The sequence below is a fragment of the Ochotona princeps genome, chromosome 11 (genome assembly GCF_030435755.1).
Source record: "Ochotona princeps isolate mOchPri1 chromosome 11, mOchPri1.hap1, whole genome shotgun sequence".
Taxonomy (NCBI): Eukaryota; Metazoa; Chordata; class Mammalia; order Lagomorpha; family Ochotonidae; genus Ochotona; species Ochotona princeps.
This window is the reverse complement of record NC_080842.1, coordinates 25,275,027-25,346,207: the sequence shown is the minus strand read 5'-3', so window position 1 is coordinate 25,346,207 and position 71,181 is coordinate 25,275,027. Positions and strand designations below refer to the sequence as shown.

At 42.2% G+C, this 71,181-nt stretch overlaps 2 protein-coding genes and 2 pseudogenes across 3 annotated transcripts; 3 read left to right on the top strand and 1 right to left on the bottom strand.

The window, feature by feature from the left end:
- Positions 1-11,686: 11,686 nt before the first annotated feature.
- RWDD4 (RWD domain containing 4) lies at positions 11,687-29,056 on the bottom strand. Its single transcript, XM_058669949.1, has 7 exons — positions 28,840-29,056; positions 26,046-26,126; positions 20,847-20,956; positions 20,612-20,759; positions 18,869-18,986; positions 15,852-16,034; positions 11,687-13,489 (listed from the first exon to the last, which is right to left on the bottom strand). Exons 1-7 carry the CDS (start codon positions 28,861-28,863, stop codon positions 13,464-13,466), a joined length of 690 nt encoding a protein of 229 aa, XP_058525932.1. The 5' UTR covers positions 28,864-29,056; the 3' UTR covers positions 11,687-13,463.
- Positions 29,057-30,730: 1,674 nt separating this feature from the next.
- Positions 30,731-70,552, top strand: TRAPPC11 (trafficking protein particle complex subunit 11). 2 transcript variants are annotated; one of them, XM_058669948.1, is made up of 29 exons: positions 30,731-30,976; positions 33,819-33,988; positions 34,523-34,593; positions 35,685-35,799; positions 38,584-38,683; positions 39,367-39,440; positions 41,500-41,596; positions 45,488-45,621; positions 46,214-46,361; positions 47,659-47,752; positions 50,797-50,876; positions 50,981-51,059; positions 51,140-51,194; positions 51,811-51,956; positions 52,201-52,262; positions 52,383-52,515; positions 54,130-54,260; positions 55,090-55,245; positions 56,164-56,351; positions 56,463-56,611; positions 56,776-56,897; positions 57,960-58,079; positions 59,921-59,986; positions 60,106-60,262; positions 62,327-62,438; positions 65,468-65,559; positions 66,862-66,995; positions 67,991-68,158; positions 69,361-70,552. In XM_058669948.1, exons 1-29 carry the CDS (start codon positions 30,773-30,775, stop codon positions 69,403-69,405), a joined length of 3,402 nt encoding a protein of 1,133 aa, XP_058525931.1. In that variant the 5' UTR covers positions 30,731-30,772; the 3' UTR covers positions 69,406-70,552. The 2 variants fall into 2 exon arrangements, with proteins under 2 accessions (XP_058525931.1, XP_058525930.1); XM_058669947.1 differs by having other exon boundaries at positions 33,816-33,988.
- On the top strand, positions 62,445-65,203 carry LOC131481459 (cytochrome c oxidase subunit NDUFA4-like; annotated as a pseudogene).
- On the top strand, positions 66,392-66,491 carry LOC131481496 (U6 spliceosomal RNA; annotated as a pseudogene).
- Positions 70,553-71,181: the final 629 nt, after the last annotated feature.

The window sequence follows — 71,181 nt, the reverse complement described above, 5'->3', positions numbered from 1 at the left end:
GTGCCTCCATGGAAGCTAGGTGAATTAGATTGACACTATAGGACTGGCAAAAGTTGCACCCATCAATTTCTTGCTAACCTCCTGCCTAATTTCCCTGTATTACCTTTACTAGGTGCACGGTGGACTTTGTCCACACATTGAGATGCATACAGTGTATGCACTGTATATTTTGTAAGTGTCTTTAAGTCTCCTCCCAGAGTGGTTTTTAAAAATATTATAATGAAGCAAAGGTTGGTCAGTAGTCAAGAAGGCCATTCAAGCTGGTAAAAATTGGTTTTGCTTATCTGTGCCATGTACGGAGGGAAATGGGTTCTTGTTATGGGGTGCAGTCAGTGATAGCCAGCACCCATTGACAGTGGGCAAATGAAATGTGGCTGTGTCCCCCACCCTCTGTCCTGAGGTGGGTCCTAACAGCAATGAAATGTTAATTCCATCTTCAACTACTCCTCCCACCCCTTTAGGTATTCGTATTCGTTCCTGCCCACCTATGACTCCCCTATCATCTGAGAGGGGATGATATTGCATTGTTGTGTAACTACTCCCCTCACACGCCCCTTTAAAAGGCCTGTGAAGCAGGGGTGGAGAGGCTCTCGCTCTCTTTCTGGTCAGGTGCTTCTGTTTCTCTGACACTTTGTCTCCAGGACAGGTAATCCCCTGAGCATGGTCCCTGTGTACTGCTTAGGTGGGACAATGGAGATAGCAATGTTGTCTCTGGTTTGTGTGCTGTCAGGAGTTCCAGGATAGGTGAGGCCTAGAAGTAGTGGAAAGTGGGCAGAGAAGCCAAGGAAAGGTGATATCTGCAGCTTTGTAAGTGTGTTCAGGTTATTTGTTGCATGTCTTTTAGGACAGCTTATATTGTTGGGGAAGCTGGGACATAGGTCTTCGGCTTAATGCATGGACTTAAGGATAATGATCATTTGTTCCTCTTGGGGTTATATTTGGTTGGATTATGATTGGTTGGATTGCCATATGGACTTGTGATTTGCTGTTTCTAGTGTGCTCTATTATCACCAAGCTTAGTTAGTGAAGATTCCTTAATAAACCTTAAACATGTCTGGTGTGATCTCACCCTGTAACAGTTCTGGCTGTTCAATTATGAATGATAACGTCTGTTTTCTGTTAAGAGACAGTGGCTACTTCGGTCATGACTGCTGCATACCAGATCACCTGCATAGGCCAGTTATCTACCTGTCCTGTCTCCCTGACTGGTTAGAGGTGTCCTATGTGAGGTAGGGACATTGGGGTGCTATGTGCATGTGTGTGTTTTTGTTAAACGCATGAGCGAACTTTACAGAATGCTACTCTCCAGAATACAAGTATTTGGAGACAAACTTCTCAGTACAGTAAGTTTCTCATGCACAGGCAAGTTTCTGGGTTAGCTTGCTTTATGCTGCTTGAACAGACCACTACAGACTCTGTAACTAATAATGAATATAAACAGATTGGGCTCCAAGGTCTGAGCTTTGGGAAGTCTAAGACTGAGGGGTTACTTTTTTATTTTCAAGATGAAACAGAGAGAAAGAAATATTTTCCATGGGCCTGGAGCGGCAGTTTAATGGCTGAAGTCTGACCTTGCATATGCCGGGATCCCATGTGGGCATCGGTTCTCATTCCAGCAGCCTGGCTTCCCACCCAGCTCCCTGCTTGTGGCCTGGGAAAGCAGTCGAGGATGGCCCAAAAGCTTTGGGACACTGTCCCTATGTGGGAGATCTGGGGGCCATCGTCTGCTGCTTTCCCAGGCCACAAACCGGGAGCTGGAAGGGAAGTGGAACAACTGGGACACAAACTGGCATCCACATGGGCTCCCAGCGCTTTCAAGGTGAGGATATAAGCCATTGAGCCAAAAACTCTTTAATTGTTTAAGCAGTTAGGTCTACATTTCAGTATTTTTCCTCTGGTGTATTTTATTTACTTCTTTATACTTTTTACTTGGAAGAGAGAAAGATTTTTCCACTGGTTCACTGCCCATATGCCCTAACAGCCAAGGTTAGGCCAGGCTAAAGCCAGAAGCTCAAAACTCCATTCAGATCGCTTACAGGAGTACAGGGACGCAACTCCACGTGCCATCATCTGCACCTGCCCAGGGAGTGTATTTGTACAGAGCTGCATTAAAAGTGAAGGAGGCGGGACTCAAACCAAAAAGTTACAAATGGAATGTCTCTGTCTTAAGCAGTGACTTGACTGCTGTGTCAAGTTCCCACCTTGCTCCTCACATACTACAGTCCACCCATGATCAATGTCATAGAAAACCTTTTTGCTAGATCTGTGTGTCTAATTAAGATAACCTATAGTCTCATGTGGTCACATAAATTAAAATCACAATGAGCCAGTGTAAATGAACAATTCAGTATTCAGTCACACTACCCATCTTTTAAGGAATCTATAGCCAGCTGTGGCTAGTGATTGTCTTACTAAGTTACAAACATGGGACATTGAGGCTAGGTTTTGGCAGGAAGCAATGTCTTAAACTGCCTGATGTCCGCATCTCATGAACGATCTATTTTAGCAGAGTGTTTACAGAAGATTGGTCGGCGGGGGCCCATTTCTGTGCTTGCTCTGAGTTCTATCCTTGAACCAGCAAGACCGTCATCAGCATTTTGGGATTCTATAGAGAGCTCTGACTCTGGATAGAAATGGTTTTATTGACTCACGTTTTAGGACGTTGCCTCAGAGCTCGTTATGAAGCAACTTGGTAAATACTGTTTTGTCAGAAAGTAAGAATTACTTTAGTATGATAGGGATCTGTCGCAATGCTATTCGTGTCCCTTTGATGGGACCATCCCTGGCCGTACATTCTGGAAGAAACTGCACAGAAAAGAAACAATAATAGAATTGATGGCAGTATAATCCACACTGATGTAAAATATATACAAGGAGGAGAATGGAAAATTCTGCCTAGTCAAAGAAAAGCACAAACGAACACAAAAGCAATATTGCAGTTGCTACTATAGTCAGTTAGCTCTTCTAGCTCCTTACATAATCAGTGGACTAGGGTTTGAGTCCTAGTCAGAACTGTTTCATCCAAGAATCTGTAATATAAGTTAGTGGGTCAAAGTTAGAGATGAGGTAAGATATTCACATGATCTCAAAGATTTTCCATATAAAATATTTATTTTTAAGACTTTTTTTTAATATGAAAGGCAGATTGACAGAGAGAAGGAAAGATGAAGATCTTTCCATCTGCTGGTTCATTCCCCAAATGGTTCCAACAGCCAGAGCTGAGCTGATCAAAATTGGAAACCAGGAACCTCTTCTGGGTCTAACACACAGACAGGTGCAGGGTCCCAAGGACTTGGACCATCTTACTATGTTTTTCCAGGCCACAAGCAGAGAGTTGAACTGGAGCTGGAATAGCTGAGACATGAACTGGTACCCATATGGAATGTTGATGCCACAGGGTGAAAGATTAGCCTGTTGAGTTATGGCACCAGCGCCGATTTTCCTTATAAAATTTTTATTAACTAGAAAGCATAAAAATAGTGATTTTAGGGCCTGGTATGGTAGCTTAGTGACTAAAGGCATCATCTTGCACACGCTGGGATCCCATATGGGCTCAGGTTCTAATTCCGGCAGCCCTGCTTCCCATCCATCTCCCAGCTTGTGGCCTGGGAAGGCAGTTGAAGATGAACCAAAGCCTTGGGACCCTGCACTGAGTAGGAGACCCGGAAGGGGCTCCTGGCTACTGGCTTCGGATTGATTCAGTTCTGGCCATTGCGGCTGCTTGGGGAGTGAATCATCAGAAGGAGGATCTTCCTCTCTCTCCTCTTCTCTGTATATCTGACTTTCCAATAACAAATAAATGAATCTTTAAAAAATAATAACTTTACAGTGGATAAATCTGGCAAACAATACCTGAACCAAGAGTTAGCATCACCTGGCAGGAGTTGTCATGTGTTCCCAATGGAATGCACTGACATCTCAATACCACCTCCAAGATCTCCCCAGCAAAAATCCAGAACTCGGATCTTACCATGAGGCCATACTGGACCAACTGAGGGACAACCAAATATCTGGCCTGAGCAGTGCGAAAATATCCAGGTCTTAAAAAGAAACCTAAGGAAGTGTTCCAGGTTGAACACTTAACAGACAGGGTAACAACATGCAGAATCTGACTCCCTAGGTTTTAAACTTTTGCCTTTAAAATTTTTCTTCCCCATGGATTGAGGAAAAAGATAAAATTATAAAGTTCTATATAGATTAGGAAATGATACAGTATTGATTTTGATTTCCTCATTTGGATTATTGTACTGCAGTTATGGAAGAGAATGTTCTTATTTTTAAATTGATACATACTCGAAGTATTTCTTGGATATTGCTAGGGTATGTCTCCAATTATGGTTCTGAAATATGTACATGCAGGGAGAGAGAAATGGGGAGGGCAGAGACAAAGAGAGAAGGAAGAAAGCTGAAGGATAAATACATTGTAAAATACAACAAATGAAACATTTGGAATTCTGGGTGAAGGATAGGAGGGACTTCTTTGTCTTATTTTTCCCAATTTGTCTGTAAGTCTGAAATTATTTCAGAATGAAAATTAATACAAAGAAAAAACTTTCTAAAATCCATTATTCTTATTATTGTATTATCACCGAGTTAAATGATCCAAAAGCTATGATTTTTCCCCCAAAGACTGGGAAACTTCTCTTTTTTGCCTATTAACAAAGTGCAACTATTTCCCTTTTTACTTTGATCTTCAGAAAGTTCAGAGCTAAATTTCTTGCTAACTATAGTGACTGTATAGAACCCTATCGGGCAGTGCTCTCTCGGTGGGGTCTTGTGCACATTAAATATGATAGACAAGTACAGAGAACAGCACACAAAATATACAGATGCTGTCATCCCTGGCCTATGTTGGTCCATGGAAGATTGGCAACAGAGGAAGTATGAACAGAGAAAGAAAAGCACCATGACCTGGGAACACATACAGGGCAAACTGAAAATTTTTTGTGAGGTGAGAGCCTGAGCAGGGGAACGTGGTCTCTGGGTACTTGCTGGCCCTAACTGGTGATGACTAAGAGAGTGGATACGTTTACAGGTGAGACGCTCTGGCTGGTTATAGGCTGGCCTAGCTGGTTCGAGCCTCATGGGCCTATGGAGGAGCAGGATAGAGCTTCCAGGGAGTGGCTGGAGGCTCACAGCATCCTCTTCTTGGAAAATAATCCTCCAGCCATCTCTGCTCCTGCCACAAAAGCACGGGTTTTTCCAGCCAGTGTTCCCCAGAACACCCCCATTGCCTTCACATAATTTGCCATAAATTGTAATTGCCTTCTTCATTTAAAATTTTGTATTTATTTCTTCCCATTTTATTTGAAAGGTAAAGAGAAAAAAAAAAGGCAAGAGACAGAGATCTGCCACTGGCAAGTTCACATGCCCAAATGCTCACAGAGTAGCCAGGGCTGGATTAAGTCAAAACCAGGAGCAGTGGAACCCCATCTGTGTTGGTCTCTTATGTGGGTAGGGGTGGCAGAGAACCAAACCTTTGAGCCATCATCTGCTGACTCTCAAGGGGTTCATTGGCAGGAAGCTGGAGTGAATGTGGAGGAGTTGGGACTAGAACCAGGCATTACAATATGGCATAGGGGAGTCCTGAGGGGCTGTGAAAAAAAAATGCCTGTCCCTCTACCTAATTTCAATATAAAAACTTGCACAGATGAAAACAAAGCTATACTCAGAACCATGGAAACCAACATCATGAACAGAGGCTGGCATAGTTGCAGCTGAACACTGGCCTAAGAAGGTTCCTCTTTTGTCAAAGCCCTGTGTCCGGGATGCACCTCATTAGCTGTACCATCATAGCATTTCTCTTGGCTTCAGGGTCACTCCTGGAACCTTCAGGTGCAAATTAGGAAAATGGGACGTCCTCCTTTTGGCAGACCAGGAGAACAGCTCTCCTTCCTGTGTGCCAGGGCTGCCTCAGTCCAGCATACACAGCTCCACGGTTTGTATGTGCCATGGATTTCAGCCCCCACGGGAGACCTTTGTGTAGATAAAAACATACACCAGGACCCTGTTTTGCTGAGATCACAAACTCAAGGTCTAGGAGTTCAGTTTATCCCATGGCCACATTTTGTTTGGCTTGTTTCAAAAAATATTGTAAGTACCAACACGTAAAATTCAGAAAAGCCTCCATAAAAAATGCATTTTTTTTTACTATGATATTCCATCCTTCCTCCTCCATGGCAACCACAGACCAGAGCCAAGCAGCAGCCGCCAACTTTGAACTTGATTGCACTCCCCACAGCTCCCAATTGTTGCTGATTGTAAGCTGAGTACAAGTTGTCACTCCTTAACGCTTTGCGGTGCTGCTTTTTTTGTCTTAAACTCATACTGCCTTATTCTATTTTGTGACTGCCAGCCCCTGTTGGCCCTTAGGCATTCAATCTCTGCTACAGTCCACCTCTTCTTTGATCACAAGGTGACAGCAGCAAGTTCAAACCTTACAACGTCTAGGCTTTCAGCCAGAAAGCCGGAGTATCTTTCCTTGTGTCCTGCCAACTTTCATTACGTATCGTTGGCTGTTATTAGGACCAGCAGAGTCTGAACAGCGCATGACTGTAGCATGTCTGCCCTTCCATTTGTTTGCAAGCTCACATTTCTCACATCTTCAGGGATGTGGTTCTTGGGGGAAGGACAGGCATTTACTGTGCTTGTGTTTGGATTCTAAGGAGAATAAAGATCTTGGGAAGGCATTGTTCCCGAGGAAAGCAAAGTAACCCAGAACGTGGATGAATAGTTCAGGCTTGGGAGAGGGCAAGTGAGACAAGAAAGAGCAAAGCTGTGCAGGGGTGGGGAAGAACAAGTTGCTTTGTTATTCTTGAAGACTTGGCTGGCTGTATCTTTCCCTCTTATCGTTGAGGCTGGTGCTATTTGTGCCGCATGTCTTCTATAAACTGTCAGCCAGAAACATTTGCTGAAATAAAGGCCATCTGTTCTGACTGCTGAATGCCAAGTTCTTAGTATCATCCAAGGAATACAAAACAAAACAAAACAAAAACGAATGGATTGCAAAGAAGACAGACCTAAACTCAGAGGCTTTGATAGTCCCTGACCTTTAGTGGATGTCCAGAAGCCAGGGCAGGATTCCAGGGCTCTTGCTGTCGCATGGCCTTCTCTCAAGTACAGTCAGAAGTCAAAGTGCCTCTCTTGGTTCAAGGAAAACACTTGTTGGTGCTGCACAGTGAGCAGTCAGTGAAGTAGATGGCAGGTGTTCTGAGGCCAAATGATGCCATCACTTTGTCACGTTGGGAAGACACACCTGCCTGGGCATGTCAGAGGCATTCCATTATGAAGGGCCCCTCAATGACCAGGAGGGCCTCGAGTGATGTAACATCCACCAATTTTTAGTTTTTAAGCTTGGAGTTTTATCTTGGAGTGGCTTCTAGACAGAAAGGAATACTTAGCATAGCCAACATATACCCATAACAACAAATTGACAACTTGTAGAGGTAGTGATCCCCAGAAAAAGAAAAGAACAGAAAGAAGAAAAGGTTTTCAACAGCTTTCCACTTTTATGTTTTTTTTTTTTTAATCCTATCTAGCATTCATCAAGTACTGGGTTGATATGTGGACAGCCTGATTGCAAGAACACAAAACAGACAGTAAAAACAGTCATGATTAAAGAGCTTGTTCCCATGGAAGGAGCCTGAGAGACACAAAGTCCTCGGCAGACCATGAGGTCCAAGCTTCCTAGGTCCAACTTCTGTGAGAAGCAATGTTGGTGACTCGACACCTCCTGACCACTGCTCACACATGGACATGGCGCATTAGCAGGGACACAGCACATCTCTGCTAATGTGCCACAGAAAGCATCAGACGATGAACCATCAGAAGATGTGGGCTCCTGCCACCCACATGGGAAACCTGGATGGAGTTCTAGGCTCTTGGCTCTGACCTGGCCCAACTCTTTCCATTGAGGTCATCTGGGGAGTACACTACCAGAAGGAAACCCATTTTCTCTAACTCTTCAAGCCTCCTGGAATCTCTGAGTCGACTCCATCCACATTTCACCAAAAACACTCTCCTTTCCTCTCTGCACTGTCCTATTAAACGTTCCAAGCTTCATTTCATTTTTTTTTTTTAAGAGTGAGCCACACTACACAACTACACAGCACGAATAGGACGAAGAATTGCCCATAAACCAGTGAAAACAGAAAAACCCAGAACAACGGTACCTGCAATAGGGAAGGTCTTCCACGAGCCGAAAGGCGGGAAAGGAAAGGCATTTCGCATGCTTGCAAAAGCTTGTGCGGGAAAGAAGAGCACGGTTGCAGAAACTGCGTCCAGAGGCTGCGCCACCTTCCCCCGCCCGTGCACCCTCCGTGCTCAGGCCTCAGGCAGCAGGTGCACGGGGAAGGCGGGCCTTCTCACCTACAGGCCGCACTCCGGGAAGCCGGGTGTTCTGTCTGAGCGACTGACAGGCCTCGGGTGTTCTGACTGACAGGAACCTGGTGCGAAGGCTTGAAGGTTTACTACATCCTTCTGCATAGACTGAACTTACGGTTTGCCTATCTGGATCTGTAGACCTAACAAGCTGCTTGCCAATTTATTCCATACAGGCATCTCTCTGTCTCTCTCTGTCACACACACATGCACACACCCCTCAACTTTGAAGCACTTTCACACTCCAGGTATAACGCACTGTCCTCCTGAAATTCACTCCGTGTTTATGGGTGAGTCTGAGCGTATCCACCTTGCACTTCACCTAAAATGAAGCACTGCAAGCTTCATTTCTAATCACCTACTTAGGAGGCAGAATCCTTTCCCCATGCGCATCCTCCTTCCTCCCAGGAAGGTAACTCCTTTTAAAGCCACATACTTCTTTAATCAAAGGAGAAACCACTTAGCGTAGAAACTGCTGCTTAAAATATCAACAGGCTTTCCAACAAGCCACATCTCCCCGGTAGGCCCAGAAAAGGCAGTATCATTGCAAAGCCATAGAGACATGTAAGATCCCCTAGCACCTACCAGATGCCAGAAGAAACAAACAGAAAACAGGCAGAGCAGGAGTGCTTCCTGCCTGCGTTAGCACCACCATCAGCCCATTAGACAATGGATTCTGGAAGCCACATTTACGCAGCAAAATCAGCCAGCAAATGAAAAATGGTGGGAAAGTTAACCCATTTGTCTTATTTTTCTTTCTCACAAGCAAGAAATGACAACTATAACAACTTATATTTGTCTTTATTCTGTTTGTCTTTTGAAGTGCTCTTCAGCTATTTATAAGCAAAAAAATTATCACATGCTTTCAGGATCTTGCTTTAACCAAACATTTGCTCCTCTCCCCACGAGAGTGAGTGTAGCTTTACTTGGTTGATCTTTGGGTGATGTAAAATGAATAAAAAGTTAACATTTTCAAAGGTATATATGTTTTTAAAGATTTATTTATTCTTATTAGAAAGGTAGATTTACAGAAACAAGGAGAAACAAAGAGAAAGATCTTTAATCTGCTGGTTTACTTCCCAGCCGGTGGCCACAGCCAGCACTGGGCCTGGCCAAAGACAGGAACCAGGAGTTCCTTTCAGGTCTACCTTGAGCAGTAGCAGGGGCCCAAACACTTGGAGTGAGCAACCGGGACACGAATTGGTGCCCAAATGGCATGCCAGTGGCATCACAAACAGTGGCTTCATTTGCTGGTTCAGAAGTTTCGATTTAGCTGATTTATTTTTTAAAGAGACTTTAAGATTTATTATTTTTAAAATTTTTTATTGGAAAGTCAGATACATGGAGAGAGAACAGAGAGGAAAATCTTTCTTTTTTTTTTAAGACTTATTTTATTTTTATTGGAAAGTCAGATAGACAGAGAGGAGACAGAAAGGAAGACCTTCTGACCAATGATTCACTCCCCAGGTGGCCACAATGGCCAGAGCTGAGCTGATCCAAAGCCAGGAGCCAGGAGCTTCTTCCAGGTCTCCCATGTAGGTACAGGGTCTCAAGGCTTTGGGCTGTCCTCGACTGCCTTCCCAGGCCACAAGCAGGGAGCTGGATGGGAAGCGGGGCTGCTGGGATGAGAACTGGAGCCCAGAAGGGATTCCGACACATGCAAGGTGAGGAGGACTTTAGCCACTAGGCTACCACATCGGGCTCTATCTAATTTATTTATTTATTTATTTATTTTTAAAAAGATTTATTCATTTTATTACAGCCAGATATACACAGAGGAGGAGAGACAGAGAGGAAGATCTTCCGTCCGATGATTCACTCCCCAAGTGAGCCGCAACGGGCCGGTGCGCGCCGATCCGAAGCCAGGAACCTGGAACCTCCTCCGGGTCTCCCACGCGGGTGCAGTGTCCCAATGCATTGGGCCGTCCTCGACTGCTTTCCCAGGCCACAAGCAGGGAGCTGGATGGGAAGTGGAGCTGCCGGGATTAGAACCGGCGCCCATATGGGATCCCGGGGCTTTCAAGGCGAGGACTTTAGCTGCTAGGCCACGCCGCCGGGCCCTATCTAATTTATTTTTAAAGGCCATTTTCAGATAGGAATTTTGGTTGGAATCTAAAAATGAGGTAATTTACAGGCACAGTTTTCAGGTGAGTTTATGTATGCATATATATGCATATATATGCTCATAACTCACCGCTTTTAAAAGAGGGGACCCTCACTGGGACATGGGTCCCAGCTGTGCACATGTGTGGCGTGTGGTGGGGAGGGGGCAGGCAGGGTACATGTGAGTGACAGAGGGACACTGCCACCCTGGGCTGACTGTGTGGACTCCCTCTTCCATTCTCCGGGACCCTGAAATTGTAAGGTGGTCATTAATCTCTAGGTTGCACCTTCTATTTCTTCTTTTAGACACTGGGTACTCTTAGCTTTGTGTGAGCTCATGTGAAAAACATTTTTTCAGTCCAACATTTGGAATACTTTTTAGGAAGAGGCTAGAAAGATTTATAAAATGATCATCCTTTTTTTTTTTTTTTAACAAAAAAGTATTTTAGATGATGTTTACAGAGTTGATTAGGGTAGGGAGGATTGAGGGTCCAGGAAAAGTGGGTGTGATCACTATTTCCAAGTTTTCTGCTTATTTTTCCTGTGTCTGGGGGAGGGGGAAGATCAGGGAAGAAACCACACCCAGCCTCCCAACTGCCCCAGCATCTGGGTGTGGGGAACAGCCATCCACTGTCAGTCCTGATGTGTCATACACTCTGAGGGTTCTGCCCAGGTGGTTTTGATAGTTCTGAGATATCGATCTCGCCGATCCAGAGATGAGGGAACACTTTCAAGGTCCATTGGCTGACAAAGTCCACCTAAGAGTCTCCATTTGCCCAGATATTTGCTGCCCAAAGATGATATTCGCTGTCATCTTTGGGGTAGTAGTCCATTCTGTTCTGTTCTCCTTCCTCTGCTATGGTAAAGGATATCTGCTGAAGGCCCCAAATGGGCTGCCATATCCTCTATGTGGATCTGGGTCAGACATCCACTATTCCGTCTTTTCCACTGCGGAGGACCAGTTCTCATAGGTGAGCCCAAGGACCTGACACTAGTGATCTGGACCCCTTGGGACTCCCTGTCTCTGGGGCTCATGGACCTGGCACCCACCGTGCAGGTGTGCCCAAGGACCTGGACCAGGGTACCTGGGCCCCACCATACCCCCCGTCCCCTGGGGCTGAAGGACCTAGCATCCATCATGCAGGCAGGCCCAAAGACAATTAGCAGCCTTCTATGGTGATTTGAAATAAAACATGTAGAACAATCATGGTGATGTAGACTTTATTGCTTATTGCATCATTCCACACAAATTTAAGTAAACAGACTGAGAAAATATACTGGGAGTATTAGACAGATGATGGCAGTACTGATGAGAAGTTTCAAGTGTTTTACAGAAGGTAACAAGAGGCACCACTGCCACCATCACCCCAGAAATCTGTACATCTCATATAAAAAGTAAAAATAGTTCATTGGCATTTAACTAGCATTATTCTCTGTAAGCTATGGACAATGATAGGTCTGGTCAATTTCAGAGTACAAGTATTATTTTCCATGAGCAGATATTTATTCAAAATGGTAAGCAAGTAAATCAACACAAGAACAAAATATACACAACCCCAAAGAAAAATTAGCAACCCTAGTGATTCTGAATTCTAATGTTTTGCTCTGTATATATATTAAATCAAGAAAGAAAATGTGATTCAGCTTTTGAAAATGAGATTAAACTCTTTCATTGTAGTTCTTTATATATAATAAAAAATTATCTTTATCATTTAAATGATTTAACTGAAGTGAAAGCCAACCCAGTAAAAAGTGTGGATACAACTCAAACCTGCTCTCACACTAAGGTAACATCTTGAAAAGTTAGTTGTTCACTAAAATACTCAGACCCAAGTTGCACAGGTTTAACACAAGGAACTAACAAGCTGTTCCTCCTGATAAAGCAGTAGGTCTAAGTGCCATTAAAGCGAGAGAGCGTAGACAAAATCACCACCAATCACACATAAAGAAACATAAATAACTCTTACTGGTGAAACTAGAAGAGTTTTCTTCAGTCATAACTTAAAAACAAATCAGGCATGGACAACAGCTTAGCATTTGAAAGACTTCTTTTAAAAAGATGATCAGGTTGAAAAATACATGAGGACCTTTGAAAAGGTAATGAAACAGGACTTGAGATATGGTTCTCTGTTGAAACATCTAGAAGAATTCAGTTATCCAAGGACTGAAATCACAAAACAGCAGATAAATAGGAATTTATTAAACTCACTATCTAACAACACACAAATTAAATATTAAGGCATCTTTTACTCTCATCCTGGTATCCTCAGCAAAGAGAAATGTTTTCAATAAGAGCTAACCCTTATTATGCAAATGCTTTCAAATGTATTTGGCAGGTTTGTTTTTATATTCTCCTAATCCACATATCCCTGAAAGCTTTCATGATCAAATATCTTGACTCAAATTAAGACAAAAATATAAAAAGTTATCAATTTATTAAAGGGTCACATTTGAAAATTAAGAATGAATTACAAAGAGTACCCATTCGTAAAATTCAAATACAGGTATTCTAACTTCTCTGAGGCAATTTGTGCTTCAGTAGTTCAACAAAAACAGAAATAAATACTTTTTTCTAGAAGCCCAGTGATACGGGTCAACTCAATATCCTGCTGTATGGGGAGGATAGTTTGTAAAAGGCTGTAGTCTCCTTTTAAAAAATAGCACATCAACAAGAATAAGATCATATAAATTAATCACTATTATTCTTCCTTATTTGACCATTCACAAAGCTCAACACACTTCATAAAGTGTACTAACAATGAACATGCTTACCTTTTATTAAGGCAAGTTTGTGAAAGTCATAATTTAATACAACCAGAACGCTGTGAACTTTCCACTTACAACACTTTAAGAAACTTACAAAAAAAGTCGTGTTTTATAAAAATCCATCTTGACACCAGAAAATTGTAACATAAGACTTTGAACCCAGTTTACTTTTTAAAGGATGTGTTTTCCTTGTCTCAAATTCCATGTACTATTCATCATCTTTTGAGCCAGTTTTGCTTAACTACGAGAAAAAAAGAGATATTCAGTAAGTTTAAACAGTTCTATTATTCATTTCCATTCAATATTAAAATGAAGTTCCAACAGGCAGGTAACAAGGTTTGAGTAACTTAAATCATCTATAGCTTATTTTCATCCTTAGGCTTACCTATCTCAACTAGGTTTTTTTTTTTTAAGATTTATTTATTTTTTATTACAAAGTCAGATATACAGAGAGGAGGAGAGAGAGGAAGATCCTCCATCCGATGATTCACTCCCCAAGTGAGTGCAACGGCCGGTTCTGTGCCAATCCGAAGCCAGGAACCTGGAACCTCTTCGGGGTCTCCCACGCGGGTGCAGTGTCCCAATGCATTGGGCCGTTCTCGACTGCTTTCCCAGGCCACAAGCAGGGAGCTGGATGGGAAGTGGAGCTGCCGGGATTAGAACCGGCGCCCATATGGGATCCCGGGGCATTCAAGGTAAGGACTTAAGCCGCTAGGCCAAGCCGCTGGGCCCTCAACTAGGTTTTTAAAAACATAATCTCAGGGAAAATATGACCTTCACAGAATAAAAATGTAAAAAAAAAAAAAAATTCTGTGTCCCATGCGGTGGCCTGGTGGCTAAAGTTCTTGCCTTGAACGTGCTGGGATCCCATATGGGCAACTGCTTCTTATCCTAGCAGCCCTGCTTCCCATCCAGCTCCCTGCCTGTGGCCTGAGAAAGCAGTTGAGGACGGCCCAAAGCCTTGGGACCCTGCACCCGCATGAGACACAGGTGGGGGACTTGGAGGGAGTTCCGGAGTCCAGGCTTCAGATTGGTGTAGCACTGACCTTTGAGTTTATTTTTAATTTGGAACTCTACTTATATTAACAGGGACTCTTAAAAATCTCCAAAAAACCTCTCTATATGGGGAAGGGGAGACCATCACCACTCTTGGATCTGACTTTCAGCTGAGATCTGCTGCACTTAGAGAAGACATACTCGATCCAGAGAGTGGCTCATCTTGACCCCAGCACACTTGGAGGAGAGAATGGACCTAACTGGTGAGTTACATGCAGGTGTACCCAGCATAACATGAAGTGCCCATCAAGTATCAGTGGAGAGGAGCTCAGGACATCGAGAGGAGGACAGAGATGCTTCAACCATAAAACATATCAGACAAGGTTAGTTGCCTGTCCATTAGAGGGGAAGAAATACTGTAAATTTTTTATTCCAATTGTACCTCATGGCTCCTTATTCCTGTTTAGTACTATTGTACCAGATTCTAGGATGACAAAAATTATTTTTAACAACCTCCATAGAAATGCATCCCATGGACCAAATAGTTGATTTTAAGATATATCTTATTTATTGGAAAGGTAATCTTTAAGAATGGATAGTATATAAATGAGCAAATCTGAGGGCCCTCACTAAAAATCTAATTGAGGCACTAACTGATACACAAAACCTTGCTCATGAAGTCTTACCAAGGGAATTAACTGGTTGTGTTAAGTATAGCTTTAATACATCTGAAGCTACAGATAACACAAGAGATATGTGAGAGAAGTTAAAACAAAAATGTGCAACAGAAAGTGGCAAATCTTTCTGTGTAAGGACAAGCAACTACAGTAAGCTCCGTACTTAAAAACACAATTCTTAATAGGAAAATAAAACGTTCTTTTCCATGATTGGGTTTCTTCAGTTTCTATATTATTCATAAATTTAGAATCCTATTTGATCATGTGCATTCTTTTTAAAAAAGAGTTATTTTACTTTTATTAGAATGGCAGACTTTACAGAGAGAGGAGTGATAGATAGAGAAGTACTTCCATCCACTGGTTCACTTCCCAAATACCCAGAGCTGAGTTGATATGATGTCAGGAACCTGGAGCTTTTTTGGCTCTCCCACTTGAGTGCAGGCTCCCAAAGCCTTGGGCCATGCTTTCCCAGGGCACAAGCATAGAGCTAGAGCAGAAGTGGAGCAGTCGGGACACAAATCAGCACCCATATGGGATTGCTGGTGCCCCAGGGTGCAGGATGAAGCTGCTGTGGCATTGCGCCAGTCATGAGCATGTCCCTTCTTAAGATGTATTTACAGGGGCCCTGTGCGATACCCTAGTGGCTAAATGCTCGCCTTGCACGCTCCAGGATCCCATATGGGCGCCAGTTTGTATACTGGCTGCTCCACTTCCCACCTGGATCCCTGCTTGTGGCCTGGGAAAGCAGTCGAGGATAGCCTAAAGCCCTGGGACCTTGTACCATGGTGGGAAACCTGGAAGATGTATTTACAGAGTCAGGTTTTATTACAGTTACAAATTACTTCCCTAGTTCTCCTTATTTAAAGTAAGAAAATCGAAAGCTAAGAGGGTAGGAAAGAAGTCTGTGAAGGATATGAGAAAACTACTTACATGCTGAACATGACAAAGTGAGCAGCCGTCCCGGGAAATCCCAAACGTTGCAGAGGAAATGGAAAATACAAATCTCATTATTTGATGGGGTCACAGTAAGTATTCTGAAGATAAGAACACAGACTTTACATACCTTTACCACATCGACCCAGTTCCAGCCTCGAGGGAGTTCCCCTTTGTGGTCTGCAGGAGAGAAATTCAGAATGATGTTTCTAAAACCAGTTAGTTTAACATTGATTTTCTAATAAATAAGATGCTACATGCTATTGCACAAAGCAACTAGACTAAACATTGAAAGTACGTTACTCATTTGGAAAAACAATTGATCGCCGCTGTGAATGTTAATACACTATTCTCATAAAAATATTTCCCTTTTCCATATTTAGCCCATTTCCATTCAACATAAAATCTTCTACCCATTTGAAACTGTGGAGGTTGATGGGCACTGCCAGAAAAAAGAGTTGCTTTATCAGTGTCATGAATAATAATATGTGAATAATAATAATATGTGAATAATTCTACAGCTTATATAAGGTCACTGCTTTGTCAAAAAACAAAACAAAAACCATGTTAGCTCACTCTTTCATGAGTCAGCATTGAAACCATGACCTAAGATTAAATAGTAGCCTGGATAACATGCATGTTCATTGCTGTGCTCTGACCAAATGCTCATTATTTGCTGCTGGCGTTGCAATATAGCAGGTTAAACTATTGCTCACAGTGCCAGTGCTTATCAGAGTTATGGTTCAACTCTCGCTGCTCTGCATCTGTCTGATCCAGCTCCCTGCTAAGGGACCCGGGTAAGCAGTAAATGATGGCTCCCTGACACGTCAGTGGGAGACCAGGATGGAATTTCTGGCTCCTTCCTGAAGTGACACAGTCCTAGCCATTGCAGCCACTTGGGGAGTGACCAGTGGATTGAGGATCTGTCTGCCTCTCAACCTCTTTCCCATTCAAAGTTAAAAATAAGCAAAGGGCCCGGCGGCGTGGCCTAGCGGCTAAAGTCCTCGCCTTGAAAGCCCCGGGATCCCGTATGGGCGCCGGTTCTAATCCCGGCAGCTCCACTTCCCATCCAGCTCCCTGCTTGTGGCCTGGGAGGGCAGTCGAGGACGGCCCAATGCATTGGGACACTGCACCCGCGTGGGAGACCCGGAAGAGGTTCCAGGTTCCCCGCATCGGATTGGCGCGCACCGGCCCGTTGCGGCTCACTTGGGGAGTGAATCATCGGATGGAAGATCTTCCTCTCTGTCTCTGCTCCTCTGTGTATATCTGGCTGTAATAAAATGAATAAATCTTTAAAAAAAAAAAAAAATAAGCAAAATAATTATTTGAGCAAATATTCTTTTAAAAAAGACTTTGATTCTGTTAGGAAGGATTGAAATTAACTCCCAAGAATTGTCTAAGGGTTCGAAGTCGGCAAGTGTTTTCATTCTTTTAATATAATATTGTATATTAAATAATATTTTTATTAATACACACTATTTAAAAAAATCAATTTAAAATGATTCACATTGCTGCTTGCCATATACTATAAATGTCTCATTTTACAAAATCTTAAAACTCTATTCAAAATGACCACACTATAATAATTTTATAGAAAAGAAAACACTAGCCCTGTGACCATCCTGGGAGATGATACAATATTGTAACATGGTAGAGGGTGCCGGGAAATACACATTTTTGTGCCCTATGCTAATGTTCTTCACTCACTGCAGCTAATTTGCCCTTATTTGCCATCATTTCAAATAGTTATTCCTTGCAATGAACTCAACAATTTTCTTTATTTTTTTAAGATTTATTTTTGTTTATTTCAGTGAGGTCATGGTTCTTGAAAGTTCTTTATACTTGTCGGTATGCAACAATTGTACACTATTTTTTTCCCACAGATTTATTTATTTATTTTTTAAAGGTTTTTATTTATTTTTATTACAAAGTCATATACAGAAAGGAGGAGAGACAGAGAGGAAGATCTTCCGTCCAATGATTCACTCCTCAAATGGCTGCAACGGCCAGAGCTGAGCTGATCCAAAGCCAGGAGCCAGGAATCTCCTCCAGGTCTCCCATGAGGGTGCAGGGTCCCAAAGCTTTGGGCTGTCTTTCACTGCTTTCCCGGGCCATAAGCAGGGAGCTGGATGGGAAGTGGAGCTGCCGGGATGAGAACCAGCGCCTATATGGGATTCCAGCACATTTTAGGTGAGGACTTTAGCTGCTTCACTATCAGGCCGGGCCCAAGATTTCTTTCTTTCTTTATTTATTTTTGGAAAGTCAGATAAACAGAGAGGATGATATTCTGTCAGCCGGTTCACTCCCCAAGTGGCTGTGACAGTCGGAGCTGAGTAGATCTGAAGCCAAGAGTCAGGAGCCTCTTTTGGGTCTCCCACATGGGTGCAGCCTTCTTAGGCTTTGGGCCATCCTCGACTACTTTCTCAGGCCACAAGTATAGAGAGCTGGATGAGAAGTGGGGTTGCTAGGACACAAACCGGTGCCAATATGGGATCCCAGCGCATGCAAGGCAAGGACTTTAGCCACTAGGCTACCATGCTGGGTTCCTAATAACTTTCAAAACACATTTGTGACTTAGAAGATCTCTGCTCTGGGACCAGCGCGATAGCCTTGAACGCGCCCGGATCCCATATGGGCACCAGTTCTAATCTCGGCAGCCCCACTTTCCATCCAGCTCCCTGCCTGTGGCCTGAGAAAGCAGTCGAGGATGGCCCAAAGCCTTGGAATCATGCACCCGTGTGGGAGACCCAGAAGAAGCTCCTGGCTCCTGGCTTCAGATTGGCACAGCACTGGCCATTGTGGTCACTTGGGGAGTGAGCCACTGGATGGAAGATCTTCCTCTCTGTCTCTCCTCTGCTCTGTATATCTGACCTTCAAATAAAAATAAATAATAATTAAAAAAGAGATCTCTGCTCCAAATGTTTAGATAATAGAGAATTAATGTCTGTTTATAAAGCATCCATAACACGCTAACAATTTGTGTATATGTGGTACAAAAGAAAAAAAATACAAACCTGTTTTATCTGCCAGCTTACGTTTCTGGGCTTTTGAAAGCTGTTCTTTTTTGTCTTTTTTCTTACTTGATGGGGCTGTATTAGGAGTTTCAGTTGAGATGATATTGCTTGTGGATGTCTAGAAAAAGCAAAAAGTTCTTAGACTCATGCCTTAAAATCTATTAAATTATGGTAAATGTCGCTAAATTTTGCAATGAGTTGTCAACTTTGAAGACTTGTGAAATAGAAGAGCCCTGTATTATTATTGTTATTCTTTAATTAAAAGTGATTTTAACACAGTATTAGTTTCACTCTTCTAAAAGTTCACATCAAAGTTTATAATACAGGCCTGGTGTAGTAGCTGAGTGGCTAAAGTCCTTGCCTTGCGTGTGCCAGCATCCCATATGGGTGTCAGTTCATGTCCCGGATGCTCCACTTCCCATTCAACTTCCTGCCTGTGGCTGGGAAAGCAGTTGAGGATGGCCCAAAGCCTTGGGACCCTGCACCAGTGTGGGAGACCCAGAAGAGGCTCCTGGCTCCTGATTCTGACTGGCTTAGCTCCACTGATGCGGCCACTTGAATAGTGAACCAGCAGACAGACGGGAGATCTTTTTCTTTGTGTCTCCTTCTCTAAATATGTCTGTTTTCCAATAAAAATAAGAGGACACGATACTAATAGAATTACTGTTATCAGAATCCTGAGAAAGAGATGGGAGGTTCCAAGGTCACTTTATAACTTAACTTGCTATTATTTGGATGTGTAAACACATCTTCTGAAAAATCACATGTACCTACCTAGAATTATCCTGGGTCCCTGAAGAAAGTCTAAAACATATAGGTTTGTGTAGCATTTATGTTGGCTACAATTTAAAATGCTTACTCGATGCCAAACATTGCTGTGAATGGTTTCCATGTCACTTTCCCGATACTGAAACCTTGGTGGTAGCTATTACTGAACCCCAGTTTCATGGTGAGGAACTGAGCACACATGAAGAAACCAGGCCCACACCGCTGTTACTGTGTAGTGCACGGTGAGAACATGAACCCAGGCGGACTGGCTCACAGCCCAGTGGTAGCTACTGCCCTCCTCTGCCCCTTCAGTTCCTTTTCAGGGTTCCTCTTTTGTGTCCACTGGGAAAGTGGAAGCTAAAACAACCCAAGTGCAGAGGATACAACCTTTGCTGCCAAAAGCTTACGGTGTGGATCAGCACACAGACTCAGTTAACACCGACCACTAAAGGTCTTTTTGTGCATGTCTTGGTATAAACGGGTCTCACATACACATGTTTAAGGTCATAAACAAGGATTCTTATCTAGAATGATCGTAAAAGTTAAACATATTTTCCCATTCAGTAAAGGCTCCTGAAGCTGTAACACTACTTAAAACAGAGTAAGCCTCATGGAAGAGCAACCCCACACATATTTTAGCACTACTTAAGACATCTCTAGCTATCCAAGAATTCTGTAGAAACTAACGCAAATAATACTGTGTTCTACCGCAAGTTAGTTCAGCAGGTGCCCAAAGTATTCCAGCTACTGATAAAAGGTAGAAATCTGGAGGATATTGAGTTCATTTTTAGGTTAAATGTAGGAAATCTAGAAATGCATTGTTCTTATTTAACTCAGATCTAACTCTCTATGTCAATCTAATAAAGTTTCTTTCCAAGTTTCAAAAAAACATTAGCAAGTTAGAAACTAATTACACGCAGGACAACATCCAAACAACAGAAGAATCTGGTGAAGGATGAGTGCCTCCATACTCACAGCGGAAGTGATGGGATGATGATGCTCCATGAACTGTTCTTTGTTGTCCTTGGCATACTCAAACAACGTGTAGGTCATGGCGGTGCCCAGGTTCACCTCTACTGCTTCCTGTAACTTGGCCAATATACTCTGCTTTACAGCTGATGATCTGCAAAGGCACAACAGACATTTCACTAACAGAAGAGTACAACACAGAATCCACTGTAGAAAACGAAGAAAGCCAAACGCTACTCACATGGTGTTGTTAAAGAAAGCATTCATGGATATAATTGGAGGTGTTTGGGGATAGGTTTCTGTCCAGGAAATCTCTATTAAGAAGGCTTTGGGATCGTCATTTTCACCTATCTGAAGAAAAGGGAAATCTTAGGCTTGTAGAAAGTGATAACAAAGACAGAGTACTAACTTAATGATCTTTGAACTGACACATTCTAACATTCATGCTTGAATCAGACATGCCACAAGTGGAAAAGTCATCCTACATGGAGCAGGACAAGGGAAGTCTAATGTAGCCCTGGCCCACCCGGGTGGCAGTTTTTTGTTTGTGTTCATAAGCCCCACTCTGCAACCAGTCCATCAAGTTTCCTACCCCAGGGCTACACTACACCTATGTTTTTGTTTTTTATCAGTTTTCTGAGAATGAAGATAAGACATCAACTATAGGGTCAGGAAGAGAATGGACAAAACCAATAATCCACACAAATGAAACACCTTGTCTTTGTCTTAAATCTTCCAACTGCTAAATCACAACTGGCATTAAGAATAAGTAAACTTAATAGTACACTTAAATAAGAGACTGATGGAATTATGATTCCTTATGAAGGACTACACCATTGTAGTAAAACGGGGAAAATCTGTGTGGGGGTGGGAGTATGGGGGGAGATCCCAGTCTATATGGAAAAAGAAAAAATAAATAAATTAATTTTAAAAAAAAGAATAAGTAAACTGGATCTGGCACAGTAGTCTAGTGACTAAAGTCCTCGCCTTGCATGTGCCGGCATCCCATATGGCACTGGTTCGTATCCTGGCTGCTCCACTTCCCTTCCAGCTCCATGCTTGTGGCCTGGGAAAGCAGTGGAAGACAACCCAAAGCCTTGGGACCCTGTACCCATGTGGGAGACTCAGAAGAAGCTCCTGGCTCCTGGCTTTGGATTGGCTCAGCTTCAGCCACTGTGGCCACTGGAGCAGTGAACCAGCATACGGAAGAGCGAGAGGACTCATGCCCAAACTCACAAAACATTCTAGTCTGAAGGCCTAGTGGACTCTCAGTTCTTTGCTGAGCTGCCTACCTGTCTATCAGGTATGCTTCTTTAAACTAAATGTTGATTCAGCCTTCAAAATAAATAAATAAAACAAATAAATAAATACACACACAAATCATCTTATTCATCAGATATTCCATATATTTGAATCTTCTCTCTCCACCAAAGATGCCTTTATGACAAAAAGAATCCAGGCCACTTCTGACGTATAATGTCCCCAGGTATGGTTGGATGGTTTCTGCTGTGATGATTCCAATTAAGGGACCCCACGCTGAGTGGGCTAAACTGCCACTGCAATGCCAGCATCCTCCATATTGGAGTGCAAGTTTCTTTCAGCTCCTTGCTAACGCATCTGGGAAAGCAACAGAGGACGGCCCAAGTACCTGGGTCCCTGCCACCCACATGGGAGATGCAAAGTGAGGTCTGAGTTCTTGGCTTTGGCCTGGCCCAGCCCTGGCTACTGTGGCCATTTGGGAGTGAAACAGCAGATGAAAAGGCTACGTCTCTGTCACGTGTGTGAAATGGATGCTTATTACAGAAGGTACAGGATATCTTTTACAATCATTATTGGTGATACTGAGTTTGATTACTCAAGAGACTCTTTGCAAGAGCTCATCAATGTAAAAACATCTTTTTATTTTGTAATTAATAAGTAATCTGTACGAAACAGTGTGACTACCTTGTTTCTCAGTACCTTTCACTTAATGATGTTAGCACCCATGAATAAGCTTTGACTGAATGAATTATTACACTGGAAGTTGCACAGTGGTGATTTCCTAGTAATACTGTGGAATGATTCATGAATCAGCATCTCTTCCTTGCATAGAGTTATGCTAATCCCATCTCATTTTAAGTGTATGTTCTGCTTTGTTTATAAAAGTATTTTAAAAGGTCCAGGTGTGGTAGCCTAGTGGTTAAATTCTTACTTTGCAACCACTGGGATCCCATGTGGGCGCTGGTTTGTGTCCTGGCTGCTCCACTTCCCACCCAGGTCCCTGCTTGTGGCCTGGGGAAGCAGTAGAGGATGGCCTAAAGCCTTGAGACCCTGCACCAATGTGGGAGACCCAGAAGTTCCTGGCTCCTGGCTTCAGATCAGCTGAGCTCCGGCTGATGCAGCTACTTGGGAGAGTGAACTAGCAGACAGAAGATATTTCTTTCTGTCTCTTCTTTTCTCTTTAAATCTGCCTTTCCAATAAAAACAAGTAAAAAAGATTTTAAAAAGTATTTGATAATAGTAAGGTTTATAAACCTTTTACTCCAAGTTATTACTTAATTCTCTTTTATTTTCTGTGCACTGATTTTTCATGCACATCCTCTCACCAGCATCACGTTCCAACTAACATAGGTGAATCCCAGAACTCGTATCAAGCTACTTTAGGACCTGTTGCTACATCAGTTTTGAATTAATTACTTAAAAAACTGATGTTATCAGTTTAGGGTCACGTTTTAACTAAATGAGATAATTAAAAAGTGAAGAAGTTAATCTGCTTTATGCAGTCACTAGGTGCTTACATGTAGGAACAAACTGACATGTGCCTCACGTTGTGCAAGGTACCTTGAGATGATTCATTAAACTGCGGAACAAGGAACGGTTCAAAACTGACAGAACAGGAAAAGCGTATGGTTAGAGATTAGGAGACCATTTGATACACTCATCTCACATCTGAAGTACCTGAGTTCAAGTCCTGGTTCTACTTCCTATGCAACTTCCTGCTAACATGCATCCTGGGACAATGCATGTGATGGTCCTTGCTATTCATCTGGGAGACTACCTGGTCCCTGATTTCAGTCTGACCCAGCCATGGCTATAGGTAGGCATTTGGAACCAGCTGATGAAATCTCTCTCTCCTTTTCTGTCCCTTCCCTGCCAGCCCCGATCCCCAACTCTCTGTTTTTAAATAAATAAATAAATAAATCTTAAAAGAGATATTTTCAGACAAGACTGCGGAAACAGGTGATGGGTTCCATAGACAGGCTTACGGGAACTACATAAGCTCCTCAATACCTCCTCCCTTATCCTATGTGACCCTTAGTTTACAAATGCCTGTTGCCACTAATAAACTTCGGCTATTGCCCACCAATCAGTAGTTTACGCGTGTTATTATCAGTTCCATGCACCAAGTCCATTGCTGCAGAACAGCAAACACACACACAACTAAGTTAAAAATGGGGATAATGAATTTTGTTTCAAAGTCAGGAGTTATGGGCTCAATATGCCTCAGAGGATGCTTGGTTTAGGCCTAAAGAAAAAACAGGATGGATGGTTGATGAGAAGGGAAGAGAGTACTAAACAAACAACCTCCCTCAAAGAAGGTATTTAACAATCCATTACGTTTAATGGATGCCAGCAGATGGGAAAGCTTGGAGAGACAGTTCAAAACAAAGAGAAGGACTCCTAAGTGTCTAGGTAAGGAATACAGTCCTTGTTCTTAAGGCAAGAGGAAATTACCGAGACTCTTTTAAAATTTTTTTGTTGTTACCTTTTTTTTTTTTTTTGGAGACTCTTTTAAAATTAAGACATTCTGGGAGGGAGAGGTAGTAGTGGTGGCGAGAGACTAATCTTCCACCTATAACGCCAGCATCTTCTTTGGGTGCTGGTTTGGGTCCAGGCTGCTCCACTTCTGATTCAGCTTTATGCTTATGGACTGAGAAAGTAGTGGAGGATTGTTCAAGTCTTGGGACCCTGCATCTACAAGGGAGACCTGGGAAAAGCTCCTGGCTCCTGGCTTTTGGATCAGCTCAGTTGCAGACATTGTAGCCAGTTGGGGAGTGAACCAGCAGATGGATGATCTTTCTCTCAGTCCCTCCTTCTCTCTGTGAAATCTGCCTTTGGAATAAAAATAAATACTTTCTTTAAAAAAGTCTGCTGTATTTAAAGATAGAAAACATTAACAAATAAAACGAAGCAAGACAATGGGGTGACTACTGCATTGTTTCAGAGAATGAATTAATAGTCTGTTGGAAGATTAATGTTGGAGTGTAAGGAGAAGCCAAAGAACTGAGTAGGAAGTCATTTAGAAGTCTGCTAATCTGTGCAGCACAGGGACGAGGACTGCCTACCACAGGCAGAGAACCCTGCTCCGTGTTGATGGTCATCATGCTACCGCTGGTCTCTGAAATGCATCCCAGGGACTGTATCAGTGGGTCCATCCTACAGAGCACACACATGTCCGAGAGTACTCTGCCTGCGGTGCTCAGTAACCACTGCCGCAAACAGAAGCATTTAGAAAAGTCAAGGAACGTTCTCAACTTCTCCTGGGCTAAGGGGTAGTGACATGCAAAGTGTAGGGAGGCAGCTGGGTTCAAAGAGAAGGGCCCTGGACTTAACTCCATCATCAACTTTGACTATGAAAACTCCCTTGGTCGTTTTCTATATGGAGATGTTACAAAGAGTGTAGCCAGAGGATCCCAAGTAAGTTCATTTTCTGTGACAGTCTACAGTATGTCATGGTTCAGCATCATTTCTCACAAAACAGTGACAGTGTTTGTGACAACCATAAACCTTTCACAAAAACACTTTCTCATTTCACTGCAACTTATAATCATTTGGATAAGTCAGTCAACATATGGGTTGTGTTGTTCATTTACAAAGTAAAATACTGGTACTGTTATATTGAAGACAGAGTCATGTGCAAATCTCATATTAAAGAAAATCTACATTTCACACAAATAAAAATTATTCACGCAGGTTTGGAATCTAGACTTACCGAGTTTTAATACCATATATATTATATTAATATCATATAAAAATGTTAGCTTTTCTTGATTATGTATAGGGTGGTAAAAAAGAACACTAGACTTGGAACACAGACCTGGATTTTAATCCTGTTAAAGTCTCAGGATTAACCACAGGAGCTAAGGAAGCCGAGGCTGGCAGAACCAACTTCCAGGTAGTAAAATCACTCAATTTCCAAGGTTTTTTCCACTTCCAACATTTCTATGATTGTTTTACCATAAAAACAAGTTTCTCTTGGTTTTTAAAACGTTTCTGAATTAGGCTTTCAAATGTTAACCAAAATAGTTAAGTGCCGTGGTTGATGAGTTTCATTTAAATGCTTCAGAAAATACAAACAGAGTACACTTAAACCACGAAGTTTAAAAGTAAGAACCAGATTTCAGTAAGCTTCGGTCTTTTCTAGCAAAGAGTTAAGGCTCTCCCTCAAGACATGTCTTACCCTGTACTGAAATGAAACTGGACTTAATTCCCGGAAACTTTCATCTCCTTCATAAATAGAACGCAATGCTTCTAGTTCCATCTGAAAGAAACAAATGAGTGAGTTTTTTGTAGTGGCAGGAATGGGATAGAAATAGATGATTTGGGGTTTCTGGCTCCAGACCACTCAATCACGAAGAACCCAGCTAATTTACATAGGCTGACACGCTTAGGACAATTGTGTACCACAATGATTGCCATGGATACTTTCTAAAAAACGGTGTCAGGTTCTGTTAGGTGTTTTACACTGTGTCATCTCATTTAATTGTCATATCCATCCTATGGATGATAACTGTCATATCATGATAATTGTCATATCATCCTCCCTGGTAGGGAGGAGAAAATAAAGTTTCATTTAAAGCAAATCCAGCATGTGCGCTAATCAATCTGCTGAAGAGCAAGTAGCCAGGGGCAGAAAGAGCTCTGACCTGGTTGATGAAAATACAAACGGCAAGAATTTCCCATTATTGCATAAATTAGTGTATCTGAAATCCTTCCCATGGGATGATATAAAACTTCAAAAGCCAAACCAAACAAAACAATAATAACTGTTAAAAACCTAAACAAACTTTCAGAGAAAGGCTAGCAAGGATCTGCTCAAGATAGGCGAAGGCACTGCAACAGCAAAGCTAGCTAGTAACCTTGCCTGGGAATACTTCTTGCAGTAGGTTTACCAATAATCGCATCTCAAGCACCACGTGACCACTGGCGAATGTGAGAACAATGCCTTCTGTACAGGTGCTGGCTTTGGAGAAGAGGCATACCACAAAATGTACAAAACAGGGGTGGTGACTGAGCCAGAGGGACCACATTTCAGAACTGGCAGAACACTAAACAACCCCTAACACTTAGAATAGGCTACATGTATCTCAGCAACTCTTCTAGCAGAGGGAAACTGGAATGAGGACACTCAGTCGATAGACCTCGGCAGGGCTCCCCGAGTCTCTCTCGGCACCGTTACAAAGAAAAACCCAGGAGCTCAAACTGTACTCAATGACTGAGAAGATTAGACTGGGACAAACAACCGAAGTGCACTGCTACTCCTCCTGGACATCATCCTTCCCCGTATTTTAATTAAGGAGCCAGACAGGAACAGAAATAAGAGGCAGGCTTATTAAATTTGTCGAGGATAATTTGATGGGATAGTGAATCATGCTTGCGGCAGAATGAAGAACTTAAAAACCAGCGATTAATGAAATTAAACTGGGTGAAGTCGAAGAACCAGTGCTTAGATACTTACACAAGTAGAGGGCCTGGCGGCATGGCCTAGTGGCTAATATCCTTGCCCTGAACGCCCTGGGATCCCATATGGGCGCCGGTTCTAATCCCGGCAGCTCCACTTCCCATCCAGCTTCCTGCTTGGGGTCTGGGAAAGCAGTCGAGGACGGCCCAAGGCTTTGGGACCCTGCACCTGCGTGGGAGACCCAGAAGAGGTTCCTGGTTCCCGGCTTCGGATCGGCGCGCACTGGCAGTTGCGGTCACTTGGGGAGTGAATCATCTGACCAAAGATCTTCCTCTCTGTCTCTCCTCCTCTATGTATATCCGCCTTTCCAATAAAACAAATAAATCTTAAAAAAAAAAATACACAAGTAGAGAATGAAAAACAAATTGCTTTCTAAAAAGCGCCGGTAGGATTTTAGTGCACAATGCATTTAACTGCAAAAAGGGGTGTTCTGAAATGATTTGACAAGAGGGCACAGCTTTGAATCTGACTTGATTCCAGGATGGTAAGGGAATCTGGGGAGAACAGGCCCATGAATAGGCTAAAGGAACAACTTGGTCAAGATGATGACCCTGGGCAGAAAACTGTCCCCAAGATCTGGAAATCAGTCATTGGGAAATTAATTCTTGCCTCCATGCCCCCCAAATCCTGACTCAAAAGGAGTGGGGTGGAGTGCTCGTATCTATTTTTTAAACCAATCATGGAAAAATAGTCCTACGGGCTCAACGTTTAGACATTTACTCTGTATTCTCCGTGCATTGCAGGGAGACAAAATCATTCATGTCTGGCTGAAAAACACACCAGGCAAGACTGTTTTAGAAGGAATTCAGGTGCCAACTTGCCTGTTGAACTTTGGGCCTTCTAAAGCTAATGTCCAATCCAGTGACTGTTACTTCAGTTGTGCCTGACAGTGCTAAGGTTCAAGTGAGCTGGGAGCTACTGCACAAGGAGATGCCTGGTCAGGTTCCCGATTCTTCTTCGCTGTGCACTCCCTCCACTTTCAAACTTTACAAAGCTAGAAGGTTCCCCTCGGCGTGACTGGACCAACCCTACCCTACCATCCTGAGATCCTGAGGTGTACCATGCACCTGCCAACGTGGACCAATGACTTCCTACAGCAGTCGGGATGCAAACCAGAGAGACTCGAGACATTCTTTCCTTCCACCAGAAACTCCACTAAGCTGTCCACCAGTCAACAGTTTTCTCGAATTGCACAACTCAGGATACCTGGATCGGGTACCCAAGGATATTCAGTCATTCTTGTCATCCAGGAAACCTGTAGCGACTGCTCTCTCCTTTCAGGTGAGCAAACAGGAAAGATGCAGGGAGAGGAAGGGGCGGAGGTGTACCGTGCCCTCTCCACGCGTGCTTGACCTATCTGACACCGCCCTGCTGAACTTGGGACACGCCGGCTAGGCTCTGAGCGCGAGGCACGTGCGGGTCCCGGGCCGCCCAGTGACCCTCCCGCGGGGCTGGCTGCGGCTGAGCGCCTGCGCGGGGAACAGGGGCGTCCAGGCCGGGTAGGGTGGCTCACCTCTTGGTCCTCGTTAGCGCTCATCGTGTCAGTCGCGGGGCCCTCCCCGGCTGCCTGCGCTGGTCACTACGAAGAAAAAGCAAGGGCAATGGCCCCGAGGCTCGGGGACGTCCCGCTTCCCGAAGCCCGGGCACCCGCACGTCCCGAGTGGCCGACGATGGGCGAAGGGGCCGTGCTCCCGGGAGCAGCAGACCGGGCCAGGCGGGCAGAGCCGAGCCTGAGGAACGGCGGCGGGGCGGTAACGGCGGGGCTCCGCCTCCTGCCCCTCTCTCCTTCTCCCAATTGGCTCCTTGCATCTCCGCCCCCGACTCTGTCTCGGATATGAACGGGAGAGCTCCCCCCACCTCCGGGTTTGGAGAGCCGCGTCAGGCTCTAGGATCGCGATTGGCGTAAGGCGCTGTCACTCAGGTCCAGGAAAGTGCTTCCTGTGTCAGCGGAGGTGGGGAGCGAGAGGCTTCTACCGGGAGGCTGCGGCTCACTGAGGCCGTGGGGACGGGTCCCCACGTTCTGTGACAGCCCTGCTTGCCTTGCCTGGCGGCGATCGGCCACGGCTGCAGCGGGGCCTTGGGGCTCGCGGCCTGGGTGAGTCTGGCCCCGTAGGAAGAGCTGGCTCCTATCAGGGCTGGTTTTAGGGCCTTGTGTTTTCCTGTGGGTAGAGGGTTGCCTTCCGGGGATTTCTCTTCCAGCCCCTTCCCAAAGACACCTATTTGTCTAAGGCAGCACCTGCGCCTCGGACGTTGGGGCGGGCTGAGAGACACTTCGTCTCTATTCTGGTCTCTACGCCGTTCCCACCTTCCCTCACAGACGCTAACCCGGGGCAGAATGCTGCAACCATAGGGGTAGAAACTTACCCTGCTCCGCCACCCCAACATCAGCCCTTTTATTTTATTTTATTTTTTAAATAATCAAGCAACTCCTCGTTTGATCCTTGTGCAGCTGGACATCTCTGAATCTCTCTTTTTTTGAAATTCTTTTGTTAATATATATACATTTTATTAATTACATTGCATTATGTGCCTCAGTTTCATAGGCTCTGGGGATCCCCCAACCTCCATCTCTGAATCTCATTGTTAGTAAACTAGTCCTCCACCCCGCCCCTCCAGGTAATTATGGTAGCCTTATTATAATTATTCTCCTTGTCACTCGGGTCTCCATCTTCCACGCTGACTTCCACTCCACGTCTCCACCCAGAATGCTCTCTTCTGCACCTCCCCATCATAGTTGGGTTTATAGCTTCCCATTGGAGATTTGGAAGTTTCCTTTTCCCAGCTTGTCACAGGGATACCTTCAGTGGACCTCTGGTTTTTACCTTCCTGTTTCCAGCTTTGCATGGACTTTTAAGTGCCAGAGCTTTTAAAGTTGAATGAGGCAAAGCTTCCAGTAACAGTTTTTGTGTAGTAATTTTGGGACAGATTTGCCAGTTTGGAATGGCTTTTGGGCATCTAAAATAGTCCAGATTGAGATGTTCTGTGAGCAAAAGTACATTCCAGAACGTGAAGATTTAGTGCAGCACATTGACAACTTTTATGTTATTGATGATATGACAGGCCCCAGGGCACACAGAGTATACTATTAAAATGAATTCCACCTTCTTCTTTCTAGTGGAACTGGTAAAGAGTTGAACATTATTTCTGCAGCAATATATTCTTCTTGCATGCATTGATTTAAAGTTTTATATGTCCTTTCTGCTTCCCCCCCGATATTTCCAGCATGTAGATATACATACTCAAGACTTTATTGACTTTTTGTAATTTTTAAGAAATGAAGTTTCAGTGAGAAACGGGAAAATGTTACTTATGTGACATCTTGCAAATAAACCCAGCACTGAGTGCTAAAAAAAAAGAGTTGAGTTCACATATTAGGAAGATGGGTTTGAAAGAATCTTATGACTGTGTTGACATTTGTGTTTCAGCTGTTTCATGAGCGCTTCACCATGAGCCCCACACAGTGGGACTTCCCTGTAGAACTATGTTGCCGGCCTATGGCTTTTGTGACTCTGACAGGCTTGGATGTCGTGTATAATGCTGTGCATCGGGCGGTCTGGGATGCCTTCTGTGCCAATCGGAGAGCGGACCGAGTGCCAATTTCTTTCAAGGTGCTCCCAGGTGACCATGAGTATCCCAAGTGTAGACCCAAGGTAATGGCATTATGATTGCATGGGTTCCCTCTCTCTCTAATGTGTGAGTCTGCCATTTTTGTAACTGTTGTCTGTGCTGGGAAACCCAAGTTTACCAAGACAGTGGTTACAGTGGTATAAAAAGAAAATCTTAGGGTCATGTATGTTTAGTAACAATTTAAAAAAATATATTATGCATCTGTTTATTTGGAAGGCAGAATTGCAGAGAGAGAGAAAGAGCAACACAGAAATCTTACATTTGCTGATTCATTCCCCCAGTGGATGCCATGGCCAGGTTGGAGCCAAGAGCCAGGGGCTTCTTCTGGGTCTCTTACATGGTAGGAGGCCAAGCAGTTGGGCTATCTTCAACGGCTCTCCCAGGTACATCAACAGGGAGCTGGATCAGAAGTGGAGCTGCTGGGACTCCAGCTGGCACCCATATGGGACAGAAAACAGCTTAACCTGCTATGCCACCTTGCTGGTCCCATCACCAGAGGAATACTTTCAACAGATTTTCATTCTATGAGTCTTGCTTTCCTCTCACACTTGATCTTAGCCAAAAGACTGAGAAGCGATTGCTTTCCCCTGTATTTCTACAAAGTCAAAAAGGAATGTCTCACATTCCCCATTCCCTGTTACCAGTATCAGTATAGAATCTATAGTCTTTATACTTTGTGTCATACATTAGGTACCTGGAATCATGCAAAAGTTGGTGATTTTAATCAGATTTGCTTGATGTCCTTTGGAAGTAATGCATGAACTAGAGTAGTTCACTCAAGAGTGAATGAGAAATGGCATTAAGTTCAAACCTGATTCTTATGAAGACCAATATAGCAGAGACTCCAGATTACCTTTAAAAAAAAAAATAAATGTAGAGCCCGGCATGATGGCTCAGTGGCTAAATCCTCACCTTGTATACCCAGGATGCTGTATGGATACCAGTTTGTGTACCAGCTGCTCTGCTTCCCTTCTAGCTCCCCACTTGTAACCTGGGAAAACAGTAGAGGATAGCCCAAAACCTTGGGACCCTGCACCCTTGTGGGGGACCCAGAAGAAGCTCCTGGCTGGCTTCGGATAGGCTCAGCTCTGGCCATTGTGGCCACTTGGGGAGTGAGCCAACGGATGAAAGATCTTTCTGTATCTCCTTTTCTCTCTCTCTAAATATGCCTTTCCAACAAAAATGAATAAATCTTTAAGAAAAAAAGGAGAACAATAATTGTAATGATGGTAGTGCTAATAATAGCAGCTAATACCCATATGGTGGCTACCATGTGGTATTTCCTATTTTAAATGATTTATGTATAATGACTGAATTGTAATTATAAACTTATGAAGTTGATTTGAATGGTAACAAGATGAATTGATCAAGTTTAAACCCCTCCATGTAAAATGACCGTTTTGGATTTTTGCCCTGGAACAATGTGTCTGATAGAATCTTCTCTGAACCTTAAGTGTGTAACTGTGATCTTGACTGTTTGTTAAAGATGTGGAAGTCAGGTCTCCTGAGGAAAGCTCTGGGAGGAGAGGATGCAAACCAGAATTTGGCCATCAGGTCATGATTGTGCATAGGTGTTTGAGAACCACAGCCTGGAGACACAGTCTGACTGATCCAGTCCTAGAAACTGTTAGCTCACATGGTTACTGTGCAAGTGCCAGCGCCCTCACACTCCAGGGCCTTCTCTTTCTTTTCTTTTCAAGATTTGCTTCATTGTTATTTGAAAGGCAGAGTTACAGAGAGAAAGAGTTAGAGAAAGAGAGAGGTCTTTCACCTGCTGATTCACTCCCGCAATGGCTGTAACTGCCAGAGCTGAAGCCACCCAAAGCAGGGAACCAGGAGTTTCTTCCGTGTCTCCCACATGAGTGCAAAGTCCCAAGCACTTAAGCTGTCCTGTACTGCTTTCCCAGACCATAAGCAGGGAGCTGGATCAGAAATGAAGCAGCAAGGACTTGAACCAACACTGATATGGGATATTGGGCCCCCAGGCAGAGGCTCAGCCTTCTATACCATAACACTACCCCCCTCTTTTTTTATTTAGAGCCACAGCACCATCCCCCTTTTTTATTTAATAGCAGAGTTACAGACAGCCAGAGAGGGAGACAGAGATACTGTCTGTTCTCTAGTTCACGTCTCAAAAGGCTACAACAGCCAGAGCTGGCACAGACTAAAGTTAGAAGCTAGGAACTCCATCCTCGTCACCCCATCTGGGAGGCAGGGACCCAAATAGAATTTGCCTAGAAACAAATGGGTGCTTTTTCACAAGATTTTTGAGAGCCTTAATATTTGGGAGAAATTCTTTGGTTTTTATAATTCTTCAAATGGGGAAATACAGTGGTTCTGAAAAATTAAGATTCTAGGGCCAGGCACAGTGGCCTAGTGGCTAAAGTCCTTGCCTTGAATGCACCAGGATCCCATATGGGCACTGTTTCTAATCCCGGCAGCTCCACTTCTCATCCAACTCCCTGCTTATGGCCTGGAGAAACAGTCGAGGATGGCCCAAAGCCTTGGGACCTTGCACCCATGTGGGAGACCCAAAAGAAGCTCCTGGCTCCTGGCTTCGGATCTGTGCAGCTCCAGCCATTGCGATCCCTTGGGGAGTGAATCATTGGATAGATGATCTTCTCTGTCTGTCCTCCTCTATGTATACCTGACGCGGCAATTAAAAAAGTAAATAGATCTTTTTAAAAAAAGAAAGAATTAAGATTGTATTTCAAGTGCTTGGCAAGCCTTTTTATTTCATCTCTGCAACACTGAATTTCCTCCTTTTGAAAATGGGTGGTGTGTATGTTCATGAAGTTAAGTGCCTGGCACTCGGTAACAGACGGCTTCTGCTGCTTTCACTCTCACTTGTGCCACTGCTAGCAGAGAACTTCGTATGAGTGGTACATTCCTAAAGGGATCTTGAAGACTGGCTGGATGAATAAGCATCTGAATCTGGTGCCTGCCCTGGTGGTTGTGTTCTATGAACTGGACTGGGATGAACCACAGTGGAAGGAGAAGCAGTCGGAGTGTGCGACCAGAGTGGAAATCGTCAGGTACGATGGGCTCTGTGGACTAGGCTTCCTGGGTTAGCTGTGCTCGTCTCTCATTTTCCAGCCTGTGTTCAAGCCAGCGGAGTGTGTGCTGCCTAGACTTGCCGTGGCCAGCTCGGGGATTGTTGCTGACCAGGAAAACCTGTTCAGCTCGTATCATGTAATACAAACATGAGCTATATGTAATGCCAGGATATGTGAAGACATTTGGAAGACAAATATCGTTTGCATTTCCAACTTTGTTTTTGCTTTTTAGATCTTTTTTGGACTTGTGTCAATTTACCTCTTTGTCCCATAAAAGAATTTTGTGTCATCACTATTTCAGTTTATTTTGTAATGATTTGGCAGCTTGATGTAAAAATACACTTTAATATCTAAAACATTGTGACATGCATAATTTTTATGTGTAAGAAGTTGATTTCTCTGTGTTTTTATCTGAAATGTCTTCAGCTGAATTATCAAGCTCATGTTTTATGTAAAACCTTGAATACATCTAGTTAAGACAATTTTCCAGCTAATTTTATTTTTTCATTGTAGGCAAAGTTTACAAGGAAGAAACACAAAAGTTGCAGTAGTTCTGATTCAGAAGAAAACTCCTTTGCCCCCAGGTACCATACGATTAGTTTATTAATTGCTTTATACCTGGCTTATTACTAGGAGTTGGTTTCTTTTTTTTAATGTTTAAATCTTTTATGCATTCAGTTATGGATCTGGTCATTTGAGCCACTAAAATACCAATAATGCACAGATACATGCCCATTATAAAAATATTACTTTCATGGCTACTGATCTTCTCATGTCCCATTCCTCCGATCCACTTAGCTCCCCATGTAAACATATATCCACTGATAAAACAGTTCATTCACTTGCTCACTTTTTTTAAAAAAATTTTTTATCTGTTTGAAATGCAGAGTTTCAGAGAAAGGCCTAGACAGAGTGGGAGAGGAAAGGGATCTTCCACACACTGGTTCACTCCCCAGATGAAGCCAGGAGCTTCGTCTGGGTCTTTTACATAGGTGCAGGAGCCCCATGGACTTGGGCCGTTTTCCGCTGCTTTCCCAGGCACATTAACAGGGAGCTGGATCAGAAGTGGAGCAGACAAGACTTGGAACCAGTGTCTGTGTGGATGTCAGCATTATAGAAGACAGCTCTACCTGCTATGCCATAGTACCAGCCCCATTTATGTGATTTTTGAAACAAGAATGTTAGTTTCTTACCTGAGACCTATGTGAAATGACCTTTGTTGTGCTGGGAAGAACACTGTAAGATTGATCATTTTCTTTGGGAAAATGCTTTCTTTCAAATGCTTTTTTCTTCTGCCTTTGCTGATTTTATTACTATTTTTTTTTTTTTGGTAAGCCAAAATATATTTTTTTTGGTTCTGGGTTGAAACTTGCATTATCGCAAATGGTTTTGGAAAACATTTGTGAGTCACTGATCACAGGTTCACTTACAGTTTTTTTGGAATAGTTGCCTGGGGTGGCTGTTGGCATTAGTTGGCCAACAAGAAGGTATTCCTGACACATCTGTACAGGATAGCTGTTAGGAACCCCACAGTGCTCCCAGAGAGCCAGAGAGTCATTCTGGTGTGATGAAAAGAGGCTTCAGGTTTTATTCCTAATTCCAGATTTGGGAAAATAGTGACGTCAAAAAACGCATGACTTACTTCTCTCCTTGTCTTCCTGGGGCTCATCCACAGGAGAAGATGTCATTGCCTCCGAAAGGGCTGCGGCTTTGTGCAATGCCTGTGAACTCTCAGGGAAGTCTCTGTTTGTCCTCCCCCACACTGACCACCTGGTGGGTTATATTATAAGGTAAGCAAAGGTTGGCTCCAGTTGCTTGTAGGTTGTTCATTAGCAAGTGAGAAATGGACAATCTTAGATTCCTGTATTTTTTTTTGACTCTTTTTTTTAAAGAAGGCAAAACATGTTAATGAGAAAAATTCAAATGTTATAATGGATAATAGATAAATGTCCTTTAAAATTTTTATTTTACTTTTTATTGAAAAAACAGATATACAGAGAGAAGGAGAGACAGAGAAAAAGATTTTCTGTCTGCTGGGTAACTCCCCAAGTGGCTGCATTTGCCAGAACTGAGCCAGTCTGAAGCCAGGAACCAGGAGCTTTTTCCAGGTTTCCCATGCAGGTATAGGGTTCCAAGGCTTTGGGCCACCTCTGCTGCTTTCCCAGGCCAAGAAGGGAGGTGGATGGGAAGTGGAGCAGCCAGGACACGAACTGGAGCCCACACCGGATCTCAAAGCTTGCAGTGGGAGGATTAGCCAGTTGAGCCATCACACATTGGACTCACCCCCACAGGCATTTTCTGTGATCTTGAAATGTCCTTGCGTCTGTACATGTTCAGTACTGACAGCTTTTCTGGTTCCAAACATTTTTACCCAAACTAGGCTGAATCTGTAGATGCAAAACTCAGAGATGATTGTGTAGGTAACTGGTGCTCTCCCAGGCTGCAGCCTGTTCCTGGAAGGGCCCTCCCAGCCTCCCGGCTGGCCTCTGGCTACCCTTCCAGGCTTTGACCATTCAGCCTTTCACTTGACCCTGCAGTGCCCCTCTGTGGACAGTGCTATTTGTTGCGGTGTGTTTTCACACCAGCTTGTGCCTTCCAGCTCCCCTTATCTGGGCTTTTTCTTACTCAACTTTTGAGGTTCGGTTGACATAAAGCCTCTTTCAAATGCCATGACCTCCATTTCTGCCTTAACTGAGTGAGTCTTACCCAGGGCAGTGTTACCCTCCAGGGAACATCCAGTAATGCACAAAGGCATTCCTAGTGGCCATGACTGAGGGCACTGCTGTACTGGCATCTAGTAAGCATAGGCTGGGATATCCGTGACTGCAGCACGCCACTCAACAAAGAGTTTACTGCTGCAAAATGTGGGTGCTGTTAGGGTTATAACCCTAACTTTTATTGTTAGTGTCCTTCCCCCTCAGCTTTCACATTTAGTGCTGCCATGCATACACAAGAGGCAAGATGCAACTTCTTTTTTTAAATTTAATTTTTTTTTTTTTTACTGGAAAGGCAGATTTATAGAGAGAAGGAGAGACAGAGAGAAAGAACTTCCATTTGCTGGTTCACTCCCCAAGTGGCCACAATGGCCAGAGGTGTGCCAATCCAAAGCCAGGAGTTTCTTCCAGGTCTCTCACATAGGTGCTCCACTGCTTTCTCAGGTCACAAGCAGGGAGTTGGATGGGAAGTGGAGCAGCCAGGAGATGAATTGACACTCACTTGGGATCCTGGGACTGGTAAGGCAAGTATTTAGTCCCTTGAACCATTGTACCAGGCCCAGAAACAATTTTTGAAACTGGTTTAAAACTGTTTTAAACAGAGAGTGTCAATGAGTTTGAACTCTATTAAAAATCCAAAACAATTATGCAGCATACAGATCCATACGCTTAGCTTTTGGCTCTCTCATCCTTGCTTTTCTGGAATGAATTCAGTCTGCTGCAAGCGTTTTGATGAATGGTACAGCACTGAAGCAGAATTTGAGTTTTCCTTTCCTTTCAAAAACAGGGAGTTATTTCTTTTGTTCTTCAAGTTGTATTAACATTTTTGCTCGTTATGTAGTTTTCAAAATTCAAAGGAAAGTTGCTTTCATTTTATTTATTTATTTATTTATTTAAGATTTATTTCATTTATTTTAAAGGCCTAGTTACAGAGAGGAGAGAGAGAGAATATTTGCTGGTTTACTTCCTCAGATGGCCTGAAAGGGCTCAGACTCTGGCCAAGCTGAAACCAAGGGAGTGGCACTCAGTCTGGGTTCTCCCTCATGGGTTTAGGGACCCAAGCACCTGTACCGTCTTCGGCTTTGCTGCAGGCGTTAGCAGGGAGCTGCAGCAGAAGCAGAGCAGCCAGGACTGGAACTGGTGGTGTTCCTAGGGATGCTGGCGTGCCTAGCAGAGGCACACCCTCCTGACTTGTTCTCACTACAGCAGATGGTTGGAATTGTGTGTCCATTTTATTTGTTGCTGTGTAACTCAAACTTAGAATTTTTAGAGACCAGATTTAAATCATATATATGATATTTCCACCTGATTTGTCAGTTTTCATTTTTAATTCTTTACCTGCTTATTTTTGTATCCTATTAAATCCTAAATGTTAAAAATCACAAAATGGTGAAATCTAAGTGAGTATTGAATTTTTTTTTTCAGACTTATAAAATTATCAAATGGTAGAGGTCACCTAGTTCTGATGAGTAAGCGAAGGTTATTTTTATCAGTTGCGTTTTATGAATAGTTTTTTTTTTTTTAAAGATTTATTTTATTTTTATTACAAAGTCAGATATACTGAGAGGAGGAGAGATAGAGAGGAAGTGGAGCTGCCGGGATTAGAACCAGCGGCCATATGGGATCAAGGCGAGGACCTTAGCCACTAGGCCACGCTGCCGAGCCCTTATGAATAGTTTTAAATGGCTTTTGGGTAGTCTTGGTTTTAGACTTTCTACCTGGAATAATTATAATTTGCTTTTCTTTTTATCTTAATCATGAGATAAAAGAGACATTATCTGTCAGAATTTTACTCTCAGGTCTCACAAGCAATTTGGCTGAAAAAATAGACTACTGTTAGGATGATGTTTTTGTTTGCAGATTAGAAAATGCCTTTTATGAACATGCACAGACTTACTACTATACTGAAATCAGAAGAGTGAAATCTCATAAAGAATTTCTGAATAAAACAACACACCAGGTACGTGTTGTTTTGTTTTGTTTATTTATATTTTAAAAGTGAGAAAGAGACAGAGAGGTTCCCTCCCCAGATGCCTGCCACAGTTGGGCCTGGGTCAGGTTAAAGCCAGGAGTGGAAACTAGATCTGGGCTTCCCAGCAGTGCTTGCACAGCAACAGGAGACTGGAATTACAGGCAGTGCTTGACCTTTGACCTTGAACCCAGGGACTCGGAAATGGGATGTAGATGGTCTCTTAGGACCCCCTTAAAATTCCTAAAGATAGATTTGTGTAGCCTTCCTAATTATATCCTTATTAGAATTTTTTAATCTTTTTTTTTTCTTTTGAGAGACAGAGAGTTCTCATTTGCTGGTTCATCTCTCCAATGCCCACAAAAGCCAGGATTAGGCCAGCTCAATCTCAGTCTCCCCATATTGGTGGAAGAGACCCAACTACTTGAGCTGCTGCCTGCCAGGGTGTGCGTTAACAGAAGCTGCAGTTGGAGTGGAGGTGGAATTCGAATTCAAACACTAACAGGGCACATGGGCATTTGAAGAATGGGCCACATGCCTGCCCCAATTATCAGTATAATTTTTAACCTTTAATTTTGAGTATTTTCATTCATGCTTTTATGTCTCTCCTGAAGACACATGATTTTCATCTCAAGAAAATGTGTACAACAATGATTTTTTTCTATTTTTTTCAGCTTTTATTTGTTAGACATCAGTTCAAAATAGCTTTCTTCAGTGAATTGAAACAAGATACACAAAATGCTCTGAAGTAAGTTTGTAACAGTAGCAAAATAAACTTCTTTAATGTCAGCAGTAGTGTTAATGGGAATGTCAGGATTTCAGTCAAAATTGAATTAATTTTAAGATGATTATGTCGTTAAGTTTCAGATGTTAATACTTAGTTTGTCCAGAAATTAATGGAGCATAGTATTTTGGGATTAAAAAAATTATCATTTTATTATTGAAAGTAAATTTTATAGTGTCATAAATCATTGATCTTACTAACTTAATTTTCATGATCTAAACAAATACAAAATATATACATATGTAAAAATTTTCCTCATCTCTGCTGGTTTTTTGTATATAAACTAAAAACTCTTCTGTTATGAGACTAATATCTAGTTTAATATAAATTGTACATTATCTGAGTCATGCTATGAACTTTTTAAAATTTATTGTACATTTATTCAGTCTAATTGAATAAAGCTTTATTTTTTTGCTTTTTTTGTTATTTGTTGTTTTTTCTTTTTGAATAAAGCTTTAATGTTTTGAGTTTGTAAGGCCTCCTCAGTGGCATCATTGTCCAGTTGTAGATGTGTTGGCAGTGGTTAAGCATTTTATTCCTTTGCACTATGCTCATTTGAAAAGACATGATCTCCTTGTAGCTTTAAACTCAAATTTTGAAGACTAACAATGGCAGTGTGACAAAGAATGAAAAAAAATAAATAAAAGCACCCAGCTATTTAACTTAAAACCAAAGCGAGAGAGAAAAATAGAGGTAAAAGAGAACAATTTTGTTATCTACAGGTATACTGTAGGACTTTTCTGCTTTTTTTTTTTTTTTCCAAAAATTTTATTGTTATTGGAAAGCCAGATATACAGAGAGCAGGAGAGACAGAGAGGAAGATCTTCCATCCAATGATTCACTCCCCAAGTGAGCCGCAACAGGCTGGTATGCGTCAATCCGAAGAATCCAGGAACCTCTTCCAGGTCTCCCACGCGGGTGCAGGGTCCCAAAGCTTTGGGCCATCCTTGACTGCTTTCCCAGGCCACAAGCAGGAAGCTGGATGGGAAGTGGAGCTGCCGGGATTAGAACCGGCGCCCATATGGGATCCCGGGGCTTTCAAGGCGAGGACTTTAGCCACTAGGCCACGCTGCCGGGCCCGGACTTTTCTGTTGTTGAGGTGCTAAGCAGTGAATTGTTCTCTCAGTCTCGATGACTTCACACAATTATAGGTGGCTTCAGTGTGGTTCATTTTTATTCATGATGTTAGAAACCTGGAATTTCAAATTTAAAAATAAAAGCAATTCTGGTAAGGAATAAATTTGTTTGGAAAAAAAATTTTTTTTCCTTAAAGAGGAGCCTGTTTTGAGACTTTTTCCCTTTTGTTCCTGGGGAGGGCCCAGTTCCTACCAAACCTTCCTCTGTCACCCGTCTCCTTCAGCACCTGCCACACTGAAGACTTGTCTCTTCTCTCCAGCTTTGCATGAGACCAGGCATAGCCACTTGGCCCGTGGAGGCACTTGGGGCCAAAAAGTTGTTGATAGATGCTCTTTTTTTTTGGTAAAGATTTATTTTATTTTATTTGAAAAGGTAGATTTTATAGAGACAAGGAGAGAAAGAACGGGATCTTCCTTCTGCTGGTTCAATCCTCAAATGGACAAAATGGCCACGGATGCTCTGTTTTGACAGTATCTTTGCTAATGCAATTTCTGTTTTGTTTATTTTTTGATTAACTTGTAATGGTACTTTTAAAAAAAGAAAGCTTCTGTTTTTTAACTGAATGTTAATTTTTCAATGCAATTGGCAGTTATCCAATTTTTTTTCAGTTTCTACCTTATCTGCTATAAGTGATTGACAAAGAACTGCACGCACGCTGGAGTCATGGTCTTTGTGGAAAGTCATTGACTGCTGCCCATTCTGTTCCTTATCGCTAGATTATTTTTTTAGAAAATTGGAGATTGGCATTTATATGTCACATTGAAATCTTGGATGTTAAGCAGTGTTAATCTTGTCTTTGTCCTTTAAAATAACTTTTTATTCTTAGGGATCTTTTCTTAAAATTAATTTCTGTCATAATGAATCATCCTCTCCATGTTGACATTAGGAATTACAGAACCGCTTATAATCTCGTGCATGAATTGAGGGCCCATGAAACGAATATTCTGGAAATCAAGACTATGGCGGGATTTATAAACTACAAGGTAAGCATTCTACTTCCAAATAAAGTGAAAATGCCTTTAAATATTAAATTTTCATTTTAAAATTTGTAAACCAAAATTATTTTCTTGCTCTGAAAAATTGGTGCTTAACTCATTATATCTCTTCTCTCCAGAGAGGCCTGTGTACTTAGCAACCTAATTGCAATTGTTGGGTTTTGAGCTTATGGGTTCTAGAGTTAGAAGGGTTATTGTTAAGTAGAAACAGAGGGAATGAGAAGAAATCTGCCTGTGTTAATGAATTAATTTTAGGAGATACAACCTGTTCGAATTACATGAAACATTGATTCAGTAGAGCAGCTGCAGAGAAGGTGTGTGTGTATTCATCTCAGAAGAAATTTCTTAATCTGTTGTTTGAATATGTTCAGATCATATACAGTAGAATTAGAAGTTCCTGGAAAACAAGTGAGGGCTCCTTGTTTAGCTTTTATTTCTTTCCTTTTTTTTGGGGAGGGTGTGTGTATGTAAAGATTTTGTCTTATTTATTTGCAAGGCAGAATGACAGAGGAAGGGAGAGAGAGGGAGAAAGAGCTTCAGAATCAGCTGGTTCACTCCCCAAATCCCCCAACAACCAAGGTTAGCCCAGGCCAAAGCCATGAGCCTGGAACTCCATCTGGATCTTGCTCACTAGTGGCAGCAGCGCCAGCACTTGGTGTCAGATTGGGTCGGGCAGAAATGGCTGTAAAGGAACTGAGTGCATCAGAGGACAAGGAAGCTTATCACAAGCCAGGAACACCAGGCAGCAGAATGGGTGCCTAGCCTCAATGCTAGCTTTACTGAAGTCAATCAGACACTCTCATCCAGGAATGTTTGAAAGGCTGAATCTGCACAGAAGGCCAACACTCACCTTGATGACACCTCACAAGGATGCACCAGTTGAGGAGCTGCTACCTTCCCCTTTCCCCACAGATGAGATGTACTAAAGCCCAGTGCTTTATACTCTGGGCAGCCATTTCTCTCATGGGTCACCCCGCCAGTCGAAAGTGGTCCTGGGCTATCTCCCACCAGACAGTAGTTCGATAGGCTCCATCTCTCTCCCGTGATTAATAAGCCCCTCTATTTAAGCTAAAAATTTCTCTTTTCTCTCTTCCCTGCGGCCACTTTTCTCACTGGAATAAAGACCTCCTGTGTGACTCACTGCCATCTGAGGTTTGGGTTTTGGTGAAAATTCCTAACGCTTGGGCCATCATCTGCTGTCTTCCCTGGGTCATTAGCAGGAAGGTGGATTAGAAACATGGAGTAGGCAGGGCTTGAATGGGCACTGCAATGTGCTTCTCTTACCTTTTGAAAGATGCTTTGCACTGGGTTGATGATTTTTGGGCAGATAGATTCTTTAGGACATCACTGACATGAGTGTAAATTGTTGCAACTTCTATAGAATATTTTGCAATCTATGTTTAAAATGAATCTTCCCTTCGACCCAGCAATTCCTTTTTATTTTATGTGTATTCTAAAGCTAACAAATCACATATAGATAGGTAGGTATTGCATCTTCTCCTGGGAAGAGATTGGAAACAGTCCCCAGCAATTACTTATTGGTTATAAAACTAGAAACAGTGACACGTTACACAGCTAGTTACAATAAGAATGTTCCGGGCCCGGCGGCGTGGCCTAGCGGCTAAAGTCCTCGCCTTGAACGCCCCGGGATCCCATATGGGCGCCGGTTCTCATCCCGGCAGCTCGACTTCCCATCCAGCTCCCTGCTTGTGGCCTGGGAAAGCAGTTGAGGACGGCCCAATGCATTGGGACCCTGCACCCGCGTGGGAGACCTGGAAGAGGTTCCAGGTTCCCGGCTTCGGATCGGCGTGCACCGGCCCGTTGCGGCTCACTTGGGGAGTGAATCATCGGATGGAAGATCTTCCTCTCTGTCTCTCCTGCTCTCTGTATATCTGGCTGTAATAAAATGAATAAATCTTTAAAAAAAAAAAAAAAAGAATGTTCTAACTACAGATTGATATGAGATGAGATCCAAGATATATTGCCAGGTAAAAAAAACAAAACATAAGTCACCATACTTAAAGATGCTTGAATAAAAACGTAGTGTTTGCTGTATAAATGCACACACATACTTGTGTATGTATTAAAATGTATCAGAAAGCATAAGCTAGAAGCCAGTGGCTTCTGGAAAGAGAAGTTAGATGGGTGAAGAACAGGGAGGGACAAGAGACTTAATTTTCACTTTTTTTTTTGTACCTGAAAAATAAACTGAAAAACTTTAATAATCATATGAAATGTATTTATATTTTGTTTCTATTTTTCCTTTTACTCCAAGTACATCTAGAAGGTACTTCAAAAATCCATGCAAAGCAGAATTTTAAAAATGTTTACTTTGGTGCAAAACAACTTTGAAATCTTTGCTAGTTTTTCCTATAATGTACATTTTCTATCACTTTTTGAGGATCCGTTCCCGTGCAGATTATTACTGTTTTGAAATAACATCCTAGATATTAAAGATTTTTTTTTTAAAGATTTATTATTATTGGAAAGCCAGATATACACAGAGGAGGAGAGACAGAGAGGAAGATCTTCCATACGATGTTTCACTCCCCAAGTGAGCCGCAACGGGCCGGTGCTGCGCCGATCCGATGCCGGGAACCTGGAACCTCTCCCGGGTCTCCCACGCGGGTGCAGGGTCCCAAAGCTTTGGGCCGTCCTCGACTGCTTTCCCAGGCCACAAGCAGAGAGCCGGATGGGAAGTGGAGCTGCCGGGATGAGAACCGGCGCCCATATGGGATCCCGGGGCCCTCAAGGCGAGGACTTTAGCCCCTAGGCCACACTGCCGGGCCCATTAAAGATTTTTTTTTATAAATTTCTAAAGTTCTTGTTTGATGTAGAGGTAATTGTGTCTTAATTGTGGTACAGAAAATATCTAGTTTTCTCACAATTCCAAAACTCAAAGTTAATCGTTCTCTTTTCATTTGCCTTTTAGAGGTACTTTAACTCTTATGTTATCTTCTGTATGTGATTTTAAAAATTCCATTCTGTTTTAGCGGAGGACTTTTCTCAGATGTGGAAATAAACTCAATACAAATACTAAGTTATTTTATTTCATTTGTCAAAGGGATATAACCTCCAGTTTTAGTATAAATTATTGTGTTGGCGAAAATCAATTCTGTTGAAAAGAACTCCGGAGAAGGAAATTGCATAATCTTTTTTCTTTTTTAAAGATTTATTTATTTTTATTACAAAGTCAGATATACAGAGAGGAGGAGAGACAGAGAGGAAGATCTTCCGTCCGATGATTCACTCCCCAAGTGAGCTGCAACGGGCCAGTGCTGCGCCGATCCGAAGCCGGGAACCTGTAACCTCTTCCGGGTCTCCCACGCGGGTGCAGGGTCCCAATGCATTGGACCGTCCTCCGCTGCTTTCCCAGGCCACCGCCGGGCCCAAGAATAAATTAATTAAAAGATTATGCAATTACGGGCCCGAGAATAAATTAATTAAAAGATTATGCAATTACGGGCCCGGCAGCTTGCCCTAGCGGCCAAAGTCCTCGCCTTGAAAGCCCCGGGATCCCATATGGGCGCCGGTTCTAATCCCGGCAGCTCTGCTTCCCATCCAGCTCTCTGCTTGTGGCCTGGGAAAGCAGTCAAGGACGGCCCAATGCATTGGGACCCTGCACCCGCGTGGGAGACCCGGGAGAGGTTCCAGGTTCCCGGCTTCGGATCGGCGCAGCACTGGCCCGTTGCGGCTCACTTGGGGAGTGAATTATCGGACGGAAGATCTTCCTCTCTGTCTCTCCTCCTCTCTGTATATCTGACTTTGTAATAAAAATAAATAAATCTTTAAAAAAAATTTATTCTCAGCCCTTCCATATTTTTAAATGAACATGTGTTATCTCCATTTTAATTCTGTGGTCGTTTTGACATTTTGCAGATCTGCAGGTTGTGTTTTCAACATAACACCCCGTTGGATGCAATTGCACAGTTTCGAAAGCACATTGACCTGTGTAAGAAAAAGATAGGAAGTGCAGAGTTGGCTTTTGAGCATGCTGCGTGGATGTCTAAACAGTATGTTTTCACTTGTACTTTTAGAATGTTTTTCAAAAATAACGCATGGGATTGGGAGAAGTACAATCAGCGTAGACTTTGGTTTTAACTATGCTAAATGTCATGTCAGTAGTATGCTTCAATGTATAGAGCATGAATATGCCTCCAGTGATAGTTCATGTTGATTCTTAAAGTTTTTTCATGGAAATCAGTTATGTGATGACACCTTCTTTGTCATTGAACATGTATATTGAGTTTCTACTCTGTGCCTAAACATGAAAATATAGTAGTAAACAAAATGAAATCCCTGTCCTTAGCAACTGCTAAACTGAACTTGTTTCTAGAAACTTGAATGTGCTCAATGGTATATACATGCAGACTTATTAGCATGGGGAAATGACTTAAATATAGAGTTTACTTGAAGCTGTAACCTACAATTAGTGTGTATTAATATATACAGAGAAATTATAACAATTGCTACTAATGGCATTGTTTTCATAGTTTGCTGAAGTTATTGTTCCCAGGATGCATGATTACTAGAAATGGCGTTCATTTTCTCTTCTTTTTCTTTTCAATCTTTGTTATTTTCCTTTTTTTTTTTTTCTTCTTTAAGATTCCAAGCGTTTGGAGACTTATTTGATGAAGCTATTAAGTTAGGGCTAACGGCGATTCAAACTCAGAATCCTGGTTTCTATTACCAGCAGGCAGCATACTACGCCCAAGAACGGAAAGAGCTAGCGAAAACCCTCTGTAACCATGATGTAAGTCCCAGATTTTCCATTGTTTAGAGTTTAGGGAATGTGTTCATCTTCTCTTCAAAGAAGCCAGGACCAATTGGTCTTAATCATTTTTTTTTTGCAAGTCTTTGAATGTAACGTTGTTTTATTGCTCATAAGTTTTAGGAATCTTGATTATTTTGTTTCATTGTGAGCATTGCATTTAACCTGTGAGCAAAAGCAAGGTGAAAGGTTTTCTAAGAACTAACCTATGATTGGCAATAGGTTAATGATTTTTAAATGACTTGTTTATTTATTTGAAAGGCAGAGTGAAAGAAACAGTGATGAGGAGTTCTTTCATCTTTAGTTCTCTCCCCAGATGGCTACAGCAGCCAGCTCTGGGTCAGGCTGAAGCCAGGATCCAGCAGCTCCCTTTGGGCTTTTCATTGTGGATTGCAGGAATTCACCAGCCATCTGGTGCTTGCCCAGCCACATTGGCAGGAAGCTGGATCAGAAGCAGAGTATCTGTGATTCCTACTGACATTCTGATATGGGGTGAGATTGACCCAAATGATAGCCTAACCCTCTGCATCCCAGCACCCACCCTGAATTAATGATTTTTTGAAAAGACAAAATTAATATGAAAGTGACTGTCATTACCACTATAAATCCGTGGGCAGTGGGTTGGGTCCTTTTTGGTCATGTGAGAGGCTGGGATTGAGTTCCTGGTTCATGGCTTCAACCTGGCCTTGCCTAGGGCCGTTAGAGGTATCTGGGAGAGTGAAGCAATAGAGGGAAGCTCTCACACTCACACTCTCTTTATCTCTGCCTCTCAAATAAAAATTTTCTTCTAATCCAATTGATTTCCATTTTTATAAGATTAACCAAATATTAAATGAAACTGATTTTGGTAAAATTTATTTGTAAAATAACCAGAAGTAGGTAATTTTTATTCACTTTATTTAAGAGATGGACAAACAGACTACCAGAGAAAGCTCCCATCTCTTGGTTCACTCCTCAAATACCCCCATTGGCCAGGACTGGGCCGGGTCAAAACTGGGAGCTAAGACCTCAATCTAGATCTTAGGTCTTCACCCCTCACTCCCATGCATTTACATTAGTAGAAAGCTGGGATCAGAGCCAGAGTTGGGTGTCAAACCCAGGTGTTTGATGTGGTATGGAGGTGTCTTAACTGCTAGGCTAACCTCAGTCTCCAGAACTATGATATTTGAATGTATTCAGTGTATTTATGAATGTTTTTTAATCTAGCCAAATATTAGACAAGAGTTGACTTGTAATGGATTACATTAACTCTGACTTAGATTTGTGTTTTAATTTACAGACTTCTGTAATGTATCCCAACCCTGATCCCTTAGAAACACAAACAGGCGTTCTTGACTTTTATGGACAGAGACCATGGCGACAAGGAATACTAAGTAAATAATTTTTTCTTACTTTTCCTTCAAATTTAAAAGACAAAGATAGCTGTCATAATTTCATAGGTTTTAGGAAGCCAATGGAAAAGTTATGCCAAAGTAAAAAATGTGTGTTCTTTAAATATTTTTGTAAGATTTGGGGTTTCTTATTTCTTAGTATGTTCAATTTGGATACTGTCTCTTAAAATAGCTATATAATTTAAAATATTTCTGTAATATAAATATTTAATAAGTAAAAACATTTGAACATCTTCCATGACACAAGTAGTAAGGTGCTGTTATTCAAATATTTTATGTCTGGTTAACTTTAAAAATGGTTTATTTGATGGTTTAAAACAGCATTAGCTTGTATCACTTTATTTTTAAGATTGTACTTGTTTATTTATTTGAAAGAGTGATAGTTCCTGGTTATTTCCTTAGATATCTACAACAACCAGGGGTGAGCCTAGCAGAAGTCAGGAGCCATTAGCCAGGGACTCCGTATGGGTTTTCAGGCATTGAAGTGCTTGAACCATCAGCTGCTTCCCAGGCACATTAGCAAGAAACTAGATCTGAAAGGGAGTAGCCAGACCACCATGCCCACCCTAACTTATATAACTTTTTTTAAAAAAGATTTATTTCTTTTTATTGGAAAGGCACACATACAGAGAGGAGGAGAGACAAAGAATAAGAACTTCCGTCCGATGATTCACTCCCCAAGTGGCCAGAATGGTCAGAGCTGAGCCGATCTGAAGCCAGGAACTTCTTTTGCATCTCCCATGTGGGTGCAGGGTCCCAAGGCTTTGTGCTGTCCTTGACTGCTTTCCCAGGCCACAGGCAGGGAGCTGGATGGGAAGTGGGGCAGCTGGGTTGTGAACTGGCCACCATAAGGAATGCTGGTGCGTGTAAGCCAAGGACTTTAGCCACTAGGCTATCGCTCCGGGCTCAACTTATATAACTTTTAGAAACAAATTCTCTGCATCTTGTACCCTGCCTCCACTTTGTTTCTTTTTTAATAAAAAAAAAATTAATGAACACAAAATTGTCCATTTTAATAGGCTATCTTGTGATGTTTGAAGACGTGTTGACATTATGGTGTGTCCAGTCAAGATAGACTTGTCTGTCTCTTTAAACATGCATCATTTCTTTATGATATTAAATGTCCAAGACCCTTTCTTCTAATTTTTTTCAAAAGAAATATACAGTACCTTGCCATTATCTCTAGTCACCATACCAGGCAGTAGAACACTGGATCTTTTTACTCCTTTCCAACTAAGTATTTGTTAAACAAACTCCCCCATCCATCTTGTTTTTTTCTATTATTATTTTTTAATAATCTTACTGAGTTGATTAGGGTACAAAGGGTCAAGGGCTACAGGGTGAAAGTGGGTAATACCATTGTTTCCACACTAATATTATCATTTTTCCCTGTATCTGGGGTCAGGGGAGAAACAAAGGGAAAAGCCCCACCCAACCTCCCTCCCTTCCCCCATCCATCTTTCCCATAGGTTCCTTACCTTCTTGTAACTACCATTATATATATATAAATATATTTAAATAAAATCAGCTTTTTAAAAAACAGTATTCCATATAGGACTGAGATTCTGCGGTTTTTGTTTCTCTGTGCTTGGCTTGTTCGCTTACCATCAGGACCTCCAGTCCTGTCAGTGATGCTGCCGTGACAAGATTCCTTTCTTTTTATGGCTGAATAGTATAGTATTCCTTCATTTCTATACAGCACATTTCCTTTATCCGGTTATCAGTTGGTGGACACTCAGGTTGTTTCCATTCGTCAGCCACTCTGGCTAGTGTTGCAGTAAGCGTGGCTATGTAGCTGTGTTTTTGATGCAGTGATTTTGCTTACTTTGGATACATACTCAGTAGTGGGAATGCTAGATGATGTGGTATTTCTCTTTGTAGACTTTTGAGGAATCTCTACTGTTTTCAACATTGGTTTACTAATTTGCCTTCCTGTCAACAGTGTGAAAGGGTTAGCTTTCTCCACATTCTTTGCAACACTTGTTCCTTTTTGTTTATATACCCCTCAGTGCTATCTCCTTAAGGTTTTGATTTACATTTCCCTTGTGATTATTGGTGCTGTGTGTTTTTCTATGTATCTGTTGGCCATTGGATGTCTTCATTTGAAAAACAGATATTTAAATCTGTTGCTCATTTTTTACTTACAGTATTTGTTTCTTTTTGGTCGTTGTTGTTTCTTGCTATTAACTTGACTTCCTTATATGCATTGGTTACTGACCCTTTGCCAGATGTATAGCTTGCAAGTATTTTCTCCCATTTTGTAAGTTATCTCTTCTTTGCTATGTGGAAGATCTTTAGTTTGATGAAATATCATTTGTCTAATATTATTTTTATTTTTGTGCTTTTGGGGGTGTGATCTAAAAAATGTCCTGACGTAGTTCTCCCATGTTTTTGTCTAGCTTTGCCATTTTTTTTCTATTCTGTAAAAAATTTGAGAACTATCGGTAGCAAATGAAATTTAAATGATAAGACATGCAATCTTCAGGAACTTTTTATTTTCTATAGAGGTTGTTGATACTACTCTTTATTCAGATGCTTGATTCCGTTAGAGAGGCCAGCGTTGTGGTATAGCTGGCTGCTCTACTTTTGATCCAGCTCCCTGTTATTGGCCTGGGAAAAGCAGAAGATGTCCCCAGGTGTTTGGGAGACCTGGAAGACACTCCTGGCTCTTGGCCCAGCCCTGGCTGTTGTGGCCATCTGGGGAGTGAACATACAAATGAAAGATCTCTCTTTCTCTGTCTCTCCCTCTTAGTAACTCTGACTTTCAAATAAAATTTGAAGAAGAAGCAACTGCTCATCTGTTAAAAAACCAAATCATTGAGCTTAGTAATGTTCTCTTAAATCTGAGATCACAGAGACGTTTCCATGTTAATAAAGCTGTTTCTTAGAGTCTCTAAGATTCTAGAATGTTCAGCAAGCTTAACTACACTTTATTAAAGGATTCAAGGAGCATACACATACGGTAGTCACATGAAGATTTTCGTTAGATGATCTGCCTCACATGGGTTGTGTCTTGTCTTATACAGGTTTGGATCTTTCTGATCCTGAAAAGGAAAAGGTTGGCGTTCTTGCCATTCAGCTGAAGGAGAGAAGCGTTGTTCACTCCGTAAGTTGCTTTGTTCCTCAAACGTAGACTGGTTTTTACAGTCCTGATGGCAAATATGAGATGGTTTTGTATTGAAACAGTTCACATATGATCTTTTCTAACAGGAAATCATAATAAGTCTTCTGAGCAATGCCGTTGCACAATTCAAGAAGTACAAGTGCCCCAGGATGAAGAGTCATCTAAGTATGTATCCCAACATGCCACAGTGCTGTGTAACTCTGAGCTATTTCAAGTTAAGCACATAATACTTCTTTTCTTTATAGTGGTTCAGATGGGAGAAGAATATTACTATGCGAAGGATTACACAAAAGCTTTGAAGTGAGTTTTTTTGAAGCATTCTGATTACTGTGAAATTAAAATAGACATTCCTATCAAATGAGTTTCTTTTTTTTTTTTTTTAAGATTTTATTTATTTCTATTGGAAAGTCAGATTTACAGGGAGAAGGAGACAGAAAGATGTTCCATCTGCTGGTTCACTCTTCAAGTGGCCTCAATGGCCAGAACTAAGCCAGTCTAAAACCAGGAGCCAGGAGCTTCTTCCCGGTGTCCTGCTTAGGTACAGGGTCCCAAGGCTTTGGACTATCCCCCACTGCTTTCCCTGGCAAGGAGCTGGCTGGGACGTGGAGCAGCCGGGATATAAACTGGCACCCATATGGGATCCTGCTGGATGCAAGGCAAGGATTTAGCCACTAGGCTATTGCTCTAGGCCCAGGATTTATTATTTCTATGAAGTTATGTCTGCTGGTCTTTTCAGGTGCCATCTGCTGGCCCCATATTTTCCAAAGTTTTAGGACACTTCATGTTTAGCTAAATGTTAAATTATCTTAGTAAGATATTCTTTATTGGTAAGATAAGAACGTTTGATTTTCTCCAGGACCTCTTGGGTTCTTTCTTGCACAGCCATCTTAGTCTGCCTCCCGTTTCGTTCTTTTAGATTGCTGGATTATGTGATGTGTGACTATCGGAGTGAAGGGTGGTGGACTCTCCTCACATCTATATTGACCACAGCTCTGAAGTGCTCCTATCTCATGGCCCAACTCAAGGACTACATTACGTATTCCCTGGAGCTCCTTGGAAGAGGTAGCTTGCTCTTCCGTCAGTAAACTCTCAGTCCATTTAACCATTTAGCACTCTGCAAGCTTGTGAAAATTTAAAAAATGATACAGTCTCAGGTATTTTAGAGCAGTTTTGCTGTGTACAGCTCACTGGGCTCAGTTAGCCCTAAAGGAGGCATTTATTCTTAAATATTTTTGAAACTTGGCGTGAAGCTGATTGACTGACTTGTTTTTGGGGTCTCACTCTTTCCCTTTCTTCTTCATATTAGCTTCAACTCTGAAAGACGACCAGAAATCCAGGATAGAAAAGAACCTCATAAATGTTTTAATGGTAAGTTGGAATTCTTTCTGTATAATATGTTGTAGGAATCTGTGTATTTGTATGCTTGTGTGTGTGTGTGTGTAGCTTTTTCATCTGGTTGAATGAATGTTTCATTTTCCCTTGGTACAGAATGAAAGTCCTGATCCGGAACCTGACTGTGATGTTTTAGCAGTGAAAACTGCCCAGAAGCTGTGGGCGGACCGAGTGTCTCTGGCTGGCAGCAATGTGTTCACAATAGGAGTGCAGGACTTTGTGCCATTTGGTAGGTTGCCAAGCATCTACAGTGTGATTTCAGAAAATCCTGATTTCTACCAAATAAATGTGCAGAGTAATAGTCTGAAATCCTAAGTACTCAAAAATTTGAACTTTAGGCCCTTGACTTGGTGCCATAAGTGGAAGAGTCTACAAATATTAAAAATACTGCATGCTGGGTGTCTCCCTCTCTCTCTCTCTCTCTCTTTCGAGAGGCACCCCACCTCCCGGCTTTCTCTCCCTTCCCTGCTCACCTGGTCCCTTCGCAAATAAACTTTTCTGTCTATGTATAAAAAAAAAAGTACTGCGTGCTGTATAAAATTACCTTTAGGCTGTGTGTCTAACGGGTATATGAAACATAAATGAATTTTGTGCTTAGATTTCGATTCACCTTCCAAGATTTCTCACTTATTATGTATATATATGTGTGAATATACAAATTCTCCAGAATTCAAACTATCCGAAGTCTGAAACAGCTCGACCTGTATAATCCTTTTCAAAAGTATGCTTTTTCTTTCTCCTTACTGATGTAAAGATAATCAAAATCCTTTTTTTAGATTTATTAATTTTTATTGCAAAGTCAGATATACAGAGAGAAGGAGAGACAGAGAGGAAGATCTTCCGTCCGATGACTCACTCCCCAAGTGACTGCAATGGTCGTTACTGTGCCGATCCGAAGCTGGAAGCCCAGAGCTCTTCTGGGTCTCTCACGCGGGCGCAGGGTCCCAAGGCTTTGGAATATCCTCGACTGCTTTTCCAGGCCACAAGCAGGGAGCTGGATGGGAAGCAGAGCAGCCGGGATTAGAACCTGCAACCATATGGAATCCCGGCATGTGCAAGGCGAGGACTTTAGCCACCAGACCACCACGCTGGGCCCAAGATAATCAAAAATTTTTTAAAAAACTTGATTTATGTCTTAAGACATACGTTGTTCATTTGTATACAGGTGTTATTTGAAAGATACTTGAAAAGCTGATTATTTAAGATTTATGCTGGCACTAGGCACAATAGCCTAGTGGCTAAATCCTTACCTTGCATGCTCGGGGATCCCATATGGGCACCGGTTCATGTTCCAGCTGTTCCACTTCTCATCTAGGCTTGTGGCCTGGGAAAACAGAAGAGGATGGCCCAAGGCCTTGGGACCCTGCACCCATGTAGGAGACTCAAGGGAAGCTCCTGGCTCCTGGCTTTGGATTGGTTCAGTCCTGGCTGTTATGGCCACTTGTTGTGGTGAACAGAAGGTCTTTCTCCCTGTCTCTCTGTCTCTCGTCATTATAGATCTGCCTTTCCAATTAAAAAAAAAAAGCAGTGAAAAGATTTATGTTTTAATGTATTGGATGGGATTCTCAAGTTTAACAAATGGTTCTTTTCCTTTGAAACCTGTTGACTGGTGTTTCAGAGACAGCTAGATTTTTAAAATTAAAGATAGTCTGAAACTTTAAAAGTTACAATTTATTTGAGTGAGCTGCATTTGTGTCTGTGAAATGCCTCACTCTGCGGAAGTCAGTAAGCATGGCCACTGTGGATGTGCCTTTTCTAAAGAGCAGATGTGGCTCAAAGGACAGTGAGTGTGGGGTAGAGCATCTAGTGGTGTGTGACGCACCTCTTTTTGTCTTATTTTCAGTGCAATGCAAAGCCAAGTTTCATGCCCCAAGTTTTCATGTTGACGTACCTGTTCAGTTCGATATTTATCTGAAGGCCGACTGTCCACACCCCATTAGGTTCTCTAAGCTCTGTGTCAGCTTTAATAACCAGGTAATGATACCTTTTAATGTGTTTTCACTGTGTCTGTATCTTACTGTATCTTATCCTTACTTGTGTTAAACCAGGCAACATGAGCTAAGTGAATTTTACATCTTATTGGTTTCATATAAATGCAGCTGCCTGAAGTCTGTTTATTCATCTGCTTGGAGTATGCTGCCTAGGAGGGTAAACGGACGTTCATCTCGAGGTGTGCTGCATCTGAGGTGGTTCTGCATCTATTTTTGGGACAGCTGTTTCTATAAATTTATAGTTAAGGCAATAGAATAGAAGTAGATAGTTTTTGTGAAAGACAAAATAGCATAGGAGCGCGGAATATTTAAATATGCATAAGCTTTCTAGTGAAGTGAACATTAAATAGAAGAAGTAAAAGAGAGCCATGGATTGAAATTTGTGGACCCTGTGAATTGAAGCAACAACAACAAAAAAGTGGGCAGGAGGTCTCTGAGGGATAAACAGGATGTAACAGAGGAAAATGAGACGTGGGAAGTGTTTTCATATCCCAGAGGTGCAGTACAAAGAAGCGCTTCCAGAAAAGGAGGTAGACGCAGCATTTGGTATCGCAAGGATTAGAACGTCGTTTCTCTCTCTAGCTAAGGTTCACTGAAGTCAGTTGTGTACAGTTAACTCGTCTTTTCTCTTGGGGCAGCAGGAACTTCTGGAATGTCTCTGTTTGGCATAAAAATATTTTCCTTTATTAGTAACCCTTCATACTGCATTGGTGCTGGTGGAGTCAAAGGTAAATGCGCTCCAGCCTCCTTGATGTTCAGTGTTGGCTTAGCAGGACATGCAGTCTGTAAAGCGCGAACCTTATCTCTTTCAGGAATACAACCAGTTCTGTGTGATAGAAGAAGCATCTAAAGCAAGCGAAGTTTTGGAAAATCTGAATCAAGGAAAAATGTGCTTAGTGCCCGGAAAAACAAGAAAATTGTTATTTAAGTTTGTTGCAAAAACTGAAGATGTAGGCAAGAAAATTGAGGTTAGTTATGTATTGTTCTTAAAAGTTTGGGGGGGCTTTGTTTGAAAAGTAATATGATTGTATCATAAAATTGTAAATCATGTAGAAATGTATCAAGTGAAAAGATGAAATTTCCCCCTGGACTTTCCTCAGAGTTGGTAGTTTTCTTGCTATACATTTTATATGAATGTATTTATACTTAATTTTTTTCCAATTAAAAAAATTCAGAATGTGTTGTACGTAATACTCTGTAGTTGGCTTTTTTCACATAGCATGTATATTAGACATTATTTTCTGTTAATGCAGAAACTAATTTTGTTTAATGCACTATGATCAATTTTTTAATATAACTCAGAATAGATATATTTTTCATATTCCAACATTGCTGACCGCATACATATTTTTTTAAAGTAAACATTTTTTTAGACAATTGAGTTAATTGAAATGTCTTTTAGAAGCATATGGTGAAAGCATGCTATTGCAACTCTCCAGAAGCACCAGCTTGGGAGACTCGCTGGACAGTCTCTTAACCCCCCCATGTCTCAGTGTAGTCATCTGTAAAGTGGGGCTAATACAACCTATTTCCTAGGATATTAGGAGGATTAAATCAGCCCATGTAAATGGCTTGGAACAGTGATGATCCCATAGTATGCGCTCCTGAACTCTTTTCATGTTTTGAATGGAAATAGTTAACTAATCCGAGCTTGTGTTGTTAAGATAGTACCACCAGTATTCCCATAACGATTTCTTTGAACCTATGAATCTTAGCCAGGAAGTCAGCCAGAAGCAAGTGAAATCTGGGGCGCCCACCAGAGCGTGGTTCTGGCTTATGTTAGCGGATGGGGCCCGGCAGGAACCCCATCAGCTGATGTGTGGTTTTGCTGAGACGGAATGGTGACAGGAACGGATGGCGTTTCTGACAAGCCCGTCCTCTGTTAGATCACGTCGGTGGATCTGGTCCTGGGCAATGAGACGGGCCGATGCGTGGTTCTAAACTGGCAGGGAGGAGGCGGAGATGCTGCCTCCACTCAAGAAGCCTTGCAGGCTGCGCGGTCCTTCAAGCGGCAGCCCAAGCTCCCGGGGCGCGAGGTGCCCTGGGACAACATCGTCATTCAGGCCAGCACCATGTAAGTTGGCAGCGCTCAGCCTGCCCACCCGTCAGGCGCCGCTGTTTCCTATTTGCTCTATCTGTAGTACTTAAAAGTTCTGTTGCTTACCGAAGATTTTTTTTCCTCAAGGATCATTTCCAGAGTTCCAAACATTTCTGTGCATCTGAAACACGAACCTCCCGCCCTGGTTAACGAGATGTACTGTTTGGTTGTGACCGTTCAGTCCCATGAGAAGACCCACATCAGAGATGTGAAGCTCACTGCTGGGTTAAAGCCAGGCAAGCGTTCGCCTCTTTCCCTTTCTTTTTTCAAGTTAAATTTAATCAATTAGAGCACGTTTGCCTAAAAACTGCTGTGATATAGCACTCTGCATGGAGTGATGTTTGTTAGGATAATGATTGAATTTCTTACATGTCAAAAACACCAGTGTTAACACTTTTAGGACAGGATGCCAACTTAACTCAGAAAACCCACGTGACCCTTCATGGGACAGAACTGTGCGACGAGTCCTACCCGGCTTTGCTCACGGACGTTGCTGTGGGAGACCTCCATCCCGGCGAGCAGGTGAGCCAGGCCTGCTGCGATTGGAGAGAAAATGAGGCATTTGTAGTTACAGACTCTAGTGGAGCCTTTCTGTAGCATATCCGAGGACTATTCATGATGAATGTGCTATCCACAGTTTACCTATTTAAGTGTATGAATTGTGTTAAGTTTAGTACAAGGAGTTTTAGCATGAATGACTAATTGAGAGAATTAGATGCCTCATAAAATAGCTGTGGCTTATAACTTAGTGCAATATTCTCTAAATCAATATCTGTTTCCAAACCAAATAGAAACAGTTCTTCAGAAGTTGCAAGTGATTTCTAAAAAATTTTTTTTAAAGATGTATTTATTTTATTACAAAGTCAGATATACAGAGAGAAGGAGAGACAGAGAGGAAGATCTTCCGTCCGATGGTTCACTCCCCAAGTGAGCCACAACGGCCCGGTGCTGCGCCAATCCGAAGCCAGGAACCAGGAATCTCTTCCGGATCTCCCACGTGGGTGCAGGGTCCCAAGGCTTTGGGCCATCCTCAACTGCTTTCCCAGGCCACAAGCAGGGAGCTGGATGGGAAGTGGAGCAGCCAGGATTAGAACCGGCACCCATATGGGATCCTGGGGCGTTCAAGGCGAGGACTTTAGCCGCTAGGCCATGCCGCCAGGCCCCAAGTGATTTTTTTTTAAGGATTTATTTTTATTTGAAGGACAGATTTACACAGAGAGAAGGAATGACAGAGATCTTCCATCCACTGGTTCATTCCCTAAATGGCCACAATGGTTGGAGCTCGGCCAGTCAGAAGCCAGGAGTCTGGAGCTTCTTCTGGGTCATCTTCTTGAAGATGTTTCCCCAGGTCCATCAGCAGGGAGCTGGATCAGAAGTGGAGCAGCCAGGACTTGAACTGATGCCCATATGGGATGCTGGTACTTCAGCCAGAGGCTTAATATTGCTGTGCCATGACACTTACCCAGAAGTTGAGAATGAAAAAGTAGACATAGTACAGTCTAGAAGGTGCAACCATTATCCTGGAATATGTAAGAGAAGAAAGTGTGTAGTGTTACTTAAATTGTAACACTGATTTTGTTTCAGCTGGAAAAGACATTGTATGTTCGCTGTGGAACAGTAGGTTCGAGAATGTTTCTTGTCTACGTTTCTTACCTGATCAATACAACAGTTGAAGAAAAAGAGATTGTTTGCAAGTGTCACAAGGTACTGTTGTCTTAACTCCTTCACCAAGCACCCTGCGTAGAATGTTCCCTTAGATTGTGTTATTTAAATTTTCCTGTAAAATGGGGATTTCGTAGTCTATTTTAACTAGACATCCACTGACTTTTATCATTTGTACTGAGATTAGTTCACACTGACATTTTTCAAATAACAGAAAAATGGCTGTTGCAGTTTTCCATATAGGGAATCATCATGTTTGAGATTTCATACAAATCACCCAGTAGATAAAATCTGTAAGTTGGGTTGTGTGGAGAAGATCTTAGAAAGAAAGAGGTCTGCCTTTTTTGCAATCTTTTTTTCTGTTATTAGTAACAATTCTTGTGAAAACTGTTTTGATACATGTACATTGGAAGGCAGTGAGAGTAGGAGCAAGGTCTGTTCTGCCGAGGCGGCTGCTGCAAGAGCTGCAATGTGTTGAGGGTGAGGCTCTGCTGCTTCCGGAGACTCACAGCATCTTCTTACACTGATGTAACCATACAGTGGGCAGTGCCTCTAGACACGGAAAACCATGAGACCGACCGTCTTCTGGGTTTCACCAGCAGTGTTCTCTCAGCTTGTCCTTGAGACCATGGAGGAAAATATTTCTCAGTTTGGGAATTTGTCATTTGGTTATGGCCACAGCATCTAGACCATGGGCTGTGTACAAGTCGCTGGGAGAGAAAGTCATCTCTAAAGTTAGCAGGACTTCCCAGTTGGGAGGGAGGATGATATGTACTCCACGGGCAAAAATTACATATAGCCTGATGTCATTGCTTAGAACCCTAGTTGGTGCATTAGGAGATACATGTGCTAGCTTCAGCAGTTTGTGTGCTGTGTATCATTTCATTCTCATAACAACAATATGAAGAACATGAAAGCACAATGTAAAGAGACCATCTGACTTTCCCAAGGTCATATCCCTATTCCCAAGGTCACACAGGTTTAGAATCCTGATCCATGTGGCTAGTATTACAGTTACAGGATTCACCACCAGGCTGGGTTGTTTTCCCAACAGTCTGTTAGGGAGGAAGTGCATGGTGTTTCTTAGCAGTAGGGGCTGCGGGGTCAGATTCTGTTCAGTGTGTGCCTTGTATCACTTGCTTTCTAGCTGTGTGACCTGGTCATCTAAAAGTGGCAGTTAGAATAGCACCCCTTGTTAAATGATAAATAATTAAAAAAAAAAAGAAAAAAAAAAGAATAGCACCCCTTTTCCTTGAATAGCTATGAGTCTTACCAGGGGAAGTCTTCAAAAATAGTTCATGAACATTGCATTTTATGAAAAAGCTGTGCATAGATTTCAAAAACATTTTACACCAAAATTAATTTAGCTTTTAACTCCCTTTTATACCAACCTTTTTGAAGTATTCTGATGCATAATAATACATGGGTAGTAGTTATAACAAATATCTGTCATACTGCATTACTATTCTAGTCTGCTTGAGTCGGGCTGTAGTGTAAAGCACTTGGGCAAAAGGAAAGCACAGATCCTGGGTGTGACAGCAGCAGCTTTGGGGCACTGGGTCAGATCCTTCATTGCTGTTAGCATCTGGTTCCTCTTCTGTGAGGTGAGAATGAGAACAAGGCTTGCACTTGTGTAGATCCAGAGATAATACCTAAGAAAGCACTTGGCTGCAGGAATTGATACAAAGCCAGAGGATGATTTATTTGCAATAGTGAACACCTAAGAAAAGGGCCTTTCCTTCCTAACATTTATCTGAAGATTATTTAGATCAGTTGTGGGATATGGATTTTATTTTTTTTTCTTTGACCTCTGATTTTGAAATTTTATTTGAATGAAAAGATTTATAAAAGCCATGAAAATATGTCCTTGGTTTTTCTTGCAGGATGAAACGGTAACAATAGAAACTGTCCTTCCATTTGATGTGGCAGTGAAATTTGTTTCTACAAAGGTATGCTTCTGTGGCCCACATGGTGGAAATCATTCAGGTTTAAAAAAAAAATGGACTGGAAATTGACACAAAACAGGTGACTGTGCTTCCTGACCACTTTTTCTCCTTCTCTGTGCCAGTTTGAGTCCCTGGAGAGGGTCTATGCCGACATCCCCTTTCTGTTGATGACTGATCTCCTGAGCGCCTCGCCCTGGGCCCTCACGATCGTGTCCAGTGAGCTGCAGCTTGCTCCTTCCATGACTGCCGTGGACCAGCTGGAGTCCCAGGTGGACAGAGGTGAGCCACCAAGGGCGGGCCTGTGGGCAAGCCAGTGCCATGGCTGGACTTGCTGAGGGAACCTGAAACTTTCCCAAACACTCCCAAAAGTGAATGCAATTAAATAACTCAGTATCATTTACCGTTTGCGGAAGTTGCTTCATTTTCAGAGATTAGATTTATTTTCTGCTCTAATGGTGTGCTTTAAAAATGTGCTGAGTGTGACATCTGGCTCAATGGCTAAGTCATTACTTGGGATGCCCACATCTGTACCGGAGTGTCTGAGTTCAAGTCCCACAATGCTGCGTGTTTCAGCATTCCTCCTCATGCGGGTCTTGGGGACTGCACTGCCATTGTGGCCATCTGGGGAGTGAACCGGGAAAGAAAGATGCCCAGTCTCTCAAGAGAAGTTTGAATTCATGCCTTTTTTTTTTTTCAAGATTTATTTACTTTCATTGGAAAAGCAGATATACAGAGAGGAGGAAAGACAGAGAGGAAGATCTTCTATCCACTGATTCACTCCCCAACTGGTCGCAACTGCCGGAGCTGAGCCGATCCAAGCCCAGGACCAGGAATTCTTTCTTTTTTTTTTTTTTTAAAGATTTATTTTTATTACAAAGTCAGATATACTGAGAGGAGGAGAGATAGAGAGGAGGTGGAGCTGCCGGGATTAGAACCAGCGGCCATATGGGATCAAGGCGAGGACCTTAACCACTAGGCCATGCCGCCGAGCCCAGGACCAGGAATTCTTCTGGGTCTCCCACATGGGTGCAGGGTCCCAAGGCCTTGGGCTGTACTCAACTGCTTTCCCAGGCTACAAGCAGGGAGCTGGATGGGATGCAGGGCTTCCGGGACATGAACTGGCACCTATATTGGAGCCCGGTGCATTCAAGGCAAGGACTCTAGCCACTAGGCTACTGTGCTGGGCCCGGGCAAGGCAGATTTACACAGAGAGAAAGAGAACCAGAAAAAGCTTCCATCTACTGGTTCTTTCCCCAGATGGTTTCACTGGCCAGAGCTGAGCCAATCCAAAGCCAGGAAGCAGTAGCTTCTTCTGGGTCTCACATTGGTGCAGGGTCCTAAGGTTTTGGGCCGTCGTCTACTGCTGTCCCAGGCCACAAGCAGGAAACTGGATCAGAAGTGGAGTACAAACCAGGACGTGAAGCAGCACCCATATGGGATGCTAATGCTTGGAGTTTGAGGATTAGCCAATTGAACCATTGCGCCAGTCCCGGATTCATTCATTTAAAATTAATCATTTACAATGTATCTTTTCACATTTCTTGAAACTACGTAAAACTACTTAAAGTTGACTTGTTTACCATGTCATATATGTTACCCACTACTCACAATCAGAAATCTGTTGAGTCTATTGGCAGCCTGATGTTTAAGGACCTTGTTACTTCATAGTTTCTATCACAGATTTGTTAAAATTGGCATTAGGAGGCACCTTTGCCTGTTGGCGGTTGCAGGAGTGGCACTGCAGTCTGAAGTGCTACAAGGTAGAGGAGCTTTGTTGTAGGTAAGTGCAGATGTGTCTTCAGGGAACTTTCTATGGGATTGGCCAGAGGAAGGCATCCTTGCACAGAGGTCAGGGGCTGTGTTGGGCAGTACCAAGGCATTGTGCAATATATTTTCATTTGAGGATCAGTAACATGTATTTATTCAGAGATAGCCAGACTTTTCTGGAAGAACATTTCAAGTACTTTAAAAGTGTCTAAAAAATTTTTTATCCCTTTCTCTACTCTGAAATATTTTCTTTAGCAACAGGAAAAATAATCACCATGGGATACTATTCTGTCTCCAGGCTTGCTTCACTTGTTAGTTTAGATAGAACATTGTTGCAGGTGCATGGTTATCCAACTGGCTGTTAACACAAGAGTGTATTGATATGTTAAGAAAAACACTGGTTTTTATGATCCTGAGGAACTTAATTTGACTTTTCTGAACCTTAGTTTCCAAGTCTCCGTAAATACTTGATATATACAGTTGATAAAGTATTCCTTCTCTGTTATATTACCTGGATGTGAAACTCCTTTTACAGACGAAGCCATTTGTAAGACTTATAAAGACCCTTTCTTATAGTTGTCTTACAGACTGGAGAGAGTGCTAGTGAATGCTTTTGTCTTCGATGCCCATCTGTTGGACCTGTTGAAGGTGGAGTAGCAACTGGACATTATATTGTCTCCTGGAAGAGGTAAAAATTATATCTCCTCTCTCTTGTTCAGTGTCTTTGCTGTTTTGATATCTTTCTTATTTGTCCTTGCCATTGATTATTTGAGAACTTCCATAATTCTAAAGATCAGAATAGAAATCTCAAGAGTCTAACTGACCATTTATCAAAAAGACAAAGACTAAAAGTAATCATTAAATTTTAATTTGTGGTACATCCATACTGTCCTGGTGTGGAGACTGAGTTGGCCCAGACCTTCCAGCTCTGACTTGGGGCTCTTGCTGCAAGGATGCTCCACCAGGTGCTTGGGCAGACTGGGAAGCACCCCAGCTTGATTCCCTTCTTCATGTTTTTTGGAGTAGGAAGTCCTGGATTGTCAGTGGGGACAGAAAGAATAACCCAGAACACTGAACAAACTGGTTCCCAATGATCAGTTCGGGTTCTACTCAGTGAATGCGGATTATGGCAAACTGAAGAAAGAAGGTCCAGACTTCTTCTTTTTTTTTTTTAAAGATTCATTTTTATTATTTTTTTTTTATTACAAAGTCAGATATGCAGAGAGGAGGAGAGACAGAGGAAGATCTTCCATCCGATGATTCACTCCCCAAGTGAGCCACAACGGCTGGTGCTGCGCCCATCCGGAGCCAGGAACCAGGAACCTCTCCCGGGTCTTCCATGCGGGTGCAGGGTCCCAAAGCTTTGGGCCGTCCTCTACTGCATTCCCAGGCCACAATCAGGGAGCTGGATGGGAAGTGGAGCAGCCGGGATTAGAACCAGCACCCATATGGGATCCCGGCGCATTCAAGGCGAGGACTTTAGCCGCTAGGCCATGCTGCCGGGCCCAGGTCCAGACTTGTAAATGAAATGTGTCAGTATAAAGCTGCTTAGAATAAAGTTCTTCCAGAAGCCATCCACACAATTTTCCACTTAACCAGGAAATACTTCTCCTCTAAATGCATGAAGTCCTGTTGACTTGGAGTTTATTACACTGAATAAATACGAGAAACTTGAAAAAAGTTTTTTTAATTTGCATTTGTCACAATTGGTGACTTATATGGTAAGGAAATTTTAACCAAAATGCATTTGAAGGTAAGACTATTAAAAAAATACCAGCTGAAACTGTTCTCATTTGTAATCAATAGACTTGCCTACATAGAAAACACAAATAAATTAAGAAACCATTAGAGTTGTGAAGTTTAGCAAGACTGCTAGATATACCATCAGTAATATAAGTTTCTAAGCAGTTTATGTGTTTTGTTTTTTTTTTTTTTAATTTATTTATTTGCAGGACAGAGTTAAGGAGAGAGAGGTAGAGGGAGAGATCGATCGATCTCCCATCTACTCATTCACTTACCAGATGGCCGCAACATTTGGGGCTGGGCCTGGCTGAGGCTGTGCTGAAGCCAGGAGCTTCTTCCAGGTCTCCCACATGGGTGTAGGGACCCGTGCACTTGGTCCACCTTCCACTGCTTCCCAGATGCATTAGCAGAAAGCTGGATCAGGAGTGGAGCAGCTGGGACAGGAACCGATGCCCATATGAGATAGCAGCATTACAGGCAGAAACTTAACTTGGTATACCACAATGCTGGCCCCCTAAACAGTATATTTTTAAAATCGGTATTGTTTACATAGCAACCAAAATTCTAAGATATCTAAGAATATATTTAATAAATAATGTACATTGCCCTTATGGAGAAAATTATAAAGCTTTACCACATTGCCCAAAGACCTAAATAAATCTTTGATGAGATTATTTTTGGGGGGTTGTTCAATGGATTTTCTGCAGTTTCTTTAATATCAGGACAGAGTTATTTTTACATAACCTGGTGGTGTTGATTGTAAAATTTGTGTAGAAAAACAAGAAGTCAGAAAGGGTCAGGATGCTGCAGACGGAGAGCTGAGCAGTAGTCCCTGCCCTTCTGGAGTCCAGAACTGACTGTAGAGGTAAATAAGGCAGCAGGACAGAAGAGTGCCCAGAAATAGATGCAGAGATGCACACGTGTGGAAATCACACTTGACAGAGGCAGCATTGAAGGTTAGTGAAAAACAGATGAATTTTAGTCATTAATGGTAAACAACTCATTATCCTTTTGGAACAAATTTAGACCATATACTAAATATTAAAAATTAATTCCGGCACACTAAAGCTCTAATTATAAGAGATCAAAATCTACTACTTTCAGTGAAATGTGTGAGAGAAGTGCTGTATGAATAGGGAGAAATTTCTTCAAGGTACAAAGGTGTGAGCCACAAAAATTGATGAATTTGATTTCTTAAAATCGTTTTCCTCTCCATTAAAAAATGCCATGAAGAAAGGGAAATGACAAAATATAAACTTTGGAAGGGGGCCCGGCACAATAGCATAGTGGTTAAAGTCCTTACCTTGAATGTGCTGGGATCCCATGTGGACCCCTCTAATCCTGGCAGCCCTGCTTCCCATCCAGCTTCCTGCTTGTGGCCTGGAAAGCAGTTGAGGACAGCCCAAAGCTTTGGGACCCTGCGCTCGCATGGGAGACCTGGAGGAAGCTCCTGGTTCCTGGCTTTGGATTGGCTCAGCTCCAGCTGTTGCGGCCACTTGGGGAGTGAACCATCGGACGGAAGATCTTCTTCTATGTCTCTCCTCCTCTCTGTATATCTGACTTTCTAATAAAAATAAATAAATCTTAAAAAAAAAAAAAACCTTGGAAGGCATATTAGGAAAACTGACAAAAGGTTAGTGTCAGTTTTCATGCCCCTAAGATACCGCTTCCAAAATCCTGTGTGAAATGACTTGTTCTGCGATTGACTGACCGACACAGCTTCCAAATTCATCACCCGCTGGGAAAAATAAGAGGCAGCCATGGCTTAGGACGTTTGTTAGTCAGAAAAACTCCTAGCAAAAGCATAGTTCTAAAGTTCCTACTTCATAAAATACTTCTATTAATCAAGTTTTGGGAAATGAATACATAATTTTTCTTTTCCTTGAAACTACTTGTGAATGTACCCATTCCATTTTTTATTTGTTCGCCTCTTCTATCGCCTGTGAGTGTAAGAGCTGACCTCTTGTGCCGTAGGACTTCGGCCATGGAAGGCATTCCTGCCATCAGCACGGTCATCACTCTGCCCCACATGATTGTGGAAAACATCCCTCTGCACGTGAACGCAGGTAGCAGGAACGCAAACTGTGCTTGATAAAAATCATCCAAAGTTAACAGTCACTTTAACTTCTAAGATCTTAGCTTTTTAACAGTGAAGAAGACTTTCCAGTTTTTTGTTTTGTTTTGTTTTGTTTTGTTTTTATATAAAGTCAGGTTATGGCCAGTCTTGATGCATCTCTGCCCCCACAGCCTCCTCCTACCCCCTCATTTTGAAACAAATCCAAGATAGTATTGCATCCCTGAATATTTCCGTTTCCCTCTTAAAATATCAACCTTGTTTCTAAATGTAGTTGTAAAACCATTGTCATGATTTTAACTGTTAGCAATAATTTCTTACTATCAGTGTTGAAATTGTCCTAGTTGACAGTGAATGTTTTTTCAGTTTGAGGTCTAGAAGCTGACACTATTTGTATGTACTCTGTAGGTCAGCTAACTGTCTCACATCCTCCTCCCTCTGCTGGTTGCCCCCATCCCTTCACCTGATACTACTTTCCCCATTGCCATATCCTCCACCGCCACCATTTCCGTCTATCTACTCTCTTGCTTGCTTTTTATTTGTTGGAGAAACTAAGTCATTTGTAAAACTTCCCACAGCCTGGGTTCTGCTGATTGCATGTGGTTATTTTCTTGGCCTGTTGATGTACATTGGTAGTTAGTCTGCAAGCTTGGTTACATTCAAGTTCAAAGTTGTGTCAAGAATTCTTTCTGTCTGATGGTACTGCCCCATCAGAGGGCGTGACTATCTTTCTTTGCTTCTGCCCTGCTAGAATGCTATCAGGCAGAGAAGCTTCCTGTTACCACGGTTACCTCATGTCTATAATAATTCTGAAAAAATGTATAGTGCTTCCTTCAGCAGCAAGTGTGCCAGAATTGAAATGATTCAGAGATCAGCATGGCCCCTGCACATGGACATAAAATGATAGAGGAGTCCATATTTTTTTTATCTTTGGAAGTATAAAGTGGTAGAACTACAAAAGACTCGCAGGCCAAGCAAGGAACAGTATAAATTGAATGAAAGAATGAAAGAAAATTTTATAGACAATTTCACTGAAACATAACTTTCATTCATTCTAGATTAAAAACTGACTGATATTTAAGGAAATCTTAGTCATTCATAGAAGATTTTCTTAGTCTGTTTTATCCTGTAGCTATTATTTAATCAAGTAATTTTCTTACCTGACAAGAACACAGAATTGTTGTTAATATAAATAATACTGTGCCTATAGAATGAGATACATTCTCAGAAAGAGTCCTTAAATATTGTGAGCTATCTTTGTTAACCCAAGGGCACGTGCTATCTTTCTGTCTAGATCTGCCATCTTTTGGGCGTGTCAGAGAATCATTACCTGTCAAATACCACCTGCAGAATAAGACCAACCTGGTTCAAGATGTGGAAGTTTCTGTAGAGCCCAGTGATGCCTTCATGTTCTCAGGCCTCAAACAGGTACAGGCCGCCTCGCCGTGGTGCTCATGCGGACCCCGCAGTGCGAATGTTGTACTGATCCCAACCGTTTTGGTGATAGTAGATTTTTAAGCACTTTTAAAGACATACTAGGGGGAGGGGAACCCCAGAGCCTATGGAACTGCATTGTATAATAATAATAATAATAAATACAGTAAAAAAGACATAATTAAAAGAACAGGCATGTCATTGACACCAGTAGTATCTGTGCTATGTTTTTAGTCTTATGTTTGTTGTAAAATGCAAAATAGAACAGTATATGAAATATGCGTCAGGTCCATCCACTCTTTTACATTGATGATATATTAAATACAATGCCAGCTATAATTTATTGGTACACCTATGCACATATAAACTTGCACACATCATACACATATACACTCATTCCTCACCTTTCTTGATCATCCTGATCTTTTCCAGGTATGACTTGGAAAAGTAAGTAGTTAGGAAATACAAAGATGCCAAAATCTTACCAGTTTGTGTTCTTTCCTAAAATACTGTTAAAGGCTTCAAGGTATTCTCCCCCCTTACCTACTCCCCCGGGGTGACTTACCTTACACAAAGACAAAATTTCTAAAAATATCAGAAAAACTAGTTGTCTTCTGTTGACATAAATTGTCTACAAACAGACATTCCTCCACAAATTGACTTGTAACATATTGTAACATATTGTGAGTATGAAATCTACCCAGTCTAAGACACGGAAAATACTAGCCTAGTCGTATTCTTCCTAACCAGGTGTAGGTGGCCTTTTAGATACTGTGTTGTTTTAATCCACTTCCTTTCTGCCTCATCCTGACCTTGTGCTCAATTCAGCCTTATACTTTGCGTTCTGTGCAGTCAGTGGACTAGGAGATGGCATGTTTTACCTGAAGAATTTAGTATCCAATCTTGTGTAAATAGTTGAGGGGTACAGCCCGCGGGGGTTGTTGGTGTGTGTATTTGATTAGCTTTCCCCATAATTTTCTGTGATATAGATTCGGTTGCGGATCCTGCCTGGCACCGAACAGGAAATGTTATATAATTTCTATCCTCTGATGGCCGGGTACCAGCAGCTGCCATCTCTAAACATCAACCTACTTCGATTTCCGAACTTCACAAATCAGCTGCTGAGACGTTTTATACCCACCAGTATTTTTGTAAAGGTATGGCTTAGAGATTTTTTTTTTGCTGTTTTAAAACAAAAAAGCCTTTATTTTCCACGTAAACTTCATTGAACAGTGTTTTGAAGTTAATGGTTGCAATTCTGACTTTTACACAAATTGGGTAATATTGCTGTTGAACTCTTATTTAATCTCAGAGATGGTCATTCCTTTATATAAATAATAACTTACCCTTACATTATCTTGAACACATTGTCTCTGGATTGACAGAGCAGTGAGCGTGTTTTTAAATTGCAGTTAGTTTGTAACTTGGTGTCAACCACAATGAATGAACTTTCTAAATATCCTGATCTTCCCAGTTCTCTACAACTGTGCCATCCCAGACCCCCTTCCGAAAATGATCACTTGTCAGCAAATAGAGTCTAGATCAAGATTTTGAGTTTAATTTAAAAACTAAATGATTCCCAGATTTCTCCAATAAGAGAATATGTAGGATGGTCACAGACTGTGAGAGTGAATTAGGTGGAGCAAGTGGCTCCTTAGCCCAGCTGTCACCTAGACTGAGCTATTTCCAGATGCTGACCCCTGGCACTCCTGGGTTCCCTAGGTAACTCCATGTAAAGGTGTAGATTGGAATCCTGCATGCCCGCTTCCACGGTAGCTCTTTTGAAATGAGAGTTTTACATTGCTAACTACTTGGTGTCTTTTTCAAATGTTGGAAACTGTCCATTATTATAATCCAGGATTTAGTTAATTATAAAATACTCTTTTTTTAATATCTCTTCCCTATTATTTCTACTTTTATTTTTCCAGACTTGGTACAGCCTTTTTTTTTTTTTTCACCTGGAAAAGATAATCTTATTGTTGACTCTTGTAAACATGTATCCCATACCCACATTATCCTTTTGAGTTGCAGATGAAAGATCTTACATTTTTCTGGCTCATTGTGTTGCAGCAGTGGCTTTTAAACGTTTTTCCTAGATCACATTCTGAAGACTCTTTGCCGTTCTTGCTCTCACACCTGCAGTCCCTCCACAGGGAAGGGGTCCCTGTGCTGGGACCATCACAGGCTGAAGTGGAGAGAGAAGTGCGGTTAGAGGGGCTGCACATTTTGTTTTGATCTGGGGCATGTATGAGTATTCTGATTTCGTAGGATTGTTGAGAGAATTTTAGAGTCCTTTGAGTAATGCAGTTTTGCTGTTACTGCCACTGTGTAAACCCGTTTTGTTTGTGCCCCTTTACAGCCGCAGGGCCGCCTAGCGGATGATGCCTCCATCGCTGCAGCGTGATGTTCCTGACGGGCCCTGGGCTGTCCCCGCAGGGAAGCCGGGCAGGCGGCTGTGGCGGTCTCATGTGAACTGTAGTTGATCATGGTGAAATTACCCTTTTCTATTTTTTAATGAATGTTACAGAAACTCGAGGATTCCATGCTTACACTGTTAGGAAAATCTCTCCTCTCTTACAGTTCCACTAATAAATATTTGAAATCTGTCAGTGTGACACGAAAGTGTGATTGTCAAACATTGATCTCTGAATTGTAAAGCCTTTGAAAGTGAAAGACTTCCATGTGGCATGGCAGAGGAAAATGAAGCCCCTCAAATATCAGTGGACAAAGAAAGGAAAAATGCACACACATCTGCCCCAGGGAAGCTGGGATTCGACGAGTCTCCGGGAGGGCCAGGGTCAGATTTCTGGAAGGATCTGAACTGTGCGCAAAATTTCTGACAAACTGGAAATTTTCAGAAAGATGCCAGGTCTAATACAAGAGCTTTTAGTTCTGTTTCAAAAGAACTATTTAAAACTCTTAAAAATTCATGTGAATAAAAACCAGAGGGTGAAATTTGTGTTTGTAAAAATACCAGAAGAATTTAAAACTGCCTGATAGCCTAGAAAATTCTACTATTTAAAAAGCAGCAACACTGTAAAAAGGAAATGCTGATGTAAATAAATCACACTCAGTCTCAACCATGCTTGGGTGTGTCTTGGATTTGTTTGAGCTGGGCTCATTTCAGACTCACGTGACAGCTTTTCTGGAAGTCTTGTACATCAGGGTGGCTGGGTTACCGCTGGCTCTGCTGGCTCTAGGGGAGGCTGGTGGTAGACTAGGCTGCCCTGTGCACCTGACTTTGGGGTCTGTCTGGGACCGAGTCCAACCTCAGCTGCTTACTCGCTGGGTGACCTTGTTCAGGTTACTTGCCATCTGTGTAGACCATGTTCTCATATTGAGGATGTGGGTGGGGAGATAATACGGGCTCGTGTATGAGATAGAACGGTGCCCATCCCAGAGAGAGTGCTCAGCTGGTGCTCCCTGCGCCCCTCCTCCTGCTTTCTACATAAGCCACTCAGTGAAGACATAACATGTAGAAATACAAGTGTGTGTATATGTAAATACAAAAACTGTAAATAGAAGTTGCACAAAACACACTCTGTATACTCTTAGAAAAACTTCCTTTGTTGTTACTTGCTGAAGTGATTTCATGATCTTCTAACGGGTTGTAATCTGCACTGAAAATTCGCCAAGATCCTCAGCTGACAAAGATCTTTTACATGCCTTTGAATTCTAAGATGTTTTGATGTAGTGCTTATATAATAATAAAGATCTCAAGGGTGCCAACTCTGCCATTATGAAGCATGAGGTGTGTGTTTGTACTGGGTACTGACATATGCTTGAAAAGCAATTAGCATCGATATCCGTGTAACCGTGTGACTGTGTGCTACCGGGAATATATCACTCAAGAGCTCCCTCTTTGATCTTCTGTAGAGTTCATATTTCCCAATCAAGAATTCTCACAAATTGTAAATAATACTACAAAAATATATTCTCCATACCTTTTCTGAAACCTTGAATTGAAATTTAGTTTTCATTCAATCATAAATCGTGACCTACCCTGGGTTCAAAAATCAAAACAATACCAGGAGCTGCTGATGGGTAGCAGTTTGAAGTGTCAGGAAGCACCAAGGTCGTCTTGCTGCCCCCATGCAGGCAGGATCGCCTGTGACGGGGGAATATCTTGGTGTCTTCAGCCTGGGTTACTGATCCCAGCACTGCTCCCCACACAGTTTGG

Excerpts from the sequence above, each read along its gene's own strand:
- TRAPPC11 (XM_058669947.1), top strand. The coding sequence starts at position 30,773 with ATGAGCCCCACACAGTGGGACTTCCCTGTAGAACTATGTTGCCGGCCT. Across the intron at positions 41,597-45,487 it reads CGGGATTTATAAACTACAAG|ATCTGCAGGTTGTGTTTTCA; the intron begins GTAAGCATTCTA and ends GACATTTTGCAG. Across the intron at positions 52,516-54,129 it reads GCAGGACTTTGTGCCATTTG|TGCAATGCAAAGCCAAGTTT; the intron begins GTAGGTTGCCAA and ends TCTTATTTTCAG.
- RWDD4 (XM_058669949.1), bottom strand. The coding sequence starts at position 28,863 with ATGAGCGCTAACGAGGACCAAGAG. Across the intron at positions 20,957-26,045 it reads CAGTTTCATTTCAGTACAGG|ATAGGTGAAAATGACGATCC; the intron begins GTAAGACATGTC and ends CCTTTTCTTCAG. Across the intron at positions 18,987-20,611 it reads ATCATCCCATCACTTCCGCT|ACATCCACAAGCAATATCAT; the intron begins GTGAGTATGGAG and ends TGCTTTTTCTAG.